Source organism: Atheta coriaria, unplaced genomic scaffold (assembly GCF_025399875.1).
Source record: "Atheta coriaria isolate IRGN ID8LTWV9N9 unplaced genomic scaffold, Caltech_Dcor_3.1 hic_scaffold_3_pilon, whole genome shotgun sequence".
NCBI classification, from domain to species: Eukaryota; Metazoa; Arthropoda; class Insecta; order Coleoptera; family Staphylinidae; genus Dalotia; species Dalotia coriaria.
This window is the reverse complement of record NW_027045445.1, coordinates 6830291-6897663: the sequence shown is the minus strand read 5'-3', so window position 1 is coordinate 6897663 and position 67373 is coordinate 6830291. Positions and strand designations below refer to the sequence as shown.

At 38.7% G+C, this 67373-nt stretch overlaps 13 protein-coding genes and 1 non-coding gene across 24 annotated transcripts; 9 read left to right on the top strand and 5 right to left on the bottom strand.

Moving 5' to 3' along the window:
* Positions 1–18877: 18877 nt before the first annotated feature.
* Positions 18878–22452, bottom strand: mars (guanylate kinase-associated family member mars). Its single transcript, XM_065299281.1, has 6 exons — positions 22327–22452; positions 21613–21799; positions 20338–21467; positions 19971–20283; positions 19113–19911; positions 18878–19036 (listed from the first exon to the last, which is right to left on the bottom strand). Exons 3-6 carry the CDS (start codon positions 21453–21455, stop codon positions 18981–18983), a joined length of 2286 nt encoding a protein of 761 aa, XP_065155353.1. The 5' UTR covers positions 21456–21467; positions 21613–21799; positions 22327–22452; the 3' UTR covers positions 18878–18980.
* LOC135789443 (serine-rich adhesin for platelets-like) lies at positions 21988–27953 on the top strand. 4 transcript variants are annotated; one of them, XM_065299277.1, is made up of 8 exons: positions 22156–22238; positions 22320–22372; positions 22582–26211; positions 26273–26476; positions 26646–27148; positions 27305–27470; positions 27573–27718; positions 27780–27953. In XM_065299277.1, exons 3-8 carry the CDS (start codon positions 22644–22646, stop codon positions 27846–27848), a joined length of 4656 nt encoding a protein of 1551 aa, XP_065155349.1. In that variant the 5' UTR covers positions 22156–22238; positions 22320–22372; positions 22582–22643; the 3' UTR covers positions 27849–27953. The 4 variants fall into 4 exon arrangements, with proteins under 4 accessions (XP_065155347.1, XP_065155351.1, XP_065155350.1 ...); XM_065299275.1 differs by lacking the exon at positions 22320–22372 and having other exon boundaries at positions 21988–22238; XM_065299279.1 differs by lacking the exons at positions 22320–22372; positions 27573–27718 and having other exon boundaries at positions 21988–22238; positions 27783–27953.
* Positions 27954–28083: 130 nt separating this feature from the next.
* On the top strand, positions 28084–30706 carry LOC135789446 (uncharacterized). 3 transcript variants are annotated; one of them, XM_065299283.1, is made up of 6 exons: positions 28084–28340; positions 28397–28701; positions 29127–29219; positions 29285–29467; positions 29520–30505; positions 30563–30706. In XM_065299283.1, exons 1-6 carry the CDS (start codon positions 28273–28275, stop codon positions 30608–30610), a joined length of 1683 nt encoding a protein of 560 aa, XP_065155355.1. In that variant the 5' UTR covers positions 28084–28272; the 3' UTR covers positions 30611–30706. The 3 variants fall into 3 exon arrangements, with proteins under 3 accessions (XP_065155355.1, XP_065155356.1, XP_065155354.1); XM_065299284.1 differs by having other exon boundaries at positions 29127–29210; positions 29520–30706; XM_065299282.1 differs by having other exon boundaries at positions 29520–30706.
* Positions 30601–32910, bottom strand: LOC135789451 (uncharacterized). Of its 3 annotated transcripts, none has more exons than XM_065299290.1 (5): positions 32582–32910; positions 31903–32129; positions 31644–31831; positions 31271–31585; positions 30601–31210 (listed from the first exon to the last, which is right to left on the bottom strand). In XM_065299290.1, the coding sequence occupies exons 2-5, from the start codon at positions 31962–31964 to the stop codon at positions 30750–30752; spliced, it is 1026 nt and encodes a 341-aa protein (XP_065155362.1). In that variant the 5' UTR covers positions 31965–32129; positions 32582–32910; the 3' UTR covers positions 30601–30749. The 3 variants fall into 3 exon arrangements, with proteins under 3 accessions (XP_065155362.1, XP_065155361.1, XP_065155363.1); XM_065299289.1 differs by having other exon boundaries at positions 31644–31809; positions 32582–32909; XM_065299291.1 differs by having other exon boundaries at positions 31644–31809; positions 31917–32129; positions 32582–32909.
* An 11395-nt stretch (positions 32911–44305) lies between these two features.
* Positions 44306–48025, top strand: LOC135789449 (uncharacterized). The gene is given in 7 exon segments (XM_065299286.1): positions 44306–44852; positions 45502–45658; positions 45759–45924; positions 46801–46934; positions 47031–47582; positions 47585–47700; positions 47786–48025. Coding segments are annotated over 7 exon segments (1488 nt in total). The 5' UTR covers positions 44306–44679; the 3' UTR covers positions 47976–48025.
* Positions 45987–46058, top strand: TRNAG-UCC (transfer RNA glycine (anticodon UCC)). Its single transcript has one exon. It is a non-coding gene; the product is annotated as a tRNA-Gly (tRNA).
* LOC135789459 (probable small nuclear ribonucleoprotein E) lies at positions 46250–46763 on the top strand. Its single transcript, XM_065299302.1, has one exon. The coding sequence runs from the start codon at positions 46365–46367 to the stop codon at positions 46644–46646; it is 282 nt and encodes a 93-aa protein (XP_065155374.1). The 5' UTR covers positions 46250–46364; the 3' UTR covers positions 46647–46763.
* Positions 47990–48763, bottom strand: LOC135789458 (FAD-linked sulfhydryl oxidase ALR-like). 2 transcript variants are annotated; one of them, XM_065299301.1, is made up of 3 exons: positions 48629–48763; positions 48278–48486; positions 47990–48223 (listed from the first exon to the last, which is right to left on the bottom strand). In XM_065299301.1, the coding sequence occupies exons 1-3, from the start codon at positions 48749–48751 to the stop codon at positions 48061–48063; spliced, it is 495 nt and encodes a 164-aa protein (XP_065155373.1). In that variant the 5' UTR covers positions 48752–48763; the 3' UTR covers positions 47990–48060. The 2 variants fall into 2 exon arrangements, with proteins under 2 accessions (XP_065155373.1, XP_065155372.1); XM_065299300.1 differs by having other exon boundaries at positions 48623–48757.
* Positions 48764–48897: 134 nt separating this feature from the next.
* Positions 48898–52497, top strand: LOC135789444 (general transcription and DNA repair factor IIH helicase subunit XPB-like). Of its 2 annotated transcripts, XM_065299280.1 has the most exons (3): positions 49183–51791; positions 51858–52052; positions 52112–52497. In XM_065299280.1, the coding sequence occupies exons 1-2, from the start codon at positions 49626–49628 to the stop codon at positions 52044–52046; spliced, it is 2355 nt and encodes a 784-aa protein (XP_065155352.1). In that variant the 5' UTR covers positions 49183–49625; the 3' UTR covers positions 52047–52052; positions 52112–52497. The 2 variants fall into 2 exon arrangements, 1 of the variants encoding a protein (XP_065155352.1); XR_010547566.1 differs by lacking the exons at positions 49183–51791; positions 51858–52052 and adding an exon at positions 48898–49039.
* LOC135789448 (zinc finger protein 454-like) lies at positions 52112–54601 on the bottom strand. Its single transcript, XM_065299285.1, has 7 exons — positions 54456–54601; positions 53924–54397; positions 53521–53866; positions 53178–53458; positions 52999–53106; positions 52749–52941; positions 52112–52673 (listed from the first exon to the last, which is right to left on the bottom strand). The coding sequence occupies exons 1-7, from the start codon at positions 54498–54500 to the stop codon at positions 52516–52518; spliced, it is 1605 nt and encodes a 534-aa protein (XP_065155357.1). The 5' UTR covers positions 54501–54601; the 3' UTR covers positions 52112–52515.
* A 134-nt stretch (positions 54602–54735) lies between these two features.
* Positions 54736–55962, bottom strand: LOC135789455 (small ribosomal subunit protein uS2m-like). The gene is made up of 3 exons (XM_065299296.1): positions 55820–55962; positions 55490–55741; positions 54736–55422 (listed from the first exon to the last, which is right to left on the bottom strand). The coding sequence occupies exons 2-3, from the start codon at positions 55593–55595 to the stop codon at positions 54779–54781; spliced, it is 750 nt and encodes a 249-aa protein (XP_065155368.1). The 5' UTR covers positions 55596–55741; positions 55820–55962; the 3' UTR covers positions 54736–54778.
* Positions 55963–55979: 17 nt separating this feature from the next.
* LOC135789452 (dehydrogenase/reductase SDR family member 7-like) lies at positions 55980–58269 on the top strand. The gene is made up of 6 exons (XM_065299292.1): positions 55980–56342; positions 56404–56906; positions 56967–57086; positions 57435–57601; positions 57660–57735; positions 57975–58269. Exons 1-6 carry the CDS (start codon positions 56222–56224, stop codon positions 57990–57992), a joined length of 1005 nt encoding a protein of 334 aa, XP_065155364.1. The 5' UTR covers positions 55980–56221; the 3' UTR covers positions 57993–58269.
* A 105-nt stretch (positions 58270–58374) lies between these two features.
* LOC135789453 (dehydrogenase/reductase SDR family member 7-like) lies at positions 58375–59774 on the top strand. Of its 2 annotated transcripts, none has more exons than XM_065299294.1 (5): positions 58375–58537; positions 58598–59106; positions 59162–59275; positions 59340–59503; positions 59556–59774. In XM_065299294.1, the coding sequence occupies exons 1-5, from the start codon at positions 58411–58413 to the stop codon at positions 59620–59622; spliced, it is 981 nt and encodes a 326-aa protein (XP_065155366.1). In that variant the 5' UTR covers positions 58375–58410; the 3' UTR covers positions 59623–59774. The 2 variants fall into 2 exon arrangements, with proteins under 2 accessions (XP_065155366.1, XP_065155365.1); XM_065299293.1 differs by having other exon boundaries at positions 58376–58537; positions 58598–59100; positions 59156–59275.
* A 5511-nt stretch (positions 59775–65285) lies between these two features.
* LOC135789454 (elastase-1-like) lies at positions 65286–66341 on the top strand. The gene is made up of 3 exons (XM_065299295.1): positions 65286–65598; positions 65650–66016; positions 66076–66341. The coding sequence occupies exons 1-3, from the start codon at positions 65360–65362 to the stop codon at positions 66235–66237; spliced, it is 768 nt and encodes a 255-aa protein (XP_065155367.1). The 5' UTR covers positions 65286–65359; the 3' UTR covers positions 66238–66341.
* The last annotated feature ends 1032 nt before the right edge of the window (positions 66342–67373 follow it).

Sequence of the window (67373 nt, the reverse complement as noted above, 5' to 3'; positions counted from 1 at the left end):
ACATCGCAGACAAAATTAAAATCCCCAACTTCAATTTAGTCAGAAATGTTAATACCGGCAGATCGGGGGAGTGGCAATTGTTATCAAGTCGGGCATAAAGTATAGCCAAACAGACTCCATTATAAGTACCATTGAAAACATCGGCGTCAAACTGGATAACGGTCTGACTATTCTCTCAATTTACAATCATCCTAACAATAGAATAAAACCCATCGACATACAATTCCTCACAAACTCAGGCCACAAAGTTATTCTAGCTGGTGACTTTAACGCCAAACACACCAAATGGAAATGCCGATCTTGTGACGCCAACGGCATTTCACTTAGGAACATCGTAGTTAACGAAAATTTAATTCTTTTACACACTTCCCGCCGAACGGCCCTCCACTTTAGACTTAGTTTGTGCGAAAAATATCACAAACATACCTTTCACATACCTCTGCAGGACATAAAAACACCCACTCATTCTGTATAATTTACACTCAGACAAAACTGAAGATGAGCTACTCAACGAGCTCAAAATAGACTTGGATGCACATAATCACAAAACTGAAGACAAACCATGAGTCTACATACATGATACTCTTCAACAGATTTTACTCGCCTAAGCACCTAAACAAAATTCACCCATACCTTGGGAGAACACGTGTCCGCTGGGTAAGGTAGGTTACCCCAACAGCAGAGATTTCGCAATGTAAGCAATGTCAGGAATGGGGCATTCGCAAAGTAACTGTAATGACAATTTTAAGTGCGTAAAGTGTGGAGAGGAGCACCCCTCTTATGAATGTAAACGACCCAGAGATATGACAGCTACGTGTGCAAACTGCGGTCAAGCTCATCCTGCTAGTTCAAAGGAATGTAAATTATATAAACGAGCCATCGAGAGGAAAGTCAGACGATCAAAACATCCCATAACAGAAGAACCATCGAGACCGAACCTATCGCTGAACGACAGGAACTTTCTTCGACTACCAACTGCAATTCAAAACAAAAGAACTCCAATTATGCAACACACGTCATTCAACCAATTTCACATTAAGAACAAAATTGATCGCACTTTGATCTCCTGCAAAATGGAATCAGACAGACTAAAGTTACTTCAATATCTCAAAGATGCAAACTTTAGTTGTCACTCTTTTGCACCTAAAATGAAAGGAAATCTGCGAGAGTAATAGACGACCTAGAGAGAGACTCAAGCATGAATTCAAAATCTCTCTGTATATTGATAAAATATCTAGCTTAAAAATACCAGGGCTCCGATTTACTTAGCCATTCTCAACGAAAATTACTCCATCAAAAAATTAAACAAAGAACATTGCCTTTTGGGGCATACACGAATTAAATGGGCGCAATATCACTCTAATCGGGAAATACGGCAATGCAAAAGGTGTCAAGAATGGGGCCATGCAACCAAGAATAGCGCATTCGCTTGCCTCAAGTGTGGGGAATATCATGCCTATCATGCCTATCAACCTACCTGTGTACCAAAAGCAGAGACGAACCAGCAAAATGTGTTAACTGCGATGGAGATCACCTAACAAATTCCATAACATGTGAAGTTTACGAGGCAACTGTTAAAAGGAGACGAGAACAGCGAGAGAATAAAAACAGAGACAATCCTCAGCAACAATACCAGATGAGGCGAGACTGACCTTTGCCAGATGTACAAGATCAACTCGATTTTCCAACGACTGGGCGCCGACCTAAACCTTCAACATCTTCTGTGACTGTACCTCAGAAACCATCGACTTCAACTCAACAAAGCTACACAGACGCAATGAGGAAGCCGCGCTCATACAGGGCAGCCATGCCATCCAGCCAGGCTAACGCCGATTCTGGTAAATTAGGCGATTACAATGAATTAATGAACAAAATCACAATTTTACCCGAATTAATAGATGTAAAGAATATACTCTCCTAGTTAAGATCTTAAACCAAAAACTGCGCCTTGCTAAGACTACTCAAGAAAAATTTGAAATGTTCATTACTTTTACATCAAACATAGATGGATCATAAACTTATAATTTGTCATTGGAACGCAAACGGTATCCTAGGGAAACTAGCGGAATTAATAAGCTACAATCAATTTTCGGATTTCCACGAAATATTTCAAAAGCCACCTACATTGAAAGATTCCAAAGCGCGGGCGGCTGCTAGACTTATCCAATTAGAATCTCGATTGGCAAAGAACAAACCACTGTGTCAGGAATACCACAGATTTATGTATGAAAACATCCAGCTCAGACATATGCATTTCATGAAAGATGCTGATATAAAGAAAACAGGATATTATATACCTCATCATGCTGTCGTTACAAGTGATAGTACAACCACGAAGCTGAGAGACGTATTTGATGCGTCGTGCAATACATCAGACAAACGTCAATGACTAGATGTACACTGGCCCTCAACCCCAAAATGACATGTCTGTTTTACTATTACGCTGGAGGATGCACAAGGTGGTTCACAGCAGACATTGCGAAAATGTATCGACAGATAAAAGTTGCATCAACGGATTCTTTGGAGATTTTCTACACAGGCACCCTTGGAGGGTGCCGAACACAAGTGGTCCAGCAACAATCACCAACTACTGTCACAATTACCGGAAGAAATTATGGAGGTATGTAACCCGGAGACGAAGAAACCACTGGGAATCTACTGGGGTCCAGAAGAGGACGTATTCACATTCAAATATAAAAATGTAAGAATTTAGATATTTTTACTGCGGCACATACTAATAATATGGCAATTTGTGTGTAGCTAATCATACATATAGAACTGAGTAAATTTTGTACAGAAATTATAAAGTCATGTCTGGAAGACGTCGTCGTTCGAACATAGGTCGTAGTACAGTGAATGCCAGAAGAGTACGTTCAGCAAGAGATGAAGAATCGTCAACGGAACGTGAGGCTCGGGATAGATATAGAGCTGAGAGAGAGAGAGGGAGAGAGAATCTTCAGTAGAGCGTGATATTCGCCGCAGCCGGGATAGGGAAAGACATCGAATACAGAGAGCCAGAGAATCATCAGCACGAGTTACTAATTCATGGGTGAATAAAGAAAATTCTGCCATGAATTACGATCCTTCGTTTTCTTACAAGGACGATCATATAGTATCAATAGGTACTATGTCAGTAGTGTGTGAACATTGCTTGGCATTGAAATTCAAGGACGAATCGAAAGGCATGTGCTGCTTGCAAGGAAAAGTCAAATTAGAAGAAGTTCTCTCTCCACCTGAACCACTTCACTTTCTTCTTACGGGTGATCATCAGAAATCCAAGCATTTCATGCGCAATATACGCCGTTATAATAACGCATTTCAAATTACCTCTTTTAAGAGTAAGCAAGTCGTTGAGCGAGGGTTCATGCCTACATTTAAAATTCAAGGGCAAGTGTAAAATGAAGTGGTTAATAGAATCAACAATGACATTTTAAAAGAGGTGGAAGGGAAATGATGGAATATTTGTCGATGGATACAATTACGGATACAGAATTAAGTACCCTCACATAAGCTTCAATTGAAACTAAATGTTCCAGTAATGCTTATGCGAAATTTAAATGCTCCTCTGATATGTAACGGAACACGACTTCGAATAACAAAATTGGGACAAAATATTCTTGGTGCTACTATTTTAACAGGTGTCGGTAAAGGAAAAAGTGTGATCATACCACGGATTCCAATTATTCCCACTGACCTTCCATTCCAATTCAAAAGAGTTCAGTTTCCCGTCAAACTTAGCTTCGCCGTGACTATAAACAAAGCACAAGGGCAGACATTGCAGGTGGCAGGAGTGCATTTGGAAAAGCCATGCTTTTCTCATGGTCAATTATATGTAGCCTGTTCGCGCGTGTCTAATGCCCGGAATTTACATATATTATATTTGCACCGAACGGAAAAACGTACATTGTTTATAAAATATCCTAGATTAAAATCTGCATTTTATATTTTTAATTGTTACTATTCAAAATTATTTATCTTCTTCATAGTAAAACATATTTTATTATTTGTTGTATTGATTCAATAAAGCATATTTTAAAATTTAAAACTTTATTGCATGTAGTAATTTTTTCACATAGATAATCCTAGCCAAGCAATTAAATATACATTCTTTCTATCAATCCGTTTCAACTATGTATAATGATTTCTAATATTTATTTGATGGATTCAACGCGAGCAAAGCCGCGGGTTAAAGTTAGTGTCCATATAAGACAACACAATATATCAATGTATAACTTGTTTAACGTGGCTTGCGACACATTAACAAGCATGCATCTATGAATGCAGACGCTTTGATAATCAAAATCAAATAAATGATAATCAAGATGAATTGAATGATAATCAAGATGAATTGAATGATAATCAAGATGAAATGAATGCTAATAAAAATCAAATGAATGATAATCAAATTACGCAAGCACCTTTTGGTAAATTTTGCGCTAAATGTTTACTCGAGGATCATCTCCTAGCTACCAGCAGTGGCGTCCGTCTTGTCCATGTTCTAGGGACTTTCATGCACCGTGGGAAAGACAGGTAATGTGCGCATTTTATTAGTTTTGTTAACTGCAATTCAATTCAATTTATGCGCGGCAGCTAGGGTCACATGCCTTTTACTACAATATCAAATTTAATTTTAGAATTTGGAACATAAGACACCCACTGATGCTTACTGCAGTGGAAAATACACTAGAGACATGAACCGTCCCTCCCTTCGAGTCTGGTGGAGAGCAGCTGTGTTTCGGCGGGATGCGATACCTCTAGAATTTGTCGCTTCTCTTGAAACCACTTCTTGCACCTACACATTATTTTTCAAACCAGTACAAATAATGCACACAGGGATGGACACAAAAGAACTTCTCGACTTTTACACCACAAGCGCATTCTTTTAATTCACTTATAATTAGAATTATATATATTTAGGGACCTTTGACAATTGATTTGATGAATGCTTGTGGAATAACATGCAGTGTAAACTCTTTATAACGATACTAAGATTAGTTGATTTAAGGGCGAATCTTATTCGTCCAGTCATTTGCAACAAAAAATCCCAACGTAATTACTATTCACTGTTTTATACATCGTCAAATCTTGGCAGCTAAAACACTTTCAAAGGAACTTTATCACGTCTTAAAATTGTGCATGAAAATTGTAAAATATGTTAAAAAGTGTGTATTAAACACGCCGCTTTTACGGCTCTTTGTGAAGATTTGGGCACAAAACATAAGACATTGTTGTTTCATACAGAAATGCGCTGGCTCTCGAAAGGAAATATGTTGACAAAATTATTTGAACAGCGAGATGAAACTACTACAGATGTTAGATATAAAGTCGTTGTCGAAACTACATCATTCTGCATGTTTATAATAAATTCTGCGACTTCATTCCACCATATTGGCCGGGAGCGCGACGAAAACGACATGTAAAGTCCGTATAAAAATATAAAATTTGTCATTAAAAATAAAATAAATACTCAAAAGGCAGATATTTTGAAGAAATGTATCCACCTAAAAATTATCTAACGTGGGAGACAATGTAATTCTACCTGTAGATGTAGAAGAGTTGGTTGGCGAGTCAGCTTTGAAATCAGTTTTAATCGCAGATAAAGTATCAGACGATTTTTATGCTATAAAAATTTGTTGTCGTCATTAGTCAATTCTGTCGATTTTAATTTAAGAAAAGAAGAAAGCGATGAGTGTCTCAGAAATTTTTTAATTTTTAATGACGAGTTTGAAGTTTATAGCAAAGAATATCCTATGGAAGAGGAACTTAAAGACTTTTATTGCAATAATATTATGTTAACTGAAGAATCAATTTATAAATTATGTTATTAGGTTATACACTACTTACTTTTTCCGTCTTATTGCATTTATCCATTTCTTTTATCAACTTTCCACTTACCTGTGGGAAACGTATAAAATTTGTACTTGCTATTTCGACCTGTATTTTTACATTCAACGACACAACAACTGCTATGAACCATTTTTTCAACTTTTATTCAACTTTCGCGTGTTTATTTACAATAAAAGCATGATTTGACGAAAATTTGACCCCACCGAGCGCTGTGATCGTTTCAGTTGTCCCCACCATATACTCCGCTCCCTGCCAATAAGCGGTCATCATTTACTTTCAACTACTGCATGCCATCGCATCCCAGAGGCAAGAGAATATAAGAATGGAATTATCTCATCCTCATTAGAAACTCATGCTCACTAGAGCATGGTCGCTCTAAACTATTATGAAGGTATTTAGTTTTAATATTAAGATTAGTTCATATTATTTAATTTAAAATTGCTTATTTTAATATTTTGTTGTGGATATTGTGGAAACAGGTACTTTGCTACGTTCATAGACGACTACAGCGGCTGGTGCGAGCTGTATTTGTTGAAGAGCAAAGACGACCAGGTATTCCAGGCCTTCAAGGAGTACAAGAATTTCGCAGAACGTCAAACAGGGGCGAAAATAAAGAAATTGCAATCGGACAACGGTCGAGAATATTGCAATAAGCAGTTCGACGATTACTTGAGGAATGAAGGCATCCAACGACGCCTAACAGTGCCATATACGCCTCAGCAGAATGGAGTAGCCGAGCGTATGAATAGAACGATCGTCGAAATGGCCAGATGTTTGCTGATACAATCAGGATTACCCACGATGTATTGGGGAGAGGCTATACTGACGGCGAATTACCTGAGAAACAGAAGTCCAAGCAGAAGTCATCAGGGGGTGACCCCATATGAGCTATGGATTGGTAACAGACCACTTCTAAGACATCTCAGAGTATTCGGAGCAAGAGCATTCATTCTGGATAAGGGTCCCAGACGGCGAAAACTTGATGATAAAGCAATTGAAGGCAAATTTGTTGGATATTCAAGGACGGCGAAGGCATACAGAGTACGTCTAAACGACACAGGAAAGATTGTCGAGACGAGAGACGTACAAATAGTCGAGGAAGACGCGCTAGCGTCGAAAAGAGTGATCCCGGTGGATGTTGAATACTCACACCCACATGAAGAGACTCAAGAGCCAGGGAGAGTAACTCAAGACGAGAGGTCGTGCGAGGAGCAGACCACGAGGCCCCCATTACGACGAGGACCTGGAAGGCCAGGGAGAGCAAAGACCGGGAAGCCGGGTAGACCTCAAAAATTGTATAGATACGTCAGTATGTCGAGTGTAGCATCCAGCCAAGCGTCGAACCGGGAGAATTTATCAGAGGATGAACCGCCGGAGAACGAGGTAGAAGATGCACTGCAGGACGACGTATTTGAGCAAGCCATTGACGACGAGAATCGCAGCAAAAGGAAGCCACTTGATACATCGTTGTTTCAAGGAGACAAAATCTCGAGACAAGATGTCAACAGCGATCCTGAAAAATCGCCGGATTATCAAGAAGCGCAGGATGATCATGAACAGGAGTTCATGGAGACTGGATTCGTCGAAGAAATGGCTATGATGGCTGATATTGACTTAGAAGACGCAATCCATGGAGCCGAATCGCTCGAATGGAAGCGTGCACTTATGGAAGAAGTCAGATCACATTTGGAACACGGCACTTGGGAACTGGTAAAAAGACCAGAGAACAGGAACATAATAGGATCCAAGGTAATACTCAAGAACAAGTTGACCGCCGACGGGAAAATTGAGCGAAGAAAGGCAAGAATTGTGGCCAGAGGATTCACTCAAAGACCAGGGTTTGATTACGACGAAACTTTCGCACCGGTGGCTAGACAAGAATCAATCAGATTACTAGCATCACTAGCAGCAGGCTTGAAAGCGAAAATCCATCAGATGGACGTAATCACAGCATATTTGAACGCGGAACTTGATGAGGAGTTGTTCATGGAGACACCGGCGAAGCTAAAAGAAATTATCCAAGAAATTATACGGACTGAGCGACGGGATTCAAAAGTACATGCGCAAGCGGTGAAAATGATAAACAGCCTGACGAAAGGAGATCAAGTGTGTAGACTCCGAAAATCACTGTACGGGTTGAAACAATCCGGCAAGAAGTGGTACACCAAACTACGCAGTATACTGGCCAAAATCGGATTAGAGCCGACGGTATCAGATCCATGTTTGTTTACACGTCGAGTAGGCAATGACGTACTAATTGTTGGAATTTATGTCGATGACACATTGGCAACATCGAATAATCCAAAATTAATAGAGGAATTCAAACAAGGGATAAGCCGAGAGCTTAAGATAAAGGACTTGGGAGAGGCTCGTTATTGCTTAGGAATTGAATTCAAGCAAGAAGTTGGACGAATATGCCTAAGTCAACGGCGATACGTGGAAGAGGTGCTGGCGAAATTCGGAATGAGCGAATGCACACCAAACAGTACACCGGCGAGCCCGACGTCGACATTGAGAACAGCGACAGACCCAAACAAGCCTACAAAGAATCCGCAGTACAGAGAATTAGTGGGATCTCTCATATACTTGGCAGGCCCTCCGGGGCACAAGTTCGTCGCATATACGATCTTGTGTGGGGCCACGTGTTTAAGAGTGGCCTCTTTGCGATATATGCATTTGCGATATTGAATTCTGATCAAATTCTGATCGAAAAACCCCAGGTTGTCGACCTTGACGAGGTGGAAGGGCTCCTGCTCAGGCTTGTTCCTGTGTAGGTCTAACGGCGACTCTTCTTAAACGCTGGGACAGTGAGGAAGTTAGGTCACGTGACCGCAAACCCAAGCGGTTGCGTGGGGCCTGAGGATGGCGACATCCCAAGGCGAAACGCCCCCCGTGAGTCGGACTAAACAGGCCTGTAGGCTGTCCGACAGGCTTACGGGTTTGGAGGCAATTGCCTCCGAGCTCGAAGGCAAATCGAAGACGACGAAGCCGGAATTAGCGGCGCAGCTCCGTGAGGAGATTGCGTCGCTAAGGAAGGCGTTTATCCTTAAGGATGAGGAGACCGCAATGCTGGTCGCTCGCCTTAAGGAGGCTCGCGAAAGCCGGTTGGTGCACCGAAGGTGGACCCTGCACCACAGAAAAAGGCAGGGAATAAATCAAATGTAAAGTCGCTCAAAGCGACAAAAGAGAAGCCCAAAACGGCTGCTGGGGCCGTCAAGGTTGGGCTTCCCAAAGGGAGATCGGCTGCGATCTCCAAGATAGCAGCGTCGATGAGGAAAGATAAAGAAGCGGCAATCCTCATCGTCGCAGAAGATGGCGGTGACGCAGACGAGGCCAGGAAGAGGCTGGCAAAGATTGACCCTGAGCAAGAGGGCTTCAGGGTCGTACGCATGCGATCACACCGGAACACCGGTGTGATAATCAATTGCACCAATCCCGAAGGGGCACAAAAGTTGCGGTCCATGGACCTCAAAAAACATGGGTTGAAAGTTAAGGAAGTGGAGAAGCTGACTCCAAGGATGATTGTAGCGAACGTCCCGGAGTCAGTAAGCCACGAAAATCTTCTGCGCCTGGTGAACATACAGGTAGCAGAAAAAGAAGGGCGCGAGGAGCCCAGGTCAAATGCAACAGTTGCAGTTGCATTTGAAATAAACCTCAAAAGTAAAAACCGTCACATTATTCTAAATGTGGACGGAGAAACGAGAGAGGCACTCGCACGTCTGGGGCGCGTTTTCTGCGGCTGGGAGTCCTTCCAAGTCCGCGACTACGTCGTCGTCAGAAGGTGCATGAAGTGTCAGGGGTACGGACACCCAACCAAGTGGTGCCGTTCCCAAAAAGAAGTTTGTGGGCACTGTGCCCAAACACACAAATCAAGCGAGTGCCCAAACCGCGAAGGGCCAGCAAAATGTGGAGCGTGCAAGGCAGCAGGCCGAACACACTCCCACAATGTAAAGAATACGATAGTCTGCCCAAGCTATCAACTTGCCAGAAGGCAATATATCGGTAAAGTCGGCTACGTAGGTGACTACGAGTTGGCAAACGCTACTGCCTTACAATGTTAAACGTCCTACAGCTCAATTGTGGAGGAGCAAAAGTTGTTCTGGATGAGATACGGGAAAGGATGGAGTCGCATGGGTTTGACCTGCTTCTTCTCCAAGAACCGTATGTGAATGCACATGGCATGCCCTTCTCGATGCAAACTATGAAAGTTTTAGGAAAAGGAAAAGCCAAAGCTGCGATTATCGTAGCTAACCATGAGATCAGTGTTCTACACTTATCAGAGATATCGGATTCACACACTGTGTGCGTCCGTATTGATCACGGAGGAAACTCCTACGTCCTCGTGAGTATGTATTGGCAGTTCGGTGACGACCGCCAACACTACATCTCAAAATTAGCTGATATTATGAATAGGCTCCGAGGTGAGAAAGTCATAATATCAGCGGACTTGAATGCCAGATCGATTCTCTGGAACTGTGACACATCGTGTCATGCCGGGTCTCAGGTTGAAAATCTCATCCAAGAACACAACTATTACATTTTGAATGAACCTGGCCACCATTGTACTTTCAATGGCCCAAATGGCCAATCAAACATAGACGTAACATTCGTAAGTGCTATAGCATTGAATGATGCCCACTCGTGGCTGGTTGAAGACGCAAAATGGTGCACGAGCGATCATAGACCAATCCATTTTCAGTTAGGCAACAAACGTCATGTCAATACCGAGAGGGCGGTATATAAATTCAAGTATTCAAAGACGAACTGGGACAAGTACAATGAGAAAACTCTCGAAATGCTTGCCCAAATTGAAAAGAGCGAAGAACCCGAACATCTCGCTAAAAGGCTAGAATCTGCACTAGTATCCGCTAGGGATAGTTGCGTGCCGAAAGTAAAACTTCGAACACGTATAACGAACCCCTGGTGGTCTAAACAACGGGATGATCTTCGCTTGAAGGTCTTCCGGAAGCGAGGGCAGGTGCAGAGAACTAGCGTCTTCGAGCTGAAAGAAAGGCGAAAGCAAGAATACAGCGAACTTCGAAATAGATACCGACATGAGACCAGGAAGGCCAGGCACACCAGCCTGGAATTGCTGGTTGCCAAAACTGTTGAAAGCTGCTCAAACCCTTTTGGGTTTTATTATAAAATGGAAATGGGGAAGCTGAAGCCCCATACACTAGCACGCAAGCGGAAACGTTCGAAACGATCGTGAACGCACTTATTGCGGACGATGACCCAAACTTGGACTCAGATGAGCAGGCAGAACTGCGGGAAGAAGTACATTCGTACAGAAACCCAAAGAATTGCGCGCGATTCACCGGGGAAGAGCTTGATGCGGCCATCGCAAGCCTTAAGAACAGAAAGGCCCCTGGCTATGACGGCATTACTGCTGAAATAATCAAGGCCGTGTATGCAAACATTAAAGAGGAATTGCTGGAACTTTTCAACGCCTGTTTGGCAAAAGGTAAATTTCCAGACGCATGGAAACTAGGCCTCCTAGTTATACTTGCAAAACTGGATAAAGACCCTAGTTTGCCAAAAAGTTACAGGCCTATTTGCCTCCTAGCAGTGCTAGGCAAAATACTCGAAAAACTTATAGTGATGAAGATGGGCAAAGAGCTGTCTTACATGTCATCACCAACTCAGTTCGGCTTTACAGCCGCCAGGTCTACCGAACATGCAGTTCATGAACTGTACAAGTATGTAGATGAATCTGACGCAAAGTACGTGCTGGGCGTTTTTGTTGATATAAGCGGCGCTTTTGATCACTTGTGGTGGCCAGCAATCTTCAAGTCACTACGGCACCGAAAGTGCCCACAGAATTTGTATGACATCCTCAAAGACTATTTCGTGGGGAGGATTGTCATGCATAAAGAGAATAAAAGTGTGAAAAAGTGGGTCACAAAAGGCTGCCCGCAGGGATCGGTACTAGGCCCCATACTATGGAACCTAGTGTTTGACGACTGCGAAAAGTTGGGCGACAAACAAATCGACTATGCAGATGACAGAGTCATTCTGATAGCAGGCAATTCTAGGAAAGAGCTAGAAATCAAAGCACAAGGGGCAGTCGATAAGCTGGATCGATGGTGCAAGCACAACAAGTTAGAAGTGTCAGCCCCAAAAACAAAAATCATGCTGCTTAAAGGTAAACTAGACATGAAACGACCTCCGGTAATCAAACTGGGGGAAAAGAGCCTCGCTAGTGTCAAACAGTTTATGTACTTAGGGATGTTGCTGGAGGAGGGGCTACGCAGCAATGCGCATGTCGGCAAAATTTGCGACACATCCACAAAGACATTCTTTGCCTTTGCTCGGATGGCCAAGCTAAAGGAGCACTTACCGGAAGGACTAAACAACTGATCTATCGAGCAGTAATTGAACCTATATTTAGATATTGTAGCTCGACATGGGGTCAAAGACTAAATGCAAAGCATATTCAAAGGCTCCAAAGTACTCAAAGGAAACCGTTGATTGCAATAGCAAGGGCGTATTCAACTACGCCGGGGCACCTACTACCACTACTATGTGGAGTTTTGCCCGCCGAATTATTAATTAGAAAGCACATGAAGCAATTTAAGGTTCGCATAGATACCGGAACCAAACTCTCGGCTGTCCACCGCAGAGAAATAGAGACGGATGTGTACGACACTTGGCAACGCCAATGGGTGTCGACACATGACTTTGAACGATATGCACATAGGCTCTGGCCGAACGTGCATGAGCGCCTTGCGTCCAAGTATGTTCCTGGAAGGAGTGTCACGGTAATCCTTACCCGGCACGGACCCTTAAGGAACTACTATAAAGAGACGCTGAACAGGGACGTGGATCCATCCTGTCCCTGTGCAAATATTGAAACACAAACGGTAGCCCACGCGGTTTTCCGATGTGCACAAACCGAAGTACATCGTGCAACGCACGTTGAACTACTGCGCATTCTCCAAACAGGCGACTGGGAAGAGATTAGAAGCGCAAACATGTACTCAGAGCTTGAGACTTTCTGCAATAAGATTCACTTAGAGCTTATTCGTTTCGACTCAATGCTCTAAATATTTGCATTATACCCTAAGGGACTTAGCCGAAGTGGGCAAATGCTTTGGCATAACTCACATAATGGCGAACCATGAACACTGAGGCATCAGAGTACATGATTCTGGAAAGAGGTTTCGCAACTTCTTGGGGCACCCTACGCGACATAGGCTACCTGGCTGGATGCTTCTGGCCTTAAGACCTAGAACTACCCATAAGGTATTAAGTTTGGCAAACTTATGTAGTCGACGCTAGCAATACCTGGAGCTGTTTGTACGCACAGGACTAACAGGTAGTGAATGTACGCGCAGCCGGCGGGCGTCGCGATTCACGATTGCGTGAGCGGCACGCAATTAAAATATCAAACCGTTACCATGGGTTACCCAGTATGCCGGGTTATGGTCGGTCCTCGAAAGGAGGGGAAGTCGTGGGGGCAGCGGCATGAGTTAGATAGTCGCTTTGATTGGTGTGCACTAATGTATCGGTCGACTATATTTTTAGGATGCATTAAAAACACTGGTAAAACACGGCTTAGTAGTGGGCCGTGAAGATGTTTGGAGTTATCGCCAAACACGCCGATTAAAGGCACGAAACCTAGGTGCGGTTTATGTATAACCTTGGATATACTTGGCAGTAGCAACAAGACCCGACATCGCGCACAGTGTAAGCGTGCTGAGCCAATATAACGAAAACCCCACGGAGGAACACTGGGGTGCGGCGAAGAGAGTGTTGAGATACCTGAAGGGAACTCCTGACAGAGGCCTGGTATTCAACGGAAAGGTAGAAAAATTAATTGGCTACACGGACTCGGGATGGAGAAGCGACGAAGACGACTCGAGATCATACGGAGGGTACGCATTTATACTTGGAGGAGCGGCGATAAGCTGGAAGACGAAGAAGCAGCGAGCAGTTGGGCTATCAACGACGGAAGCAGAATTTAGAGCCCTTACCGAAGCGACGAAAGAGTCAATATACCTAAGGGGACTCCTCAGCGAACTGGGACTATCTCAGCTATCGGATGGCCTAATTTATTGTGATAATTTAGGCGCAGTACAATTAACGACGTCCACGAAACATCACGAGCGCACGAAGCACGCCAAGATGTACTTCCACTTCGTCAGGGAATCAGTAACTGAAAGAAAGGTCCACGTCGAGTATTTGCAATCGGAAGAGATGATCGCCGACATCCTCACCAAAGCATTACCAGGGGACCGACACGAAGAACTCACTCGAAAACTTGGTATGAGTGACAATTAAGTATAAAAATCCAAATTGTTTGTACGTGTACGTATTAAGGGAGAGTGTAGGAAATGGTAATACGCACACATACAAGGTGTGCTACCGCGCAGGCACTCGGCGCAGATCCATACACTTATATATATATGCATATAGAGTAACAGCATACGTATTCACAGAAAATCTCACTGCGTGTATAAAGTCGTACAATAAATCACCAAATCTATTTTCCATTAATTAACGCTTATTATTTATTAACACCTAGACACTGCCTACCTCCCACATATACCATCATCGAATTTAAGCAGTCTTCTCCAAAATCTCGAATAAAAACAACATAACTCAGCAGAAACAAAATACAATCCACCCATTTTGTTCCAATCAAATGATTCCGCCTACAAACACCATCTCGTTTGGAAATACACAATATAACTAACAGAGCTGTATACCCGCGACAAGAGCATGATGTATGACAGCGAGTCCTTTGATAATGTTATGACCCGAAGTAACTTTCATTAATTTTCTTGTATTTAATTATATTTTTACTTAGTCTTACCTTATGTTTAGTCTAAGAATTTTAGTTTATGCTTAGTCTAGGAATTCTTGCACGCCCTAATGAAACTGTCATTGTGTAGGACGGCATATATAAGCCATCAAATTGTAAATAAGTTCTGTTCATTAACCAGAGGCCGAAAGACTGGTTGTCTTCACGCCAGTACACAACATAAGTTCAATCATAAGCTGCTCTGCCTTAAAAAATATCATCCTGATAATAAAAACATATTATTGCCGTGCAACCAAGTGGTCATCTCCAAAGGTCCAGCAACATTATCTCGCTTGGCAGCACTCAACAACAATGAAAGCACAAGAAAACTATATGCCAGCCGATTGCAAGACAAGAACATGGAAGCCATTTCTGTAGAAGACACCCCTCAAACGGCAAACAAATCGAAGAAGAGAAAATATCCAGGCTCTTCTCTTTAAGACCATCTTAAACACCTTAAAAAAACCCAGCAGAATGACATAAGAGTATATTGGATATTCCATCCAATCTTCAAAAAAGGAGACAAGACAGTACAGTACAGTGCAGTACAGTACAGAGACAACGACGGAGGAATTATGTTATTGTGTAGTGATCAGACTTTCCACGACGATACTACACAATAAACTAAGAAATATCAGCACCATCAGCAAAGAGCAGCAAGGGTTTCGGAGAAAATGTTCTGCAACGGATGCCGTACATTTTATCTCAAGTTCAAACATTAGTAACTGCAGCACCCTTTATCTTTCACGAACTAATCACACTCCAGCACCAAGCATACCAGCTGGTCATCTTTTACGTCGTTTGACCTTGCATGCCGCGTTGATTGTGTTTCTGGTTATAGCGGCCATGTAATAGAAAACGAAGATTATGTTTTAGTTTTTTAATTTATTAACACTGGACTTATTTGTAGTATTATTTGAATTGCTATTCAGAGCTTTATAATTCTTTATAACCTCAATTTCATTTGCTTTATTATGTTGTATTAAAGAATAGTGGTTTTGGTTTTAATAACACTTTAAATTTTATATTAATATTACATCTTTTTTAAATTATGTATTAGGTATTGTAGGCTTTTAGAACAGAACCTACTCTGCCTCGTGTCGCAACATCGACTACCACGAATCGTCGATTCACCGGAAGTAGACAATCGAATGCAACAAAGAGTCCCCAGTGTTGCCAGAAGTGATGCCAACCGCTCAACACTTTTATCCCTAAGCGTGTTTTTAAATCCTCTAAATTCGAATCAAAACTTTTGGTGAATGAAAAGTTTAATTAAGTATCTATAATTGTCATAACATTTGTAATAGATTAACTTATCTCCTTTAATTTAGATGTCCCCGCCCTACAAATACTATCAAACAAGGTAGCGTATACTGAATGCCAATATCCACGAACACTAGAAATCGAAAAAAATCTAATGCATTGTATTCTTAAATTTCTGTAGATTTTTTAAAGATCCTATTAAGTATTTATATGTATATGCAAATTCTGTGCATTGATTTTTTTTAGTTGAACTTCCAGTTTTATCAACAATGCATATTTCAGCCAAGTTTTGCCAAAAAAACTCTCACATCTATCTCGAGGCCCTCTGCTGTCCATGTAATGCAATTATGTTTCTTTGCAAATAAAATGCGTAGTTGTTTTAAATCAAAACGAAATATCAATAAAAAATATTAAATGAAAACATTCTAAGCAAAATTAAAAATGTTCCGATGATCTGCTTTTCCTAACAAAAACACTTTTGATTAATAATCATCATTATATACAATATTTATACAGATAGATAACTAGATAAACGTTATAGTACACAACTTATAGACATCAACCTAATTCCTAATAAATATTTACGGTTCTCCATCTCCATGAGCTCATCATTCGCAAAAGAACAAGCGCTCGAACGTTACATTGCTACTACAAAAATATACATTTAATTTGTTATTTATGTACAATTGTTTGTAGTTCATTTAATGCAATTTTCGATATACATAGTTTATGATGGTATGTATTTTTGTTTAAAATAGTATTGTTAATTCTAATTAGTTCATCATTCCATCAGCAGAACTCCTGCTCTCAGAATATTCAATCATGCCCATGGAGAAATTTTCGAACCGCATAACGCCTCTAAACATGCGTACATTAAGAAAACTACATCAACATCTATCACATAACGTACCAGTTGTTGGTTTCGGTGAATGAGATAACATCACTTTTTTTTTTTTTACTTTAACAACGTCTGATCTGCACAACACTTTTAAATATAGCTTATCCGTTATAAGTTAATTGTAGAAAGTGTAGACACACGGGTTCCGCAAAGGAGCCAATTCAAATATCACAAAACATTAATTGGTGAATGATGTGGCATCACCATGCAAAAATAAATATTTTTCAATCAATTTTCCCACAGTGATCAAGCAAACTGCACTGTACGCTATCACCACCGCCTACAAACCTACCTTCTTAACTACATATGTAAGTATGTAACTTTGTAGCCAATGCCCCCGTATAAAGGTTTCAAATTTGTATCATTTGCTAAGCAATTCAATCTCCCCACAGTCCGTGTTTCTGCTTTGTTAGGTTTTATATCTTGAAATTGACAACCGATATGCGTTATAACTACGCATCTAATTGACACGACAGACACCTGCTAAACTTTCAGCCGGGTAAATTGCTACAACACAATCTCCGGCCTGAGAGCTAACAATAAATAAAGGGAGTTTCATTCAGCGTGGTCATTCGTTGTAAGCAAGAAGCAAATATAGAATGACTATTTTATATTTTCAAATTATTATTTGACCAGATGATTAGTCCTACGCAACAATTTTTATCGATTATCTAAGAGCGTTCACTCATCAAGTCGCCCTTCACCCTTTCGCCTCTGGCCAATTTTAACCGCCAAAACACTAAGTGAACGTACGACAATGACTATAAGTGAAAACAATTTGTATCAATTGTGTTGCTGATTTTGTATTCATAACAAATTTCTATAAATAATAAATACAAAGCGTTTGTTTGATCAATTCAATTTGCGTGTGACAGCAAACGCCCCAACAAACTAACATTAATGCAGCCCGCCGTCCATTGAACGCAATGGATTTCTTTTTATGTCAAACGGCTTAATGCTCATGTCGTATACTGCCCCTACCAGAATGTTAATTAACCAGCTACCGAATTATAAATTACTTTAAACGAATGCCCAATAACATTCCAAAGTCTTCACGACGAAGCTTTCTCCACGTTTGGGGTGAGCGGATCATTGCCATAAGTCTTAGGCGACTCGCACCTGCCCTCTGATATAAACCGCCACTCAACCAAGGCCAAACCCGAACTTGCTCATCTCCAAAGCGCCGATACTCACAAGCTCGTTGTTTCCTTTGATGAAATACATTCCCCTTCACCGGTCCAGTTGTACACTTGAAACTCTTGGGCTGAATCTGAATAACAACCATCTCAGTACCGCAAAAGTCTTGACCGAAATCTGCAATGCGCAAGATGTTAAAGCACCAAATACTCAAGGGACAAACAATATTTAATTAGCGTCACAGCAATACGTAATCAACGAAGTAACAATTAATTCTCCGCTTTAGATGTCACTGCAATGCGCTTTTGATGTAAAATCATGCGCACCGTGCTAGTAACTTGTTTGTTTGCGTCCAGGTGTCGTTTCGGTGCCCGTGTGCGTGCATGTTTGCATCCCGCAGTCGCTCAGTATTCAATTTATGTCGGTTTTTGCGGGTAGAAATTTGATGATTGTGACTAATAACAGTTGTTTCCTCGCAGTAATTATTGCAGTTTGTTATGAGAACGTATCATTTTCGTGTTTTCATTTTCATTTGCGTAAATTAACGACCTCGCATTCTCGCAGTGATATATTTCGTTGTAATACAAAATACGGTGTGTTCAATGATAAGGTATTCCGTCTGAAAATGTATCTCGTTAAAAAGTGTCTTGGAAACATTCTGAACTCAATTTGCGCGAGGGGATTCACGGATAAAGGCAACAGCGGGTAAGTTTACCGCACATCTAACACCCCACTGATTGGGGATGAATGGCCGGCCAATCAAAACTCGCTCGCCCACACGAGTTTCTAACCTCAAAACAACTTCGGTCGGACTTAGGCAAATCCGCACCGAAATCAATTTAACTTTTTCGCCGTAAACTTCACACCGCACACCGGATTACATTGAATTCAAGTTATGAATATATTTCAACGTTTCAATCTCATAATTTAAATAAATCATCTCTTTATTCAATACACAATTATGCTACATAAGTAAACAAGTTATTTCTTAAAATAATACATATAAAAATATAAAAAAATAAACTGATTTCATTCAGTGTGCGGCGTTGACAAGCGCAGCGATCGCCGAAGTGGTGCGCGCGCATCTGAAACAAACATGGTTGACAACACAAGCGACAACATAACCTACCAAACCCTAACACTCTGTAAAGTTTAATTTACCGCATATATTCCGAAGTTTTCTTTTATCTTCTTCTACAACATCATCTTCGTAATGATGCGGATCAAATGCTAAAATCTCCGGGCCAGCTTCATTAAAAATCACCGCTTTTTTCACCGAACTTCGCGGCGTTGCCACCTTTAAAATACTTTTCGTAGGTGTAGCAGCAGCTGGGACAATATCACTTAATCGTGCATTGCGTGTTGCATTTATAATCGCTAATCCTGTTGATTTCCTCGCACTTTTACGACTCTCCGAATGCAAAACAGTCTTTAATAAAGACATGGCATTCGAGGGACGTGGAGTTGCATGTGTTGTTGGTTGCCTAACTTCTATAACTTTATTCGGTGATTTTATATTAAAGAAACCACCGTTGAATTCAGCCCCGCCGCCATCTTGAGGTGGAGCTAGTTTATTCGCTCTGGCTGCACGAATTGCATCACGAATCTTCGATGTGGGTTTATTTACAGCAGCAGAAGGTTTTTTAACAGCGCGTTTTAGTGGTTTACGCTTTATTTCAACTTCTTTTGCTGGTGAAACTTCTGGTAAAACTTCCTGCCATTGATTATCACGTAACCTAATCAAATTCTCAAAGCGTTGGTTGAGATTACTAACTTGTATCATCACAGTATCCCAAAAACCATGCAAATCCGCGCAGGTAACTGATAATTCATCGGTGGAAACAACAGATTTGTCAATCAACGCCCGGAATTGTTTCATTTTCTTTGAGATTAGAAGGTTTGATTGGCCCACTGGTACATTTATCATGTTACAAGCTTCTTCTGGTAAATTTTCATTCATCTACATTGAAAAAACATTAAATTCAAAGATATTTTCTAAAAAAAAAAACTAAAAATTACCTTGTATTCTTCCCATTTATCGCATAAACCACGAATTCTCGCGATTTCATCATCTAGGAGTTTGTAAAAATACGCGGAACCTGCTTTAATGCCTGTTACATCCGGTGATTTGACACATTCTCCACCTTTGGATGACCGCGACTTGTATTCTGTTCTAGCCAGACTTTTACCACGTGACATTGTCACGAAAGGACTCACATAGTGTTCTGTTTTAGGCGTTGTTTCTTTTTCTTCATCCAGAGTAAATGTAGAGTTTAATTCTTCAAATGGATAAACACTCGAAGCAGAATCTGTACTCCCAGCACTTTTTGGTCTGGAAATATTGATTTTTAAAGATTTAAAAGTGAAAAATTAAAAATTTACTTACAATTCCTCTGTATCTTCTTTAATTTCTTCAATATCTTCAGATTGTTTATTAATTAATCGTATTCCAGGTGTTCTACCAGCTGATTTGCGCCCTTTTCTTGTTTTTGGTGTTTTGATTTGATTTTCGTTGGATTTTCGATTTTTAACTGGACTTACATCGTTATTCTCGTTATTTTCAGGTGTTTCATGTAAATTCCTGCGTGATTTTCGTCTTTTAGGTGTTTGCACAGGCGTTTTAGCAAATTTGGTTGTTTTTTTAGGATTTCCAACATTTTCTTTATTTGTTATTACAACTTCATCAACGTCGGCAACTTTATTAACCTCTTCTTCAATCTTTGGTTGAAGTTTAGTTGTTTTTTTAGTTTGTCGAGTCTGTTTTGTCTGTGTTTTAACAGTAACATTTACTTTATCGTCACCTTTTTGTTTCATTGCACTAAGCTGTCTTGTAATCCTCCTCTCAGGTTTTACAGTGATTTGTTCTTCTTTATTACTATAATTCAACTTTCTACGAGTTGTCTGTATGTTTATATTTGTATTTTTAGGTTGTAGAACTTTTTCTTCATTGATTTTAGTTTTTGTTACACTCTTCTTAACCGCCATGTTGTTTTTACCGCTCACATCTTTCATAGTTGTATTAGAATGAAACTGAATAGGTTTTATATTAGCTGGTGCTTTAAATGTGTGATTATTTGCTCCGGAAGGTAGAGGAAGGTCCATTGCAGCTACTGATGGAATCACAACGTGTCGGGATACTTTAAACACCGGTTTTTTGTTGGCTTTCTCTGCGGTGCGTTTTTTGTCGCGTTCTGCGCGCCATTTTTGCAGTCTATCCATGAGTTCCTCAACGGTTTTACCCGGTTTTGCAGCGGTTTCGGGTTGTTTTTGTTGGGTTTGTGGTTGTTTTTTCATTGTTGAAGGTTTGGTGAATGTTGGTGGTGCTGTGGGTTTGCAGGGTGTCGGCGGCATTGGTGAATAAGTACGTTTTGAATCACGAAGCATATCGCGGTTGTTTAGGCGGTTTTTTCTCGCCTCGACGCGGTTTTGTCCGTTGCGTACCGGCCGTGCTTTTAGTCCTTTGAGGTATTCAGGAAATGAGGTGATGTTTTTAGAGTCGCCCATGAGAATAATTGTCTAAAAATATAATTAGAGGTGTTAATAATTAATTATTATCATTTTTGTCTGTATGTTTCTTTGTTGTACGCAGTCTTATTACGCGCTTTTTTATTTATTAAAAAAACAGTAGAAAATGATTTAGAATTATTATTATATATCTCACCTTGTATATTATAAATAAATCACTTATTGTTTCTTGTATTAAAATTGTTGCACGCGGTGTGTTCCCGATTCATTCACGAACTGACTCAAGGATAAAACAGAAATGACCGTTGAATTGCGTTCAGAAAAACCGTTGACGGTTGCTTGAAAACCAGTGACAGATGCACTTGTTTTGTCACCAAAAGTCCCTAGAAAATATTTTAATAAATTTTAATTTGTAATTTAATAATATTTAATCAAACACACAACAATATTATATTAAAATAAATAAATTTATTTATTTAATTGATTTTTACTTAAATATTAACGTTTCTGCTTGTAATAATATAGATTTATTTGGTTTTAGTTTGTGTTATTTTTTTAGGTTGGTATGAGTTCACCGTGAGGGAACCAGATCGCCATGACCTTCATACATTCAACTGGTTTTTAGACCGATCGCCTTGTTATGTATTTTATTTTCAAATTACGTCCCGTCTGCATCATCTGTGAGAAATTCTAAGTGATGTATAACCTGCTGTAACCCACATTGTAATTGTTTTCCCAAGTGATGTGTGTACAACGCGGTGAATTTTAAAAATATCTCAACAATTTGTCAGAAATTTTGGGTTATGTACTATGCTAAACTAGGTAAGTTCAAATAACACATAAAAACAAAAGTTTTGATATTAAAACCTACCATAAACTAATAAATATATTCATTTTCATTAGATTATACCTTGGTTTGTTGAATTTATCATGGCAAGCAGCTCTCCCTACACAAAGTAAGTGTTTATCCACCAATTTTCACACATAAATACACATTACACACTGTAACTGATTAAATTTCAGTTTATTTCCTTGCGTATCATTCATTTGTTTCTGTAACTTGCTTGTCATGGCAATATTCTCATGTGACATGTAAACACATGAAATAAATCTTAAATTTTTGTTAATTTTTTGGCAAACCAAGCTCATTCAAAATTTCTTGCAGGTTGTCTCACAAAAACATGTAAAATAGAGGATATCCAGGGAGAGCCGCTGTCCGAGAGTATCATGAAACCAAACCAAGGTAAGCAATCCACAGGCACCGCCTCTGGCCTCGGCCAGGGAGCTCTATCAGCGAAAGCACTTGAATACTACCGCATGTACGCCGCCAACGAAGACCTACCAAAATATTTCGCCGGGGATTACACCGATGACACCACCTCGACGACCACGCCGACGACATCCTCCCTAACCACAGTCCGCCAATGCGTGGAATCACTCCCCGAAGACTGCGCATCGCCAACCAGTAGCATACTATCAACAAAATCAACGAAAAAACATCTGGAATGGGACAGCGGCGCGGATATTGGCTACGCCGCGCTGCACGCACTCCAGAAGAGTGCCTCCATGCCCATCCTCGACGATAAAGACCCCCAGAAACCTGTAAAGACTAAAACAACAAAAGGCCACAGCCTTGCGGGTATCCCAAGCGTAAGCGCAGATAATTCCGATACAGATAACACAATTTCCGACACAAACACAACCGCGCAAGACCTGATGACTTATCTTAAAGCTAAAGTAGGTTTACCGGTAGCAGAGTCAACACCTGTAGGTTTAGATATAAAAAAATCCGGCAGTGATCCGACGATTTACTCCAAACAAAAAACAAAAAATCTCAATACAACCATGTTTAACTATGAGGTGGCGCCATCTGGTGACCACTGCGAGAGTAACATTACACATGCACACAGCGCACACTCACTAAACTCCTCCTCCAATGATACCCTACCACAGAATAATAAATATTTCGCGAGATATCGCCGCAGCAAGTTGAAAAACCTGCAGATTGCGCAGCCAATCAGCATTGAGTGTCTGAATGACGTGAGGACAGAGGATGGGCAGACGCAGACAACACATATTCACTCACCGGAAGTCCCAGCAGAAGAGGTGGAACCTCAAAATGTTGATAATCAGTCCATCGGGGTGCAGACAGCGGGCAGGAGGTCAAAACAAGAGATTTTGTATCTGTTTCATCCTAGTGCTGATAATATTCGGTTTGAGTACAAGTCGACTTCGTCTTCGACTGCAACCACGACGAATTCGTCAAGGGGGCGTGTCTATGACGGCGCGTTTTTGAATTGTAATAGTTTTGAGTATGTTGCGGGGAATTTTCAAGATTCTAGCACGACTAGTGAAGGTGTAATGAAAGAAGATGAAATAAAAAAGGATACGACGTCTTCAGCGACTACGATCAGCACAAATTCAAAGTTGGTTAATAATTCAAGTAGTACAACTTCTACAAAAGAGGTTTCCGAGGAGGAAATGGAGAAATCATTAAGGGTTATGAAGAAATTGATTAAATCTAAAAATTATGATGATAAATTCAAGCAGGCTTATATTCGCAAGATGGCGCGGAGGTTAGTACCAACTGAAAGCACTCCATCAACAGAATCTGTTGAAAAAATGTCACTAGAAGTTGGTAAACCTGATGAAAGTAAAGATAATGATGCGCATGCGCCAGGTGATTGGAAAGAAAACGTCACAAATTCCGAAAAGTTGTATTCAAGTGTAGATACGAAGAGTACAGATAGTCCTAAAGAATGTTTGGTTAGTTTTGCTAAGCGTGAGCGGGAAAATCAACTGGATTGGATAAAATCCGAGATGGAGCACCTTGCAAAACTTAAATCTTTACTAGAAACAAAGAAAAAGTCACATAGGAATAATATCAGCGCTTCTGTGCCGAATATTCCAACGAAAACAGATGATTACACGAAGAGTACTGCGGTGTATATGATCACCACCGAGAAAAATGGCGGAGCGACTTGTACACACAACGCATGCGCATCCAGAACAACGAAGAGCGCCTCTGGCGAGATCAACTTCCACGTGCATAATAATCTAGGCGTGCGTGATTATCGCTTCAAAGAGATCGTCACCAAGATCACGCCACCTGTAGTTAGCAATTGTAGTTGTAATCGTAGTGATGATTGTTTTTCAGACCGTGCACCGCATCTTACACCCTCTCAGCAACCACAACAACAATGTCCGAAGGCGGCATGTCGGCCGTGTAGTCGCGAAGGTGAAGTACCGCTGATGACTGTGCGTCGTCCACGTGATATCTTCCCAACGCCACCGGTCGAAGCGGCGAAACCGAGAAACAATCGCAGTCGATCGTCGTCGGCTAAAAGCACGTCCATCACCGATGATACGTCGGGGTATCCTTCGCGCAGGCGCCCTTCGATTACGCCCTCAAAAAAATCGTCGCATAAACGTAAACCACGGCCGGCTCCTGCGTGTTGTTGTTCGGGTGCGTCGCCTGATGAAGAGAAACGCAAGGGGACCTCACAGGCGAAGAGTGATTCGGATACGGAGTCGAGTCATTACGAATCGCTGACGAAGTATCCGAGTAAAAGTAAAACCACTACGTTTAATAATTCAAGTCGGATTTTAACTGCGGATGATTTAAAACGGGTTAAAGAAGTGCCGCATAGCACGCATCATTTTTGTTGTAAGATGGCGGAACATACACCGCTGATTCTCCCACCGCTGCCGTCCACGTCACCGAAGAAGGATAGTTATAAAAAATACAAAGCGCAGAAACTCAAAGAGAAAGAACTACTGCAGGAGGAGAAGGAGAAAAAGGAGAAGGCGAAAAAGCGTGAGGTCGCCATTACGGCACCGCCGAAGGAACGCGAGCGGAAACGATTGCGTGATCGTGATAAAGAATTCACGAGCGAAGCCGAACCCAAAAGTATCACCGATGATGAAAGTGGTAAATATACGCATGCGCCGCCATTTTTGGAACCGTCCAAACTGAAAATCGTGTGTTCCAAAGCGAAACGTGAAGTAATCCTCACTGAAAAATCATCTGTGACACAACCGACGACGAATACAAGCACAACGAATAAACTAGAAATAAAAAAACGCTCGAAAACCGATACCGACGCGAATAAACATAACCTCAATCAGAAAAGTAACAAAAGTAAGTCACAGCTACCATCTGAGTCACGTACTGAGAGCGAAGTGCATAGTTTTGAACGTTTTACGAATACAGAAGGCTCATGGAACGAAGACGACGAAGATGAGTTTACAAAATGTCCGAATGCGATGAATACCATGAGTCACTGCAGGTGTGCAAAGTCTTCGCGTAATATGTGTTCGTGTGTCGCGTCGAAAACAGGCACAGTTTCCCTGCAGACTGTGATAGCACCCAAGCCAGGTGTTGAGAAAGGTGTGATGAAAGATGAAGAACCCAAGGCGACAGACGCGAAGGATGTGCAAGTTGGCGTGGAGAAACCTGTAATGAAACAGAAAGCCGTCGGGGATGATGTGAAATACACAGCGAAGGAAATTGCCAGTCAAATTCCACATTTAAAGGAGCAGGAGAGTCCGAAAAGTGGGTTAAGTATCACGCCAGCGGCTGTGGTGACGTACATGCCGCCATCTGGCGGTGATTCAACGAATTCAACGTCTGGACGTGCGCCTGCCGGGTATAAAATGGTGAAGGATTTGTCCAAGATGAATTTGAGCAGTGCTGTTATCATCAGCAGTGTGGTTACGTCCAGTGTGTCGAATCCTGATGATAATATTAGGAGACTTGTGTTGGAGATGCCGTTGGATGAGCGTGAAGAAGATGGTAGGTTAAGTTTTCATTAAAAAAAATTATTATTGAGGTTATGTTGTTTTTTATGTTTCAGGGTTGATTCCACGTTTGGAAAAGAAGTTTACCAAAGATAAAGAAGTGGATCCACCCGAGAGCGATGTGTTTTCGTCGATGTTGTCTTGTAGTTGTTTGCAGAGTTCTTCGTCGAGGGTGACTACGACCGCCGGGTCGACCACGGAGGTTATGTGCTCATGTTGTGGAAAGTTCGTCATTGACAGCGAATCTTCACTTATGTTAGGTAACATTTTACCTGTTTTTTTAAATTTTATTTTATGTAAATTTAAAGATGGCGGTGATAGGTTTTTTGTATTTTGTTTACCCGTCACACACTTCTCCGTCACTTTTATTAGCGTTTACAAATTTCTTGTGTACGATTTTATTTGAATGAAAATTTGCCATGGATTCAGGTGATAATAATGTGGCGCCATTTTGTTGGCCCTGCTACTGCGCGTCGACGAAACGCGACTGGAATCCGGCGGATCCCTTCTACCAGCAGCCGGACCACATGTGCAAGTGTTACAATAACAAAATTGACGACAATGCACTGGAGAAGATTCGCGATACGTTGAGGCAGTTGGCAGAGATTGATAATCAGGAAGAGGCGCCCACGTCGTCCACGAAGGTGACGTCGAAGAGTGACCGGCTGGTTTGTCATTCGTGTAATAAAAAGATTAAGCGTGAGACGTCGGTGAAGAAACCAGTGGCGTATGTGTTGAAATTTGAGCCCGGTGAAGAGGTGGATGGGGATGATGAGAAGCCGGAGCTGCAGTCGCTGCAGGAGATTCGTGTCAAGGTACCCGTGAAGAATAAGAAGGCGTGCGTTGGCGGGCAGACGACCTCGAGCGGGTCGAGCAAGAAAAAGCGAAAGAACGGCGGCGGCGCCGACGCGGAGAATAAGCGTAATTTGCAGGTAAAATACCTGTTACGTTAATAATAATAAATATGTTCGTTTTTGCTTTGGACTTATTGCGTCTCTTGTGGAGTTTTACTGCGTTTGCGCGTTGAATGTTTGATTTTTTGACATGTGTCATGGCGGCCATTTTGTAACAGTTGTTTGAAATTTAAGGATTACTTGTCATCGAATCGGCCGGACTTTGTGCGCTCAGCGGAGGAGCGGCGGCGATGTCTCATTGAGTTGGCGTACATGCGCGAACAACGGTGTAAGAAGTACCAAGAACTGCTGGCACTCTCGAATGGCCAGCCACCCTGTCAACCTATGCATACGGAAAAAAGTGAGTAAATGTCAAATGATTTCTCTCAAACAGCACATAAAATAAAAACAACGACGACTAAATTTTAACCTTAAAATTACGACATCTACATGAACATTTTAGAATTGCGCTTATTTTCGACAAAGGAAATGAAACGCATGACTGCGAAACATTACAAAAAGCTTCCGGAAGTGCAGGAAAAAATTTTAGATACAAAGCGCCAGCGTACAAAACAAACCAACAAATTGTTAGCCAGTATTTTTAATCAGGTAATAATAGTTGTCACTTCTTTAAATTTTATTCATGTGTTTTGTTTCTGTTTGTTTTTAGAAGTTGAGAGAAATGGTCTTGCGTGGACAGGCGTCCCTGTCAACCAGTATCAGTGTTATTAATATGTGATCGACGAGAGTTTTTTTATCTGGATTTTCTAAGAGTGTCATATTTTTTTAAAGAATTTTAACTTGTTGTCATCAAAACTACCTGAAATACATGAACTAACAAAGACCTGCGTATGTTTTTATTGTTTTGAAGTCTTTGTTTGGTATTTCTTTGGTATTGTGATATCTGTTGATTTAGTTGCCTATGTAGTATGCAAGATGAGGTTAATGTGTGTTTTTATAAGTTGTAGGTGGCTGGGTGCTGTCTGTCATTTGACATCCGCCATTTTGCTACAATTTTATTTTCATTATCAATTTACCATCGACAACGCATCAATCACGTGATTATTTATTGATTCATCTATAAATTAAGTGGATATCTTCGCCTGCTATTTGTTTTCTTAATCATTTGTAACATATCACTGCGTTTATTCATCGAATTTAATATGTCGGAGCAATATAACCTACAAATCCCCACCGAGCAGGAGCCTACCAATGATAGCGACACTGAAATGTAAGTAAAACAAAAATTTTTGTATATTTGCGGTTTATTGAATTCATTTCGTTTAGGGATCCTGCTGTGACAATCAAAACTGAAGACGATACAGGTCTTCCTCGAGAAGTGTTCTTTTTCAATAATAACTCCGAGGAACAACGTGGTTTTGTGCAGAATAATCAGAACTACGAGATTCTAGGTGCTTCCATTCCGGTGGACAATGAGCACATGGGACGTGTGCTGTTGATGAATTCGGAGCAGGATACTGTCAAAATGCGTCTGCCTGAATTGAAGGGGGAGACTAGTGACTCGACGCATTTTATCAAGTACAAACCGGATGGGAACGGGAAAAATATCAAGGTGTGGGAGTGTGGGATTTGTAAGTATAAGAATAATTGCTTTGTCTAGGCAACAACATTTATTAAACACACATTACACAATATAATACATCAAAAACGTAAGTTTTATAGGTTATAGTCATTTTTAAGTAGTGTTTCAACACAATCCGGAGATAGAGAGAGAGGAGAGGAGACCCTAGAAGTCTGCGACTTTATACCTGCACCCTTTATACCTGCGAACGACCCGCAAAAAGTGGTGGGGGTAGACCTACGTTACGTGATAGATTTTTACGCGATCACGAGTCATCCCCACTCCTCTACCCTACCTCCCTTTCTCTTTCTCTCTTCTGGTGTGTTTAGGTTAGTCGTGTGAGACCAGGGGTAACCCACACGTGCGTGGCATAAAACACTGTTACACGATTACACGTTGTTGTTGATTTAGTGTTTGTTTGTGTTTTGTGGTTAGGTCACAAGGAGTTCGGCCATCAATACATCCTCATGCGTCACCTGCCGACGCACACCGATGAGCGGAAATACGAGTGCAAGCAATGTGGGAAAGGTTTGAAAGAGCGTGCTCCCTGTACGATCATTATATGGCATCTGTTTTTTGTTTTCTTCGTGCAGCTTTCCGTCAGATGTCAACGCTGTCACAGCATCGCGCCATTCACTCCAAGCTGCGTCCGTTCATCTGTGAAGTGTGCCAGAAAACGTTTAATCGTGTCTCGACGCTGATCTCACATCGCAAGACCCACACAGGTTTGAAACCACATCGATGTCATCTATGCAACAAGGCATTTCATCAGAAAGGTAAGATAATTTTGGTGTAAAGGTGTGTGGGTAAAATGTACCATTGTATTAGGCAACTTGAGAAATCACATCTTTACGCACACAAACGAACGTCCCTACAAGTGTGACGTGTGCAACAAGGGGTTTAACCAAATGTCCAATCTAATGTGTCACAAGTTCAAAGCCCATCAACGCGCGGATAAACCCAAGTACAATTGCCCCACCTGCGGGAAATTATTTGACAGACGCATTGCATTGCGTAATCACAAACAATACGAACATGGCGATAATCATTCCCCTATGACCAGCGGGGAGTTTAATGTCCCTACTGATGGTACAGCCCCTCGGGATATGCCTGCCCCCAGTGTTAATTACACCAATGGTGTGATGATCCCTCGTATTAAGACCAACGCCATGAAACTTATGTCTGGCTATGGTCAGGTCCCTTTCGCTTTGCTAAAACCATTAGAAGGTGTCCCTGTTTTGGTCCGGGTACTCCTCTCAGGTATAAAAAGCCTACTTGTCCCTGCAACTGCTGACGAATTGAAGAAGTACTGTAAGTTAACCCCGAAAGTTGAACCAAATTCCGAGGAAAACAAAGATAAAGACCCAAAAGGTCCCAACACTGGTGTGGTTGTGGTTAAGATACCCGTGGTGGCTACAGTTATCCAACGCTGGCGTAATGGTCAGGTATGTCTGGACATTGTCGAACCAGGTCCTGATCCAGAGTCACGTCCCTGTGTGAATGGCAGTGATTACGAGGAAGAAGATGAGAATGAAGGGGAGTCCAGTGCGGATGAAAAGGACTTTGCCAACTTGAATGAGTTTGATGATTCTGGCTTGGATACGGATATGAATATGTTTGCAGCCGCGGCTTCTTTGATTGATTTGCGCACGCGTCCTCAGGCCATCGAGGTGGATCAAGCAAGTGTTGAGATGTTTAATCATGATGAGTTGGATATTGATATTACCAACTCGGTGATTGATCTGGAGAAGGACCATCGTGCGTGTGGTATGATTACCGAGAGCTGCTTTGATAAGGATGACAATGAGTTTGAGGTAGGTGGCTTGTACATGTTTGTATACTGGGTGTTTATGGAGATGTTTTTTTAACAGATTGATGTTTATGTTAGCGCTGAGGAAGATTCTGAAGACTCTTCTTAGTTTAACTTTAATTTCTTTGGGTTATATTTAAAACTGTAATGGTCATGGCACCACTAGTTTGGCTTAAGTTAATGTAACTTAAATATTTGATCACTTTATCAGTCTCTTAATTATTACGCGTTAGTGTTTTAAATTTTTACTAGTTTGTATCACTAGTGGGTGTCGTGGCTGTGGTGTTGTGGGCTTGGCGTAGATTAATACTGTCCATTGCAATAACCTCGTTGGTGGTGGGGGTATTCACAGACCGATGACGTTCGTCGGGAGGTTTGTTTGGGAAGAGGGCAGTGTATGACGGGGGTAGATCTAGTTCGTCGTAATTTGGAGGTTGCTGTGCGCCCATTTGTGGGGGTTGTGGTTGTGGTACACCGTTTTCGTCGTAGTTGTTGACGATTAGTACCGTGGTGGCAGGTTGAGATGGTGAAGGTATAAATGGTTCTAGTTTGTATCTCCGGATACAACACTCCCAGACACCATAACACATTAGGAATAGGGTCCCACATAGGACTACACCTAGGCAGAGGTAGCCCCATGGGTCGTACTGTGAGAGGAGATCGTGTAGAGTTGAGAAGGTTTTCGCTTCCGGGGCTGGTCTTGTTGTAGCTGCAGAGATAATAGACCATTAATTAATTAAGGTATAAACAGTATGGTTAAAAATCTTACTTTCTATTTTTGTAAGTCGTTTTATATTGTTCCATGTCCTGCCGATGTCATTGATCATTTTTGGAAGGTCTGTAGAGTTTTCTGCGTAACCCACTTTGCGAATTGTATTTGCAATGTTTGGCATTTTATTCAAAACCCCCATGAATCTCTTGGTCCACAATTGATCCGTCTCACAAAAGATGCCCTCATCACTTGTCTTTGACCCACTGGGACAATTTTCATGCCCATCGCAGGTGACATCCGCGGAGACGCAAAAAATAGGTTCGAAACCAATTTTCATACAGGTATGTTGATTGGGTTTCCTGCAATATTCTCCTACAAAAAAAAACAGAGTTATTTATACCCCAGGTAAGATAAAATTAATATTTCTAACCATGTCCAACCGCAGTGACGATTATTTTCCTTCCCTTGGTCTGTAGCTTATCATGTGAGGACTCCCATCGGATGGTCGCCTTTGAAGACAACATATCAACACTTTTCAATGGTTCCGAGGTGCAGAGATCTCCTTGCCAAATGGGTTTCATCATGTCTTCCACATACTGTTGGACAAACAAGGTAAATCTATAATTATGATTGATTGTGATTATTCCTTGGTAAAAAATGGTAAGTGGGAACTTTGCGGGTTGTCTTACAATGTGTAAATTACATGGTATCGACACGGACTGATGCGGTTTGTGTTTGATCCGGCCGGCATCTTCCAAAAACTGTAAATGAATGACGTGTGTGACCGGCACTCGGATTGTCATGGAGCAGTAGACGAATTCCTCGGAAGGACGAAGATTTATAATCCGCACTGATTCATACCCATCTGGGGGTATGTTTAACTCTGTCCTATTTCCACACAAAGGTATTTCTTTCACTGCAAACAAATAAAATAAACATTTACAAAGGATACGCATGTCTAGGAAAAGATCGGTGTTAATTTAGCACAACCTTTGTCACTCGTGGTCATCTTTTATTACTAATTGACCTCTCTGACCACACGTTTACACGTTTTAATCGTTGCTGGTGAAGTGGTAAACAAATTCTTTTGTTTCGCAGCTATTTTTGTTATTTTTGCGACGCCATTTGATAACCCGCCATTTTATCTCGGGACTACGCTTGTTATGTTACAAGTTACAAGAATTTAATTAGTAACTTAATTACGGATGAGTAGAAATTACGAAGTTGGTAGTGTAACCTTGACATCTAATACTTTGTTAACATATCGGGTGTAAAGTTCAGCGTGATGCGTCATTGATGTGATTGATTTATGTGCGGCAAAAAAGTGATGAAAATGTAAATTATTCGCTTGGAAACTGCGATACTTACAGAAATGCATGATTTCAGTGCCTCGCACACATTGTACGCAGATTAGTGCAATGACGAACGTCTTGACACACATGTTATCACTAAGTCGGATTTGTTGAGCTGCTCTAGTATGAATGGAATATTTGAAACATGTTGCGCGTATCTTTTTTCTCTCGCCCGGCGAAATCACGAAATGATCGACGATCCGCGCGCGCGCTCCAAAGTTGAACTGGCGGTAGCGGTAGCACGCTGCGTATGCTTCGAATGTGCGATGAACAGTGTACTACTGTTGATAATCTAATCAGCTACCGACGGACAAGCTGACCGAGCATCGAACTGCACCGCCTGAGATTGTGCGCGGAGAGTTATTCTTACTTCTTATACGAGCTGATAACTGAAAGCTGACGCCGTAATTAATGTGTTTACGCGTTGGAGTCGTGTGCTGGACGTGGAAGTTTGTTTGATATGCGTGTGGAGTGATAAATTAATAGGGAAATATTTTTAAATATTTTGTGAAAATAATTGGGATTTTTTTTGGAAAAACTTTCAGATGAATATTAATTAATGAATAACTAAATGATATTTTTGACTTGGATTGTCAATTTGTTAATTTTTAAATAATAGAATCACAAATACAGTAATTATTTATTTAGTTATTTTAAATTTGAATGTTCTAGCGTCAACTGGTTTTGAATTATGGAATTATGTTTAGAATTGCTATTCTCTTAGATTGGGTGTTGCATGAACACTTTGGCGTACGTGTGCTTACACGGACACGAGTGCTCCCACCATAACACTCCGGGTAAACTCACTGACTTAGTCAAACAAGTTCAGGCATGTGTGTCAGTGCCACACTCTGCGAAACACTTGTTAGATTCTTATGGTATCGTATTGTAATCTTAGATGGCGCATCGTTGCAGTTTTTAACACAAACCAGTCGAGTTGTTTACAAACTCTGTGCACCTGCGATAACGGCAGGTATCTTAGATAAATTTTATTTCATGTTGCGACATGTTCTCTAGTATATTTCGCCGGGCTGTGCACGCGGGACGGCTGGTCCGCTGTGCGACGGTAGATGCAGTAAAATGTATTTTAATTGTTTGATTATCGCGAATATTTTGATTAAAAGACGTGTTTGGTGTTTTCTAATTAATTGTCGCGTGTGGAATGTTGTGATTGTTAATTTAGTGCGTTGTGTAGTTTTCCGCGGGTGTTCTTGAGTTGCTGTCGGACGGCAATCTTCGTTTAGAGGTGTACATTCGTGGTGTTTGTGATACTTGCACTTGTACAATTTGTTCGGTGCCCCGGATATTTATTTAATCCTATTTTCGGCGGAAAATAAATTAAATTTTGGATGGTGATGGTGTCTAGCCGAGGACTGCGTAGTCGAAGGATAACCGTTCACTCATCGGAATGTAAGTATTAAAATTGTTTATCATTTTTATACATACCTAGCTTTTGTGATTTGTATAAGGGAAACGAGACAACATTAAACCGTCTGCCAAATTTGAATTCGCTTCTGAATTTCGGTAATTTTTACACGCGGTGGAAATTTGGCTGTATCTTTCGAACCGTTCATGCAGTTTTAATGATTCGGTTAAATTAGCATATCACGAAAGTCATTTTATAAACTACATTACAATTGTGTTTTAAATTTAAATCAGCCATTACTAGATAGTCGGTTAGATGGCACAACGATGCACGTTGTCGCGTTAAATATTGCTTGTTGGTGGTAGTGAGTGCACATCGTGTCCGTGTGCGATCACGCGATTTTACGGAAGAGATAAGCTTGTTTACCTGCAGGTATCGAATCTTTATTTCGTGGATTCAAAACACACCGTTGCTGCTTGTTATGTTAGCATCGTAAATATTCTTCAATTCTTTCATGAATATAACTAACAATTTTATATTAATTCTAATAGTTTAGTATAAAAATCATCAAGAATGCAAAACATTTTTATTATCAGCAGATCACTTAAGCAGATATCACTTAAATATTTTATGTAAAATCTGGCACTCTGTCAGCATAAGAAATCAGAATTACACAAATCGAATTTTAATTTTTCATTACTTTTTAATAATCTAAATTTTGAAACTACTGTATCATTCATAGATGGCCCTAGCATGACTCAAAAATCATAAAATAGATTTGTATTGTTTATTTCTATATTTATCGGCAAGCGTGAGCATTCGACCCGAGAATTGTGTTTGTTTTGAACACAATTTACACTTTCTTATCGCATTGCCGTGTGTCCTCTTTGCCATTCCCTCACGCTGCTTATTGGTGCATCATATTTTAGTTTGATTGCAGATAATAAGTAACTTTCACGTTAACAGCATAGTTGTTTATTTTTCTCTTCTGTTTGAATATAATATTACATGAATATAATGTTATCTTTTATTATTTATAGTATTTGCCGTGCTTTGAAGGCCGATGTGATCTGCATTGGTAAGTTTATAATTCAATTATATTTTGCATTTTAATTCCTGCGCCTTACATAAGTTTGTATTTACGTAGTTTTTTTTCGGGTTCCACCGCGTGTTGCAAAGACACAAGACAGTCGCGTTTCAATCCGCTCTTTTGTATCTCTTTTAGTTTTCGAGATATTCACAATCGGGGAAAACTTTAAAAAAATGAAAAAAATCATTTTTTGCACTTTTAGACACGATTTCAGAACCATTACACCCCGTGTTTCAATTATTTAGGACAGTTAAAAGGGAAATCTGAGAGATGAAATTTTAAGTCTTAAGAAAAAATTGCCAAGGGGGGGTGCTTGATACTTTTTTTCGACGATTTTCAAACATTCATATCCCTTAAACTAAAAGAGATAGTTACCAACGAATTACTGATTATGATAGATTGGAAGATTCTCTATCAGATAATAATATAAAATAATTATATTGCCTACAGTGAAAGGTCGAAAAACGCGACTAAAAGTGCTAAAAAGAGACATTTTGCAATTTTTGCCCATTTTATTCTATTGTGAATATCTCGTAAACTAAAAGAGATAGAAAGGTCAAATCGCAATCTCTTAATCTACGAAACATTTTCTACAAGATAGGCTAGTTAAAATCGAAATTAAAGACATAAAATTTCAGGTCCTAAGAAAAAAATGGGCAAAGGGGGGTGCTTGATACCTTTTTTTTTGACGATTTTCAATAGCGAATATCTTCTAAACTAAAAGAGATAGCAACCAGCGGATTGTAGATTACGGAAGAACGGATAATTCTCTATCAGATAGGGATTTAAAATTATTTAATTTCAAAGAGTAAAAGGTCGAAGAATGCAACGGTGCCCTGAATCGAGTCCCTTCTATCGCTAACTTCATACGGTGCCCTGAACACGAGTTACTTCTACCGCTACCCTTGTACGGGTTGCGCTTGGAATTGTAGTTTTTTTATTATAACTCGCGAATGCGGTCTTAAATTTAGTTCGGAGTAATTTGCCCAGATGCGGAATTTAAATCTTTATTTCTCTGTATTGGAATTTATTGCGAGAAAATTGTTCGTAACGAGGATTATAGTGATAGTTGTGTGTGTATACGTATATACGCAATAGTACTCAATAGCGCTAGGAATTGTACTTTGTTAATATTGCAACGCACTGATCTTAAACCAGGTTCAGTTAATTCTCTCCTTTAAGCAGAATTTGAATTCTTAATCCTTCCTGTATTGGAATTTATTGCGAGAAAATTCCGTAGCAAGTTATAGTGATAGTTGTGCGTATACGCAGCCAAGTACCCGTAGTTTCATTGGTACAGCCGCGCGAACCAGATGCTAAAATTAACAACTAGTCATAATGAATTATTTATATTTTATTTTATTTTTAGCAGGTACGCTTCAAGAAATAATGCTATTTCAATTCTACGCATATCCGGGGTTTACATTGTATAAACAAGTTTTTATATCACGCTATAAACGTGCGCAATGCTGCCTCTCATGCTACGCGACGTTTCGACCGCTTCGATCTGTTCTTACCTGCACGCGGCTCGGCATCATTCTCATTTCATTCCGATAACATTTTATTTTTATTATTGATTAAAAAATGGCATTTTCTAGCGCGGCACCTATTGACAACAGACCTGTAAATTGTTTTGCTAAGGATGATTTACGCGTAAACTGATTATAAAACTGGTGTTTTACGCGTATTGTGTCGCCTATTGGATTATTTCGATGTTTGAGAGGTGAATTAGAAATTTGAATCTATTCGTATTTAAGTAAGTCGCAAGTAACGACTGTCCTTGGCAGTATATTCAGGAAAATTGTGTTAAAATAGTACAGGTTCTCACACGCATTTGTTTTGTTTTCAGTACTTTCGCGAGATTACCTGATGCACTGGTAAGTTTGGCAAGCGTTATTACATTTATACTTTCATATTTATCTAAATTGGATATATACTACCTGCAAAAATAGATGCGTGTGCCGTCGGATGCGACGGGTCTACCTGCAGAGGTAGCGGTCATGTCAATCATCGGTTTAATAACGTGAAATTTTCCTTGCTTGCATTTTTATTTTTTATTACATAAAATCCTGCCGGCTCTTTAACGTATTTTCGTAGCTGGAAATTGATTATTGAGAGTAATATATTTGTAAAATATTTATAATATATTATCTGTAAAATGTATGGTATTTTCTTCTTTATGCCACAACGAACACTTTACCTTTTGCGTTCTAATTGTAAAACTGACTAAATTTGTCGTTTCTGGGTCGTTTTTCTACTTAAACTTTGTATTTCATTTTTAAATTTGGAATTTCCTGTTTGTATCACTTTTATGTTTGTTTTCTTGATTTCCTATTATAAGTTTTTAAATTTGTATTCCCGACTATTTTTCTTTTTGTACTATTGTTTTCTTTGTGATGTAGTAATTTCTTTTTTTGCTTGTAGCACCTTGTATATTTGTTTTCTTGTTGTCCGTGAAAATTTGGCTTTAGTTGTTTGTTTTAGGTTTTCTTGCTGCACTTTGAATTTTTCTATATATGCGCGGCACCCTATATATTTGTTCCCATTTTCCACTCCGTGTGTGTAATAGAAGGTCATGGGGTCCTGTTTCAATATGGCGGCATGTACGAGTATTTTGTTGACTTGTAAAATATAAACTTGTATTCTATTGTTAATAAAGAAATAGTAAAATATATTGACTTCTTTGATTTGTGTACCTCTTCTATCATTTTGGGAACAGGTCTCTAGAGAGTTCCCTCTTTCACCAGTCATGATCCCCACTATAAAATTGTTTAGGTATGTAATTTGTGTGCTCATTGTACCATTTCAGCTACAGGTCAGAAGTTGTAAAGATATTTTTAAGTGTCACTATCTCTTGGGGCGACTTAAAACTCAAAGTATTTTTTACAAGACCTTATAGGATTGTCCTTATAAAGAGGTTCCCTCTCTCTGGGGTGATCTGCCATAGTGTTGATATGCCTGATAATTTCGGGGATGAAGCGCAGAGACTTATCGTAGCTGAGTTGGGCGGGAGCAATGGAGGCATCTATGTAAATAAAGTAAAACAGTGGGTGCACGTCGCGTGGTAACCGGCAACCGAATTACGTCGGCGGTTAGCTGTGCTGATTGCGGCATAGTGCTTCATAATTGACGAATTTGACTGATGCAGAGGAAACATTCGACTTCATACGCCAACTAACTACATTAGACATGCTTAATAACAATTATTATGACCGGAAAATTATATTAATCAGAGTGAGCAGTAGTAAAGTGAGGCTAGAATTGGAGTATGTAACGCCCTCTAGCGTTACTTTTTAAAATCTTGAGTTTTAATTTATATTAATTAAAAGTCTGTCTGTCTTCAAAGTAAAAAATCAGAGATAAATCCGTTTCCAATACGTAATTCATCGCCTTGTTGTTTGCTCGGAAGTGACGTGTGCGCCGACGCAAACAAAACACTTGGATGTTTATGTGACGGGAATGCTTTATGCACGCGAAGATTGCTTTATAGACAATAAACCATCGACGAAATTAGCCATTTACTTCGTAATTTGTATAAACGTAAAAAGAGACTTATTTATACTTCAATGCTTTATGACTAGATAACTAGACAAATGTTTATTGAGCTGTTACTGGATTTATGAACGTGTTAAACAGCAATTAAATAAAAACTAAAACTGGTTACTAAAACACAAAACTTTTGATATTTGAGACAGAATCAAATAAGATTGATTCATGAAGACGATAAATTTGGACGGTGTGTCGTTGTCGATGAGATCAAATAACTCCGAATTCGGCAGTTTCCGTAGTTTAAAGTTCCCGAACTGAATTAAATTACACAGCGGGTTGAAAGACGCGTCAAACCTTCCTCGTCGCACGAGCGTACATTCGACGTACCGAACATTAATCTGATTATAGAATATTAAAGAGCAATTTTAGTTTAATGCTTCCATTACGAGAACGGCTCCAACGGTAAGGTTCGTCTTCACTTGCCCGCCTCCGCCGCCTCTGTCGCGCCTGTGTCGCGCTGAGTGCAATAATGCGAGTGTTTAACTCCAATTACACGCACTAACGCTTGACATTTATTAATCGACCACTACAACTAGTCTTTGGTAATCGCGTTCATTACGTGCTCACAAACTCATTACCAACACACGCTGTGTTACAAATTGGTTAAAATTTGTTGTAGAAAAGCTTAAAATCCTAAAACTGTAAAATTTTATAAAACTAGAAACATTTCAATGGAATTAATTAATGAATGGTTAAAGTTTGTATCATAATTTGTAAGGAAACTTGATAACTATTCGCTTCCTGTGCATCGTAGATTGCAAAGCGTAACGTCGCGAATATTCATTGAATTCATTCAGTTGACGACGACTTGTGCAACTATTTCGACTTGTGTTTTGAATGAGCGTATAGTTCGAATCGTTGAATGCGATATCGTACTCCGTGAAAACGCGCTTGACAGTTAAAATCATCGAAGCGTGAAGTTGATATGAGTTAACAAGCTTGGTGATGATGTCGAAATAGTGTTTGTGTTGACTTATTTATCTAAATTTACATTTATAGATACTATTATTCAAAAGAACTAAAACTGCGCATGCGCAATATGCTTAATAAACAATATTACTTACGTTTCAAAGACTTATTAATATTTTCTTTCTTATATCAGACTAGAATAGTTTTTTAAAGAATTTCTATATGATATTTTCCTCCTAGGTTGGTGGATTTTTATGAAACTGTTGTGTAGCAACCCAAAATTGGGTATTTCCAAGACGCATTCCCTCGATCTGGGGTGAATAATGTTTCCCCATCTTCTTCCACTCAACTTCCAGCGCGCTGCGCACAACTCAAAGCAGATCCGCGCGACTATCTGGCAATTCATGTGAAATTGCTTCACTGTTGCCCTGTTGGTTGCTAGTACTCATACTGGTATAGGGGTAGTACGAATAACGCAGGAAGCTACGAACAAAGTTTAATCTTCTCTCTTCGAACTCGAATTAATACATTTATAGCGCTCATTTGAATTTCAAATCGTCTTCTTATAGGAGCATGAGTATTCCTTGCCGAACACGAATGTATAAACCATAGGGGATGAAAGTTTTCATTATTGCGAGGTATTGAGAATGAAAATTGGAGTTGTTGATCATTTTTAGGTTATGTTTTTAAAATTGGGAAGTTTTATAATAGGTGGCGTTAGTTGAATGTGTTGAGAGTGTAGACTCATGTTATTCAAAGCCAATTAGGTACTTTTTAGCTGTCAGCTTAATCTATAAGCTCTTTTTTCCGTTTGACAACTTAAGTAGTTAACCCTCGACTAATTATATCTTTTTAGATGTGCAATGTACACATAATAAAAGCAATTAAAAACAAATCAAAATAAAAATATGCATTACCACACCCTTGTACTGCAATTCTGTACACAAATGCCAGTTCTATTTTCAAAATTCTAATTCCGGTCACGACATCAAATACAAATTAATTTCACTCGAACGCGCACTCTGTAAGCCCCCAACGTTTAAATAAAGACTCAAGATTATTACTTAATATGTATATGGGTTTTCCGGAGGGTTGGCCGCGTGTTTTTCGATGGTGCAGCGTATCCAAGACGGGCAAGACGGTCCTTGGAGACCTTGTGGATTGACTGTCCCTGATGCTACCGCGACTACCCTTGGTCATGCTCCCGGACCCTTGTTGTTGTGCTCGTCCATGTCCATGTCAGATCTTATTACCTCGCTGGCACGTGACTTCCAACGACAAGCGCACGCAGCAAAAACTTGCCTCCTGCAACGACCTGTTCAAACATGCCCAAAGTACACAACTAAGCATTTCGGCGTAAATACAAAGCAGTAGTGCAGAGTGCGTCTGCAGGAGTTGAGATGGAACAAGTATGACTAATGCGTTAGTGTTACTATGCTAGGAAAGAAGATCCCTTATGATAACAGCGTTATATTAGATTTTTCTGGGAGATGTAGGCAAAGAAAACGCCGGACATCGCCGCAATCTCGATATCAAAGTGCGTTTTAGGGGCGAACGATTTTATTACTTTCTTGTAACACTCAAACTCCTATTTCTTGTATCAGTATCAGTATCGTATTCGTATTATTTCGGTGTCTGGAAAATATTATTCTGAATGATGTGTAATTAAAGTTGCCTATGTTTTCGTGGATGTACGCCATTAAAATTGTTATTTTCTCGACAAACAAATCGCAATTGCATTGTAATGGACTACAATATCCAAGCGTAATTCAATATCAACCAACAATCACAAAGCGTTAGCACACAACGAACATCTGCACGATTCCTGGACTCCATTTGATGCCGATTGTGAACTCATCCAGTGAAGCTCTCTTAATTGACGGCGAATGTGCGAATGCCAGTGACATATCGATTTGTCCTCGCAATTAAAGCCGGGGTTGTTCGTGAGTCGAAAGTAACGAACGAGAAACATGTTCATTATGACAATGAAATGCATTCCAAGAGGGTGCATTAATATTTATGCACTTGCATTCATCGAATTTGTCAGTCAAATCAGCCAAGAGTGAAGCTCATGCATATTTTATTTCCGTTTTCGCAAATCTTTACTTGCAAGTCTTCAAATTGCGAAATGATTAAAGTCATTGAACGTCCTTCTTGTTATTGCACTGTCCAACGCATACAAGTTGAAAATGGCATTTCACATCCGTTTAATATATTTCTGTTTGCGTTCATGCCGTTCGGACGTGTGTTGCGTGGGGTGGCGACGGGTGGTAACGAATGAGGAAGTGAATGGAATGCCATAGAAATGCCATATTTTCTCATTTCCCGCACCCCAAGCACTCGAGTTTTTGCACGACGCGAAAATATACATCAAACCCATCGAACATCGAACGTCATTGAGGCGATATAAATCGAACGTCGCGCGTCGCTACAATTCAATGGCGGCCATATCCTGTTAAAATTGTGTGTTGCATTATTGCACAGCGTGAAACTCGCTTGCTTTGAAAGAAACAAAGAAATTGCACTAGTATATACTCAAAATGCGCAAGTTATAATGATGATAACCATCAAAAAAATATTAAAACCTTTTTAAACTAGTTTTAGTTTTATTAAAGTTGAATTATGGATTAAATATTTATCAGCGTCGTTAAAACTTTACCAAAATAACTGGAATCATAATTCTATTATCATATAAAAATATAAAAATGTAAAATTTAGGTTTATTGCTACGAAAAAATTGTTCGAAATGGAATCCAAAATATTTTATTATCTAATATTAATAAAAATGGCTTCAGCTGACAAAAATATCATATTACCATCAAATAATCAAAAAAGTGAAGAAATAGAAGAGAAAATAAAAAATATTTTGACAAATTGTGTGTCACCAATGGACAGAATGATGTACGCATCTGATAACAACCATTTAAATTTGGATTATTTAATAACAAATTATAGTAAACTAATCTACAACTATAATTTGCGTAATTACGCAACATTTGAACCATTTTGGACAAGATACATTCCAGTTAACGTCTACTTCTTGGTTATTACATCCACAACTATTATCGATATGTTAAAACAACTACACGAATGGAATTCACGAGCAAAATTCATTATTTACTTCACAAACCAAACAAAATCATCTTTGGAAGATTTGTTTAAATATTTAAAAGATTTTTACATCTACAACGTAATCATTATCACGAGTAATTCATTAGTTTACACCTATTATCCTTATAAAGAAGAAAATATTAACAAACCAGACTTAACACCGGTCCTAATACAAATTGGTGAATATTTCCCCAACAAAGTACCAAAAACATGGCGTAACTCATCAATAATAGTAATGACAAACGCAAAACCACCATTTTAGATTACCTAGATGGTATTAAATACGATGGTATAGATTACAGACTTATGGAATTTGTATTTCAACCTTATTTTCAATTTCATCATCAATACATTTTTGAATTTAGAGGTTATGGTAGTCTCGTCAATGGATCATATACACTATTACTTAATCGTCTTTACAATCGCGAAGCTGATTTGGCTTTAGGTGGACTTGAATTGACACTGGTACCGCTCGCGATTGATTTTGATATTACATATCCTTTCATTGACGATGAAACAATTTGGTATGTACCTACTCCACCGATTGTTTCGCATACAATGAATTTGACCAGGTTATTTTCACCTCATATATGGGCTAGTATTGCTGGTATGATTGTAATTTCGTGCATTTTCTGGGGAATTTTTGGCAAAATTGCTCCTGAAGAAGAACGATTCTTTCGTCCGTTTTGGAATTCGTGTGTGATGCCCTTGAGGTTTCTTTTCAATGAAGTTCCACCTCACAATCCAAGAAGAAAATCTATAAAAACCCTCTATATATTTACTTGGTTGTTTATCTTCATGATAAATGTTTGTTGGGAAGCTCGATTGATTGTTACAATGACATATACAAATCGTGAAGCTCCCATTTCTTCACTACAAGATATTATTGACCGAAATATTAATATTTCTATGATGAGTTCAAATGCAAACTTATATCGCAATACCGGTGGTAAAATTGGGCAGATTGTTTATGAAAGGAATGTTGCCATTAGTGTGTATAATGAATATACGCTGAATTACATGCGTATTGTTGCAAAAAAAGATTTAGTTTCGATTGGGACAAGAAGTTTGTTGCAGTATGTTAAAGTGTATGGAATATTTGGAAATCGTGTCGATATAGGCATTCAAACAATCGAAGAAAAGTTGAATCATTATTATTTACCTCACTACTTTATAAAGGGACATCCAATGTATGAAGGGTATAATGAAGTGATGAATTGGATAAGAGCTAGTGGTGTTAGTAATATGTTTTTGGACCATTTTTATCATGGACTTAGCATAAAACGAGAGAAAAATTAAATTTGTAGAAAAGGCCATGCATCATATTTTGAAAATGGAACATTTATCACTGGCATTTTATCTTTGGATTTGTGGATTAAATATTGCTTTTGTTGTATTTGTTTTTGAGAAAATTTTATATCGGAGAAACAATGAAAATATCAATGTAGTACATTAACTGTGAAATATTTTTACTTAAAGCTTGAGTTTCTCATGTTTTTTTCGGTTCTAATTTTTAAGTTATGCAACCAAACCTACATGTAACGTTTTACTGAGAAAGAAGTAAGTGTTGCCTACATATACATTGTGCTGTTAAAATAATTATTATACATTGAAAGTTAAATTTAATTAAATGTAATTTTTGTTGTACTTTAATTCAATAAGCATTGTGATGCTTGATACAACTGTGCGTATGTGTTATTGTGTGAATCGCAGACTTGAAAGTCTGGTCTTCGGCCATCAAAGAAGTCCGCAAGACGAAGACGGCAACGCGCTGGACGAAAACAGGTAGTTAAAGAATGCGATCTTGTTCTCGTCCCAAACTGAGATTCTAACCTCGCGACTCTCTTGTATTCCATAACATAACATTGACTACTCTTTAAAATTGTGTAACAATAACAACAACAGCAATTATAACAAAGAAATTAGTTATATTTATGATGTGACAATGTCTGCTTGTGTTAAAGTGTAAAATATGTAATAAATCCTGCGTTTTACTTCGTTAATTTTGAGTTTTGTGCTAAAATTACTTGCAAACTACAAGTGACTGGGTGTTAGTTGATAAATAAAGAGTGTAAACAAGTGGCACACAATGAGTTCTCGCGGTAGTGGCTCGCTTCCGGCAGACAAAGCGTTGGCAGGCGTCCCGCGCCTCCTCGACGACTTGAAGAGACTTTCCGAGGACGCCGATTCGGCGGATATTGTTTTCATCTTAGGCAGGGAAGAAGAACGCGTATTCGCACATCGCGTTATTTTAATGGCAAGGTATTTGTTGGTAGTGGTAATTTTTACAAATTGCTTGCGCTAAAATCACATCCATTTTGGCACCAATTTCGAAGGGACGTTTTGGGAATTTCATTGATTACCGAACGTGCGCACAAAGCGTCCCGGCGTCCGATTGATGAAATTCCCCAAAGGTTAATTAGTGCTGTGTCCGACGCTCGTTAATCGCGGTCTGTTTGTTGCGGAATCACAGAGCACAGAGGAAGCTGCCCTTTTGCGCAGTGACTTTGTGAAATTTGTGAAACTGGGACTGTGCTGCGTGTGTCCGGTTTTCGCATAAAAAGTTAATTAACTGCGCGCGAATTGGTACCCCCTGGCGGGTGGCCGACGGAAGTAGGCGGGGGGGTGGCGATAAATGTAAAATTTCCGTTTACACCACTGAACTTTTCTATCTTCCGTCTTTGCGCCTTTCGGGCGATTAATAAAGTTCATTATCTGCTGTTTTAATTAATTTTCGTTTCGCACCCCCGCTGCTTTCAATCACGCTGATGAATTTTAATCAGATTTGAATCACAAAAAATTTTGGTCGTCATTTTGAATTATGGAAATAAAAAATCATAGTAGAAAGATTAATTAGACACTTATATGAATAGTTAACCTCTTGAATGTATGAGATCTTTGATCTTTACAGGTGCAAGAGTTTTCAAACAGCTAAAAGGGGTGAAATATGCAGAATACCGGGTTGTTCGGTGTCACCAAGTGCGCCAGGTACACCGATCCCGATAAGATTGCCTCAAGTACCACCTGAAACCTTCAAACAATTCATGCTTTATGTGTACACTGGAAAGGTAACAAGTTTCTACACTTACTTTTATACCTCTCTTTTCCTGAAATCAAACAAACAAGATGGCGTCTTAACGTTGAAAATTTTCCATGTGATTTTCTTAGATTTTGTTACAAGACAGCGGAGTTTTTGAGATGTTAACACTAGCACAAGAATTGGGTGTTGAAGAACTGCGTAATGCGTGTGAAGATCACGTAACTTCCACGTTATCTGAAGCTTCGGCTTGCACTTTGATGGCTGCAGCGATGGAAATGAGAGAAAGGTCTCGAGGTTGGTACAATTTTTTTTTAATATTAGTTTGTGCTTAGATATTTGAATGACTGCTTTCAAGTGCGATGGTGGTGTAATGGTCAGCATAGTTGCCTTCCAAGCAGTTGATCCGGGTTCGATTCCCGGCCATCGCAGTCTCTTTTTCTTGCTTGTTGTGAAACTTTATACAAGTAAAACTTAATTTTATAGACAAAGCGGTTGTTGTTCTAATTGTTCTTCTGTTTTCACGTTAAAAAGTTTTAAATTTCACTATTTGTAATCATGTTTAAATCAAATTTACTTTTGAAACACCGACAACACCGCGTTAAGTTGCAAGCAGTTTCAAGCAACGCCGGATAACCTCAAAAAGTCGGCTTCTTGTTGATCGTTCACGCGACGTTAGCACAACGCTAACAGTTTTCCGAAAGTTTAAACTTTAATTTATAAGAAAACAAATTAAAATGGCATTCAAACCACCGAAAGTACAGAAGGTGATGGTCCAACCCATCAACCTTATCTTCCGTTACCTCCAGAATCGCTCACGCGTCCAAGTTTGGCTGTACGAGAACGTTAACTTGCGAATTGAGGGGCACATTGTCGGTTTCGACGAGTACATGAATCTGGTGTTAGACGACGCAGAAGAATATTACACGAAAACTAAGAACCGAAGACAATTAGGACGAATTATGCTCAAAGGCGATAATATTACGCTGATTCAGGGCGTTACTCCAACACTTGCTTGATTTCCAACCTCCAACAACCTTAAAAACTATTTTGAAGCAATTACATTTAAGTTAAATTAAGTTTTACTTACAATAAGCTGTAATTTTAACTAGTAGAATAAATCTTTTGTATGTAAATGGTAAAGTTGTTTAATTATTTCTTCTTTTACTGTAGGAGGCAAAGCAGCAGTGGCTTTTGTTGACAGGTGCATCAGTTTCATTGGAGAAAATGCAATAGAATGTGTAAAGACCAATTCGTTTCTTCAACTGAAGAAGGATGCTGTTATCAAGTTGATTTCTTCAGATTATGTAAGTATTCACCCATTCCTTTTCAATTTTGAAAACTATAATCAAGATTTAAGAACTTTAAACTTCATAATATAAAATTATCTATTGTTATTTTAGTTATGCATGGAAGAAGAAGACGTTTGGCGAGCAGCCTTAAACTGGGCGAAATACCAAGCCGGCGTAACGCAACCCACAATTCACTGGACTGAAGAAGAACGCGCGCGAGTCTGCCAGCACCTAGCGCAAGTGATAAATCACGTCCGTTTATTACTAATCGACAGTCAAGTGTTCGCCGAAGAAGTGGAGCCGACTGGAGCGGTGCCAATGGAACTCAGTCTAGAGCGCTATCGGCACGCGGCGCTCGCCAACAAATTCTCCGAAGGCAGCGAAGATCAACGCTTAAAACCTCGCGTCTCCAAACACCTTTTTCCAGGCTCTTTGATACTAGGTCAGGACAAAAGTCACTACCAGCGCATTTTAAATGCTTGGTACGCCAATCCAAAACAGGCTTGGCGGTTGGTTTATAGGGCGAGCACGCATGGATACTCTGCGGCTGCTTTTCACGGGCATTGTGACGGTGTAGCGCCAATATATGTTGTGGTATTGGGTGCCAAGGGAGAGATATGCGGTGGATTCAGTGATGCCGCATGGGAGACTCAACCGGGAAGAGTCATCACTACGCTACTTCGGATAAAGCGTTTTTGTTTACACTATGTAATAATAAGGATGTTCCACCAACTCAATTTCATATTAAGAAGAAAACTGTCGCGATTTGTTATCATCCTGAGTATGTATAAGCATAAAACAAAATGGCCGCTAACCAGCCACGTGATAAACTAGTGCAGAAGCAATAATTGAGTTTATTTTTTCAGTTTTGGTCCGATTTTTGGCGCAGGAGCCGATTTACTCATTTCTAGCAACTGCAATACCAACATGGATTCCTACTCAAACCTCCCACATACTTACGACGGTGAAAGCGCCTCTCAATCCGTCCTGATGGGTGATTATTACTTCCGCGTTGCAGATTACGAGGTATTCACACCGCTACGCTCAGTAGACTAAGCAAGAAAACGCAATTATATAAATGGTGAAACAAGTACGCGGTATGTTTATTTGCGCCTAAATATTCTCTACTAGCTATACTCAATTAATCACATGATCCATCCTTCCATCCATCCCGCCATCGCTCGTGGACCTTGGAACAGTCGAAAGCCGGCTTTCCTATCTTTAAATTTACCCTGTTGTGTATCTCACACAGCCATTGACTCAACTCATCCTGATTATTGGTTCTGATTGGATGTTCTTTCAAACTGTTAACATTATAAAATTATTTTTCATGTAATGCATGTTTTTTGAAGTCTTACTCCTCTCTAAGGCCTTCTGCACAGTGGGAACATGGATACAACTTTGCAAATACATTGAAAAATGTCTTAATGTCCTGTTTATCTGAGTCATTTGGTTTCTTCGGATATTTGGCGGCGATTGTGTGTAGTAAACCCCATGATTTCTGGCCTAATTCGTCCTTATCAAGAGGACAATCCGGTCGTCTGGATCCAACAGCACCTTCAGCATCCTGTAGAGAATATTAACTTAAGTTTGATTTGTTTTCAACAAATTCCTTAAAGTTTAAATGGAATTTTAGTAAATTACCAAAGTTTGCAACAATATTATTATAGTTTACTGGTTTAAGGAAGAAAAGGGGTGCTTACACATACGCCTTGTCCTTTTCGTCGGTCTTGTTCCTCTACAAGACGTTTTTTATTCTCTTTCATATAATCAGCGAAGCTGGTGCACTGCCGGCATTGTTCGTTGTCTAAGTGGCTCACTCGTGGTGACATATCAAATGGTAATGATTAAAATACTTCTTTGGTCACGTATTAGGCATATTATGGAATTTGAATTCCTTGTGATGAGTTTAATGCTTTTATTTTCCACTCGTGTGCCTACCGATGGAATTCAAGTGCATGACTTTATAGGTTACGTGACTTGTTCTTGTCAAAGTCGACCGGTAATGGTGCGAGTTGATGAGTGTTGATGTTGATTTTTATTTTGGTTTATGCACGATTCTGCTCATGTTACGAAGGTGAAGGTGGATGAGGATCGATAATGCCGATTTTGATTAAGCTGTGAGTACTTTTTTTGCCCTCATCGTTCCATTTTACTTGCGTTACTTGGGATTTTGCCGATCAACTGGAAAACGCGCGCATTTCACAACCTTACGTCAAATTTTCATCATTTATCAGAATTGTTGACTTGTTAGGTCACATATTATGGCAGTAGTTAAAACAATTGAAATAAAAATAGGTGAATGTAGTGAATTCTAAAAGATTCGCAAAAATAAAGGGAAAGCTACTAATTTGAAGCATATTTCTATTCAAGTAACGGCGGTTATTTTATGCATTTGTGTATGTGTCGGTAGATGATGAATTAAAAGCAAAATCTGGGTTTACAGCACTCATTTGATAAGATTCTCGCACCGTTTGTACAATTAATTAGAAGCATGTAGGAAATTACTGAATACTCTCAAATTTTCTTGTATTTTTGCATCGGTTATTTATAAGTACGCATGCGTCAACAAAAATATTTTGTTTGAAGTTTCGAGAGCAGTGTGTATCCTGCTTATAAATCCTAACCCCAAACTAATTCATCCCATTCGCTGTAATTGCGTCGTGCAGTGTGGTGCAATATTTGAAATAACTGCAAACCGAGACAATGGGCCCACCTAGACGGTCCGGTAGTTCAAAAGAAAGCAAATCATCTAAAAAACGTCGTAAGGAAGAAGAGGAAGCCGCCGCACTGCGAGAATTCGACGACGATGACACCAACGATGGCCCCGACGGCGGTGCAGCCGTCCCCGGCGCAGCGGCACGTAATGCCGAAACCAGTGATCAAACATCCAAAGAAGATGAATTCGGCGCTAAAGACTACCGCAGTGAAATGACCCTCAAACCCGACCACAGTTCACGTCCACTGTGGGTTGCTCCTAATGGCCACATCTTTCTTGAATCATTCTCACCAGTATATAAACACGCGCACGATTTTCTAATTGCTATTTCCGAACCTGTATGCCGCCCGGAGTTTGTCCATGAATACAAACTTACAGCATATTCACTCTATGCTGCTGTGTCAGTTGGTCTACAAACACATGATATCATTGAATATCTTAAGAGATTGAGTAAAACCACTGTCCCAGATGGAATCATACAATTTATTGAACTTTGTACACTTTCATATGGTAAAGTCAAGCTGGTCTTAAAACACAACAAGTATTTTGTTGAGAGTCCACATCCAGAAATCTTGCAGAAGTTGTTAAAAGATCCTGTGATACAAGAGTGCAGATTGAGAAGAAGTGCTGATGATGTGGATGAATTACAAACCAACATAAATGAAAAAGTCACAGCTCCCAGTTTTGGTAGCAGTGCTAAACCTAATACAAATGAAGAAGGTTCCAGTACAGTCCCAGATGACATTACTAACTTTTATGATAAACTTGACAATGAGGAAGATGATGAAGAAGTATCACTGAACACTGTCTCCTTTGAAGTGAACCAGGAGAAGATTGAAGTAATACAAAAGCGTTGCATTGAATTAGAACATCCGTTACTAGCAGAGTACGATTTTCGTAATGATACAGTCAATCCAGATATAAACTACGACCTTAAACCCTCAGCAGTATTAAGACCTTATCAAGAGAAAAGTCTACGAAAAATGTTTGGCAATGGTCGTGCACGATCAGGAGTTATTGTATTACCATGTGGTGCTGGTAAATCATTGGTTGGTGTAACAGCTTGCTGTACAGTGCGGAAACGCGCATTAGTTTTGTGTAATTCCGGCGTTTCTGTTGAACAATGGAAGCAACAGTTTAAAATGTGGAGCACGGCAGATGACAGCATGATCTGCCGTTTTACTTCGGAAGCAAAAGATAAACCAATGGGCTGTGGAATATTAATTACAACATATTCTATGATCACGCACACTCAACGTCGGTCGTGGGAAGCTGAGCAGACTATGAAATGGCTGCAGGAACAAGAATGGGGAATTATGGTTCTTGATGAAGTACACACAATTCCAGCGAAAATGTTTCGTAGAGTTTTGACTATTGTACAATCACACTCAAAACTTGGTCTGACTGCTACTTTACTTCGTGAAGATGATAAAATCGCCGATTTGAATTTCCTCATTGGACCTAAGCTGTATGAAGCTAATTGGTTGGAGTTACAGAAAAGAGGATTCATTGCACGTGTGCAATGTGCCGAAGTTTGGTGTCCTATGACTCCGGAATTCTACAGAGAGTATCTTATATGTCGCACGAGTAAACGTGTACTGCTCTATGTAATGAATCCGCATAAATTTAGAGCTACACAGTATCTCATTAAATATCACGAACGGCGTGGTGATAAAACAATTGTATTTTCTGATAATGTGTTTGCGTTGAAACATTATGCGATTAAAATGAATAAGCCTTATATTTATGGACCAACTTCGCAGGGCGAACGTATTCAAATCTTGCAAAATTTCAAATTCAACCAGAAAGTCAACACGATTTTTGTGAGTAAAGTCGCTGATACGTCGTTTGATCTGCCGGAAGCCAATGTGTTGATTCAGATATCTTCACATGGTGGATCAAGAAGACAGGAGGCACAGAGATTGGGTAGGATTTTGAGAGCTAAGAAAGGAGCGATTGCTGAAGAGTATAATGCATTCTTTTATACGTTGGTGTCGCAAGATACAATGGAGATGAATTATTCGAGAAAGCGACAGAGGTTTTTGGTTAATCAAGGGTACAGCTATAAAGTTATTACTAAATTAGCTGGGATGGAGGATGAACCAGATATCATGTATAAAACTCGCGAAGAACAAGGACAACTTTTACAACAAGTATGTTAAATTTTTGTTTGTAGATTAGTTCTGGAATATTTTTCTAATGTGTAGTTTTGTTGTTAGGTTTTGGCTGCCAGTGACATTGACTGTGAAGATGAAAGAGTGCCTGGTGAAGTAGGACCACGAGGTTCTGCATCCAGGAAAACTGGGCACATGAGTTCGATGTCTGGTGCAGACGAAGCAATTTACTACGAAAAGCGAGGCGCGAATACTAACAAACATCCCTTGTTTAAAAAATTCCGATACACATAATTTATTGTAAATTTTGTTATGATTAGTTTTTACCTGTATGTTAAGTGTATTTTTGTTAATTCTAGTGCGGATCAATTGGATTCATCATACGCCATCATCGAACTCCAGGGTGATTTGAAATCAAGCGGAGATGAATCCTATGAATCTCAGTACGTTGGCGATCTGCACTTTACAAAAACCGGAACGCCGTTGTTGATTATCGGTCATCATTTGTTGCTTGGCAAGGAAATGCCGCTGGATCATCCTTTGGCTTTACTTAAAAGGGAAAAATCCGACGATGATACTGAGTTTGTTGTACAAACTATAGTTACAAAAAAGATTATATTCAAACATCGGCCGAAGCCTATTGTCGGAATGTAAGTTCATCTCTTAAAAAAGAATTCACAATTCAAACATGTTAGAAATATTGGTCTTTTTACACACAGAATAAAACATAACTTGTTACAGAAAATATTCTATAAAATTTCGTTTAGGTTGAGTTAGTTTCCACAGCTGGGATTGTAATTCCTCCAGTATCTACTGTGTCTTCTAGATGATCTGCAAACAGACCTATTTGCGTTTCTTCGTCTTCGAGGTTTGGCACTGTTGAGTCTTTTGTTTTATCAAGGATCGCTATTTCTTCTGAAGCTAAAAAACCACAGAATAGTTGTGGAATTAAACGTACAATCACAGATTAATAATCGACTTAGAACATAAACTTACGTGGAGATGATGGTTTTTCTCTTTTATGTTTCTCAACGTGCTGTTGGTATAATTTTTCATTAACGCTGTTAAACGGACAAGTTGCACAGCTAAAGAAGCCTCCTTTACCTGGATGTTTCTTTTTCATATGTAACTTATACGCGTTGCTTTGGATTGTCACGTATTTACAATATTGACATGAGTAATTCGATAACTAAAATTTTATTCAAAATGAAGTAGTTATGCGCAAATAATTTTGAAATAAACATACCCCTGAGTGTCGTAGGCCATGCCTTCTGAATGAATTATGATCGCCAGTTTTAAAATCACAAAGTTCACATTTATAAGGTTTCTCGCCAGTGTGTTGCCTCAAATGTAACTGAAATATCAAATATCAATAGCAACAACATTAGTACATGGTTCAAACGCAAAGAAATGAGTTTTACTCACGTCTAACATTGATTTTCTCGCACATTTATGCCCACAAATATTACAAACGAACGGTTTGTATTGATCGTGTACTGACTGTATGTGCCTCTTAAGATACTTGAAGTTTGCAAACGATTTATCACAAATTCGACAGTTTACGTCCCAGGCTTTCGCTTTAACATGCGAGTTTGAGTGATTTTGTAACTCTGCCATACGATTAAACTGCTCTCCACACGTCGAACATAGAAATGGTTTGAAATTCTTAGGATTACTATGAATTTTCATATGTACCAACAAATCATCTAGAAAATATATAAATTAAGGAATATGGAAATTAATATTAGATAGCTTTATGCTTAATTACATGGAGCAAGACATTTGAATGACTTGCACATTGAGCATTCATACAGGCCAACATCGATTTTATGCGCCTTCCAAATATGTGCTCGGCACGTCCTCCAAATGAAAAACAACTTATCGCATTTTAAACATTTGAAACGCTTCTTCATGCCCTCCGTGTGATATTCCATGTGTTTTAGCATGGTTTCTTTGCTTACAAAGCTATTATCACAACCTTTAATCATACACTTGACTTTTTTATCAGCTGTCTCATGATTGTGGACCATTTTCTTTAGAAGCTCATCATTGAGTAGCTCACCATCAGTTGTATTCTCTGATTGCTCTGATTCTTTATCAACTAAATTGTGACTCTTGAATTTCAACAAAAATTTAAACTACATCATTTTAGATAAAAATAGTTTACTTACAACAATCATATGCAGTTTAAGTTGTTCAATATTCTCATAAGCAACACTTTTTTCATCACATTTGCCACACAAGTATAAATTCTTGGTTTCCTCATCTTTCTTCAGCTTAGTATGTGCCTGATGTGCATTTTGTATATGAGATATGATTGTATCATATCTTTCAAATAATTGACCACAGAGTTTGCATTTGTGTGCAGATACAATCTCAATCTGATCATTAATACTAGTAGTGGTGTCATTAACAACTAACTTCTGGTTTTGATTATTAAAATTATTTAAAAAGTTCTCTTCCAAAACTTGTATTTTACTATTGGGTACATTTGGCAGATAAATACTGGAGGTAATTGCATTTAGATTTGTTGACTCACTGTCAACTTCTGTGGCATTTTCCAAATTCTCTTCTGGGTGTTGTAGGGATAGTGTTTGTGTCCCAGAGGTAGATTGGGACATTTTCAAGGGTCCAGGTAGCATCAACTTCGGAATAAAGTGGCTCACATTGAGGTAAAAATGAGTTTAAGAGATATTCCTGTACCTGAACGTCGTTCTGAATAATATCTGCGCTTATTAAACCGTTCATTATGAAACACTAGGATATTAGTATCAGTTTAATAAGCATTTTATAGTTTATTTGATAAATTAAGTTATGATGTTGAATGTTTTGATGCACTACCTTATGCACTAAGGTTATGTTACTTTTGAAAGGATAATAATGGATATAAAATATTATTTTGTTGTTTGAAATTGGCAAACATTAGGAAAATTGGTTGTTTTACAAATACTAATCCAATAGAAATAGATGATTCAATTAAACATAGTTTATAATTAAATTTATTCAGCTATAATGACTATATCAAACTAATTCTGATTCAAATGCTCTTTTTCTTCTCTTTTGCCTCTTAAAATTGCTGCCTTAAATAATTTGCAATACAATTCAATAGCAGCTGGTGAATCATCATTGCCAGGCACAGGATAAGTAATCAAATTAGGATTGCAATTAGAGTCTACCACACCAACTGTTGCAATAGCCATTTTGGCAGCATCCCTTATAGCAGTATGCTGTAGCAAGACATTATTTAATGTGTTCAAGAAAATGCAAAGATCTGGTAGCCTGGTAACAGCACCAAATTGCTTATCTGCATTAGTAAAAATACCACCTCTCCAAAATCTTGTATGTGCATACTCCCCACATTCTTTGGCTGTTCTCTCAACCAAGTGCATATTCTGAGCACCTCTGTGCAGAAACAGGATAATACCTTCTCTATAAGCAATATGTGCAGTAATATTTAAAGCATGTCTTAGATATTGAGCAGTTTTATCCAAATCAAAGATGGTATGACCCATTCTAGAGCCATAGATGAATGGCAACATTCTCTCATCTAGAGACCCAACTTTATGACCATAGTGAACTCTTGCATCAAATAAATCTTTGACTGTGAATAAGTTATGCACTTGGAAGTAGTCTGGATGCTTCAGGATGTTGGTTTCCTTGGTTTCTTCAACTAGAAACATTTAAGTTTTAGATTTAGAATGTTTTAAGAAGTTTGTGGAATCATTTAATTAGTGTACCTGATTTTTCTGTGGGTAGTGGTTGTGTGACTGTTGACAGGCATTGATACGTAGCTTTCACACATGATTTAACGTGTTTTGTAAATATCAGTTTATTGGAAAGCATCTTTTTAAATTTATTTTCTCTTATGCGATTGTGATTGTTATAACCTTAACAACCGCACATTGAAAGCGATGAAAGCGAGCCAATTGTATGCAACCCAATAAACAGCAAATGCTCAAACAGAGCCTACTCCAATAAAATGTACGTTTCTATTCGTGTTTTTAAAAGTAATTACCAACATATTACGTTACAATAATGCATTGCAAAGTTATATAAACTTAAATTACCTTGTACCGTAAAGCAATGAATGTAAATTCAATTCAGTGTATGTTAAATTAGTTCCAGTACTTGAACTATTATCTAAATGCGTTCATTTAACGATAAAACATGACCGACTGCGAGTTTTAATCACATACGGCGCTGATGTGAGATAATTAAATGTAAACAAAGCTGCGTTGGTTTGCTCAGGAGCGCACAGTGCAATCGTGTCCTCAGCAAATGCCAGTCATGTTTTATTAATATTCCTTGTGGGTGGTTAAATGCGTAAAATTAAAACATAACACAAATCGCGTTCGAAAGTTATCTAACCTAAAGAATTTTGGTTTATTACTCAGTTTACAAGTGAACATAGTGCAAAGTGCACAAAAGTTGGAGCTAAATAAAGCGCTAATAAGAATCTGCTAAATAAAATGTTTTGGGCATTAATTGGTGCGGGCGTTTTTACGTATGGTGTTATATATTTAGTCGCCTTATGTTTGGTGGATAGCGATTTAAATCTAGCATTTCTAGAGCGTTTTGGTAAATCAATAAGTAAGTTTTAAAAAAGTTTCTAAATATTTGTTTGCATTAATGTCTTAAAATTTAATAACAGGTAGAATCAAAGGCAAAGTGGTATTTATAACAGGAGCATCCAGTGGAATTGGTGAATATACAGCCTATGCTCTTGCTAAACATGGAGTTAAGCTTGTATTAGCTGCCAGAAGGAGAAATGAACTTGAAAGAGTAAAAAGAAAATGTTTAGAATTATCAAATGGAAGTTTAATAGACAGTGATGTTTTGGTTATTGCAATGGATATGTGTGATTTGGTTTCACACAAAATGCATTTTCAAAATGCAATCAGACATTTTGGACATGTTGATGTTCTATTTAACAATGCAGGCAGATCCCAGAGGGCAATGTGGGAGAATATAGATATTACAGTTGATAAAGACCTCTTTGAATTGAATGTCTTTTCTGTGATTAACCTCAGTAGAGTTGCTCTGGAACATTTCAATCAGAGAGGAGAAGGACATGTTGCTGTTACTTCTAGTTTAGCTGGGGTTATTGGTGTTGCTTATTCAGGGAGTTATACTGGTGCTAAACATGCAATTCATGTAATAATGGTTAAACATACACTAAAATGGATATTCAATTATATATTTTAATATTTTTAGGGGTATATGAATTCATTAAGGAATGAAAAGATGGGGAAAAGAATTACAGTGAGTTTATTCTGCCCTGGACCTGTTTTTACAAACTTTTTACAGGAAAGTTTTACTGATAAACCTGGTGAGGTAAGCACATTGTACTTGTTTCTTGAGCGCATTGACAATTTGGATAATTGCAAAAATTCAAATTCCACTTACTATCAAGGCCACTCTGACGCATGCTCCTTTTCAAAGTAGCATACTTTTCCAACAGATGTCGCATCATGTATTGTTTTCTTGAAATATTTTCAACATATTTAAAACATGTTTCAACATGTTTTACGTTTACGTTTACATTATCACTTTTTTTATTCTGTGTTGTTTATTTACTCTTGCTAGCAACTATTTTTATATTGTTTGGATCTGAAACTGAACATTTATTTGAAATTCTTCCATTTTCTATTTTTTGGATTTCTTTTCGATTATTTATACTAGAAATATGGAATTACAACTCAGCCGACTGATCGCCGATTAACAGCCGAACGCTGTGGTCAATTATGTGCCATTGGCATTGCCAATAAAATCAAGGAAGGTTGGATGGCTATGTTTCCTTTAATGCCCATCACATACTGCGCTGTTTATTTTCCATTAATATTCCATTTGTAAGTTTTGATTTGAATGTAATATTTGATTTACTTTTATTTAATGAATGTTTTGCAGGGGTGTGAAAATTTTGGGACCTGAGAAAATGTTCAAATTACGTGACAGCAAAGCACCGCAGTTGAGTTCTGTCGAGGTACAACACATCTAAGTCTAAGTTCGCTTATCATTTATTTTGAGATTATTTGTATTTTTTGCATTTTCTACTAGTTTTATGTTTAAGTTTCTACTCATTTTTGCCTTCTACTCTACACAGTGCATTATTTAATCTTTTCGCATTTAATACAATTTCTTAATAAGTTTATGATTCATTTCATCGCTAACAACGAATAACTCACAACGAAACACACGGCTTGACTTTCTTTATGATTACAGGAACAAAAGCGCATATAAATGGTACAAATTTGGTTATGGTTTTTTATTCTTACTGGTTTATGGGTGTCTTGACCAATTCTTTCTATAACAATCGCCATATTCCATACTATCTCTTCTTAACTTTTAAGACACCAGACCCATTCAAGCACTGCATGATCGATATCATTAATAAATCGTGCATGTGTTCATCGAACGCATTTTGAACTCTAGATTACAATGTTCTTATCAACTGTGTCAATTTATATAAATTTATATTCAAAAAGTGACAATTAAAAGAATTATTTGTAAAAATAAATGTCTATGAATTAATGACCTTAAACAACGCATAATCAGCGTAAACTTTTATCGCTGAACTTTGAGTAGTCATTGGAATCCGGTGGTAAATAAATTATAAGCGCTAAAATTAGTTTTACTCACAACTTGTCAGGCTGTTAAGATGTTATGGCTACTTGCAATAATCGGTGCGGCATTAATCGTATACACTCTGGTGTATGTCTTCTCAGTTTTTTACTTCGATTGTGATTTAAGTTTAGCATACCATGAAAAATTCGGGAAACCAATTGGTAAGTTGCGTAGCAATAACAACACAATGATTTCATATTGAAACGAATTATATTTTATAGAAAGTTTAAAAGGCAAAGTGGTTTTCATAACTGGTGCATCAAGTGGTATTGGTGAACACACCGCCTACGCGTTTGCCAAACGCGGTGTGAAATTAGTACTAGCCGCGAGACGGAAAATCGAATTGGATCGCGTTAAACAAGAATGCCTCCAATTATCGAATGGTGCACTTGGTGCCGAAGACGTTTTAGTACTTGAAATGGACATGTTGAAGTTAGATAAACACGAGGAATACTTCAAAACTGCTGTTGATCATTTTGGTACCATTGATGTCATCTTTAATAATGCGGGCAGATCACAGCGTGGTATCTGGGAGAGAATCGCGATGCAAGTTGATAAGGAAATGTTTGAACTGAATCTATTTTCGGTGATTAACTTGACGCGTGTTGCATTGGCACATTTTACTGAAAAAGGAAAAGGACACGTGGTGGTGACGTCTAGCGTGGCCGGCGTTTTTGGCGTGCCGCATTCAGCTAGTTATACTGGTTCAAAACATGCATTACACGTATATCTCTATTTATAATAATTTGTTAATAATTTATTAATAGTAATTTTTATAGGGATACATGAATGCGTTAAGAAATGAAAAGTTAAGAGCTAATATTGCTGTGAGTGTAATTTGCCCCGGAACTGTATTCACCAACTTTTTACAACATTCGTTTACGGAACAACCCGGTGTTGTAAGTTTTGGCTTATCTCCTACAATAATTATCTAAGAATAATATGACTTTTGATTTTCGGCAGATGTTTGGTATCAAGGTTCAACCAACAGATCATCGCATGAAGGCCGAACGATGTGGAGAATTGTGTGCGGTGACGATCGCGAATCAGCTGAATGAATCATGGATGGCTTTGTTTCCGTTTTTACCATTGCTGTATATTACCTATTTTCCTAATATTTGCAGCGCGTAAGTGCAGAATATTAATTCGTTTTTTCTTGCTAAAACAATTGTGTTGCAGATTGATGAGATATCTAGGTCCCGAAGGGTATTACAAGTTGAGAGATAATCGTAAATTGGATTTTTAGTTCCATCTACAATTATGTTTGTTCCGACCAACAAATTTTACTGCTAATGATAGAATCGTAATACTGTATGCAAATGTGCATTAGTTTTGTAATGTGTTATTTGTTTTATGCAGTTGCATAATTTTAACTAAATAACTTAATTCCCGCAACAATATTTACCTTTCCGCTACACTTTATTTTCGCATTTACGTGCGCAAAGGATAATTTCTATATTACGCCCTGTTTTAATTAAACTTTATTACCGGCCGAGTTATCAACAAATATTAGCGTGCTAATTCAAGCGTAGCACATTTTATTAACACCATCAATAACGTGTTGTGCATTTCCGAGAATATAATAACATTGTAAAACCGCTGCGACTATCTTCAGCGCACATCAAAACCATATAATTCAAATCGTGCCGTCCCCAAAGGATTAATAAACACATAAATAGTTAAATGACAACTGGCTATAATTTAATCAAGCAACGAAACTTGCGCGTTCGCGACCACTGGGTAGCAAAAAACACGCGTGTGCGGAGTTTATCTCGCGTAGGCTTCTAAATTAAACGAGAATTGCGATGATGCCTGACTTGTAAATATGGCATAAACGGCCATTCGGTCAGCGACAAAAAAGTGCCAAGTACGTGGAATACGGAATATAGTAAGGCACCTGCTCATCGGCTATATACGTCGCAATGCCCAACTTGGCGTTTTTTTCTACGTCGAATTATATTCCTTGAACAGTCTTCGCTGCTGGAGGAAAAACGAGCGCGCATTGGCGAATACCAAAAAGATTTACTTGGCGTTTTACTTTATTTGCATCTTAATGCGCGCGGTGGATTTGTTTCCTGCATTCTAATTAATGTGCCTGCGGTAAATTACTTTGTTAGATGCTGCGCATGCGCATTTCACGTACACGCTGCTTGTGTTTTTTTCGTTAGAAATCCACAAATCTACAATGGAAATGATTCCCGAGTATAGCGGGTGATCGGTGACCGGTGATAGCGTCGTCGACGATTTATTCGTTTGAAGAAATCTGAGTGACGTTTATTGCACGCAATGAAACTATACTGCTTAAGTTAAGTTAACTTAACTTAAAGTTAAGAGCTTGTGCCGCAACTACAAAAAAAAATCAACAACGATCGGTTTGGTTGGAGAGAAAAGAGAAGAGAGACTTGGCGATAATCTCCGATCGATCACAACTAGTACACCGACAATAAAAATAAATACAAATACTTCGGCGTCTTTGTGCTGCTTCTTAAAGTCGATGACACGCACAGAAAAGGAAGCTGCGCGTCTCACTTATGCGTTCGTGCTGAACTAAAGTGCACAACTACGCCGTGCCATGATCATAACTTACGTCCGATCCGGGAATGTCAACAATTCGGCTATTAAAAATTATTGGGTTTCTATTAGGTAGATTGCGTTCTGATTTTATTCAGCATAACCTCAAATCATGACTACATCAACCCGCATTGTCATAATAATAAAAAAACTTGATTTTTACTGATAATTTTCTTCTGAAACACTAAGTATTAATCGTTCTACTATTTTTATAGTCTGGAAAACAATTAAAACGTGGGTAAAATGCACCTGTTCGTCAACAATTGATGCGCAGCGATTTCAGCAGCTTTGTCTCTCCTTGATGGATGCCGACATTCTGCGCACATACCAACTGTCTTATTAATAACGATTAGAGAAAAATGCGCGTGCGAAAACCGCCGCAAATGGTTATGAGTCGACAACATAACCAAGCTTTTTGTCTTCTAATCAATACCAAAATACCTTCGGACTATAGAAATGTGCGTATGTTATCTCGTCATTGTTACACTTATTACGCAATTGCGTAGATCCGTCGATAATAATGCATAATCGATTATTGAAAATTCTCCGAAGTTCTCACGCTCGTAATGGGAACGCGCATGGTTGTGTACAACAGGTGGCTGCGCGGAGTCTAGCTCCCGGTTTAAATTTATAAATTTCACACAGGATTCATTATGAGCATGGTAGCCGGGATTTGAAAGTGAAATTGTTATGAATAGATGGTGATAAGGAAGTAGAAGGTAGATGTTGACATGTTTGGCATGTCAAATAGACGGTCAATATTTAGTTAAACTGCAATTTATTATTGGGGGATTACATCCTGGTTGTAAAGTTATTTTTTCTCACGTTTTCATTCAAGGAGCCAGTGTTTATTCAGTTGCCTATATTGAATGAATATTTTCCACTTCAACGCGTATAAAACAACAAAATAATCATGTAAAATCGATTACAATGGCGGATTTTAATCGTTTTTCACTTGGTAAAATTGTTTTAAGTGGCATCTAAATTGCAATGGGTGTAGCCGCGCTAGTTGCGCCGTGATATCAATCCAATTTCGAGCTGACGAAACGGTATCTGCCGGAGACACTCACAATTAAATCGGTAATCATTGTCCGAAGTGCCCGGCGCAGAGACGCGCCCAGAATTAATTACTTCGTGTAATTAAACGCGGACCCACACGTGCACCCATATTATCATGTCGCGTTTACAACCAACTTTCATTTAGCAATTCAGATGCACGCCAGGACCGGCAATTAACCAAAGTACACCGCCACACCACGACCAACTCTGTAATCTAATGCAGAAACATGTAAATTTGTTGGCGAGTTTAATGCATCGACGGTTTTGCATCCACCGACTCTTGTAACACGGTGTAAATTTATTTCGTTTTATTCGACTATAGAGATTCGAATTATTATGTAATACTTAATAATGTAATCATATAATCATGTGTGATGAGCGTATTTACACGACGTGATGTTGCGACATTTTTATTTTACTGCTATCAACATTCTCACGTTTCGGAAATGTTATTCCCAGCTCTCCCACACAATTTGCTGGCGCGTCGATAAAAAAAAACGACAACAAAGAGAGTATGGGAGTATGTATATTGGAATTATTGGTATCTTCGATCTTTTAAAAACCTGTACGTACTTATTTAAACACGAGTAGTGTGTAGTTGTGTTCACTCTACGCCCTCAACAACTTAGACGATTACACGTTCGTTTTTATTGCTCTTTATTTGTCGACAAACTGTTTGCTCATATAATTTATGCGGCAAGGTTATTATACTTTGCTTGCATTTCACACAATCACTCTGGATAATCTTCAATCAATATATAAATAAGTTTTCTTATATAAATTAAGTAAAAGTAAATATTTTCCTTTATTAACCGCTTCTTTTGCTACATTCAACAACTGCAACCAAATATACAGCTTTCGATTTGCCTAAGTAACTTAATACTGCATTACATGAATCTAACCTCTAAAAAAAACTTTAAAATTAAAATTTAACGGTTTGTGCAGACATAAAGCTGATTTATATTTTAAATACTTCTTAATGCGTGCTTCCAGAAAAACTATCGAAAATTTAACGCCGGAACCTACTGATAATTAACTTATTATCTCCGATTCATAAATATTATAAGTATTAGAAGCAATATTTATTTATGAACAATCACGCACGTTAATTCTTTTCGTAATAAATAACACAGGCATTAACATAATTAGCAGCAGGCACACATGCGGCAAGCATACGGCAGGCTAATATTCAATCTCGCAATATAATTTATTATCGTACGTTATTATTTTAATTTTTAAATATTCGATGAGCTTGATTAGTAAAGCGCACGCATTAATACCGTATTTGTTTGACTCTTTAAATGTATAAACAAACACGAGAATTAATTAATGATTGATTAATGTGTTGGTTGGTACAAGTTAATTTTCGTTTTGGTTTAGCTGCGTTTGTGTGTAGCACCTGGCGATTCGTTATTGATTGCAATTAGTTTATAATTTGATATGTTTATTAGTTTTATGTATTAACTGTTTTTTATCGTCAAAAGTTTATTTATGAATGTAGTTTTTAATTAGAAAATTCCAAACAAATTAAAATTAGTTCTATATCAATTGAGATTGAATTATTTTTTATTCTTTGGCAATTTAATAGAAAATTTAGTGATTTTTTTAATTTAAATTGGTAGTACTGCGATTCATAACCTCTAAACTCTCACGTGACAAATCTCAGTAAAGGTTTATTCCCTGCATAAGTTGATAGCAATGGTGGTAATGAGCATGTTCGTTTTGGCGTGCATTATGTAAATATGTACCTATTGCTCAGCCCGAACCGGGAATGGTATAGCCATCGGTCGTCATTTGTGTAATTGCTCGTGGTCATGAACGCGCACATGTCGAGAAGCACAAGTGACCCTGGTGACTGCAGGCTGCGCAATATTTTAAAAAGCAGTGGCACACAGTACGCAATTAGTTATTATGGTACATGTTTCGATTGACTTCCAAGAAGTTTTATCTAAAAATAAATTAAGGGACCTCAAACCTATTTATGTTGTATTGGGGCACGAATATGTTCAGTTCAGTTACCAAAAAAGGCAAATAAATTTAATTAAAAATGGTTCGCCCTATAATTCATGTCAAAATTTCAACTTGTCTGTATAACAATCACAGTCACCTGCTGTTGTGACTTAAATTGCACAAACTGTTAGGCTTTATCACATGTTTAATTAGACTTAACGGTAATCCTCATTATAAGACGAGCCCATAGCATATAATTTAAACAGTAATTACTTATTATTTTGCTTATTATATTTGTCATATTAATTAATTGCGAAATTACAATTCAAAGGAGCAAAATACACGAATTGCTGAAATGAATGCAATTCCTTTTGGGAATACCAAAAACTGAAGCAATTCGAAATATTTTAAAAAGCGCATTCAAAAAAACCGCACCGAATATTTCAAAATTTCAAGTTTGAAAGTTGAAATTGAAGGAATATTTGTGCGTGCAAAATTCGCCGGTGGTAGGTACATATTTACGAATCACCACACGGAGACAAAACGAAACATAACAAAATGCACTCGGTCGGGGACCACCTGGAACAGGAACGCATTTCGATTGTCACTGGGAAGCATTCGCGATTAATAAGCGCTGTGGTATCCGAATAACTTGTTTGTGCACATTGGCGCGACCATAGTGAAGAACTGTGTGTTTTGCGTAGAATTAATTAATGACTTTTGTCATTAATCAGCCACGGTGGAATTTACTTTTGCAAGACAAAAAATATTTTAAGAAAATTAATATTTTGATTATTCAAAGTGTGTTTTGTTATTTTCCGGAGGTTTTAGACCAAAAAATTGAATTTTTATCTTTATAATTCAATGATAGGCGGCAACCCAATATACACTATACATTTCATTACTTGTAACCCCAATTTTATACTCTCCTATATTAATATAAGCATATTTAGCATATTTTGATGTTTTAAAAACTTTCCTAACATTTCTATTCCTAACTATTTCCTTGATAATATTTACAATAGTATTAAGTTAAAAATATTTGTAATGCCCCAATGTATTTTAAAATATTCCTGTTGTTGAAACATTATTTACCTACACAATTAGGTATTTAAAGTATCTATTATCTATTTTTGTTTTTTTAGCAACTTACAAAAATACCTATACATATTCATTCAAATGCATATTAGTAACTTTACTTACGCAAATTGCGATACCTAGAAACATGAAATACGCAAATAGATATATTAATTAGTCGACGAAAATTTTTAACATTTTTGCATATTTGCAATAAACACATCCATTATTTAAGCAGTCAGTTATGATCAATAATAGGTTGTCAAGCCCTTGTTACCTTTAAATAGTGCTTTATTTTTCGAGCGACTATCACTCGATAAGCAATCATGAGTAAGTTTGTAGGTTTCTTTTTCGCGTTAGTTGTGCTCCAATTAAGTTTGGCCCAGGATCCTGAAAATGAAGAAGATACACGAATTGTGAATGGTCAACAGGCTCGCAGTGGGCAGTTCCCATGGATGGTGGGCGTACATGGGCTGGGCGATAATGGACAATGGGAGTTTTGGAGGTGTGGTGGCGCCCTCATCTCAAGAAACTTAGTACTTACAGCCGAACATTGCGTTGATGCGTAAGTAAACTTAAAAAACAACATTCAATCATTTAAATTCCTTAATTTTAGTAAACCACGTGCTTATCGCATTACACTCGGCTCAACTCTCGCTGGAGATCGTCAAGATGGTGACGGTAAAACAATTCGCTTCGCTGATTTGATTATCAAACATGGCGACGCTTTGATTTTACGTTTGTCGCAGTCTGTGTCCTTCAACAGTAAAATTCAGCCAGTACGTTTACCAGGACCAAATGATTATGTTGGAAGCGACGTGGATGTGACTGTCAGTGGATGGGGTGGTACCGGCAATGGTCTTTCAGAAAAACTTCTTTACACAACTTTAGGAACAATTACCAACGCAAAATGCAGCGAGTGGTACGGCACACTGAAGAATGACGTGTTATGCTATGTTAATCAACACAGCACAACATGCGGGGTACGCCCATTCACGCCCATTAACGGGTGGAGTATACATACAATACTTTATTGTTTTAGGGTGATAGTGGTAGTCCAGTGGTGCGTTACACCAACGCCGGTGCAGTTCATGTTGGTATTCATAACGCAGGCGTGTGCAAAGTTGGTTCGCCTAGTTTAGCAACCAGAACCGCCTCACATGTTGATTGGATCAACTCGGAAATTCGTAGACATTCATCATAAATGATTATTGTTTTGAAAATGCATAAATCCTTTTAGTATATTAATTTGGTGACAGATGGCGACACAATACAAAAATTTTAATAAATTTTGCAAATATGAAACAATCAGTATAAAGCATCCACAATTTCTTAGCCCATATTAGGCATTTAATGCCCCTTTATGTTTATAACAAATGTGAGTTAATAAAATCGTAAAGATATCGTCGTGGTATAAGAAGCCGACTGCTTCAATAAAAGCAGCGCGCTCATTGTGATTGCCACGGGACGAATATATCAGGCAGCGGATTACAGCCATCACCCATATGCTATTAAGCAGACGAAAAGAAGTGGAAAGAATACGAAAAAGAAGCGCAGTGAGGGCGAGAAGTCGAGTGTTCAGCTCGCGTGGGTGCTGCTGATACTCTCTCCCGCTGCGACGGTGACAGAACGCCCACGAAAACAATATACGAGACGTCTTCATAACGTTCACTAGTTTTTTATAATGCACCACATTTTTAAAGACGTCATACAGGCCGTGACAGAAATAACTCCACCGCATGTGACTTTCAGGTGATTTTATGGGTGATAAACATTTGTGTGGTGCTTGTGGTCAGGATAGGTATGCAGACACTAATCTTAATCTCAATCCGGTTTGTCGATATTGAAATATTCTGTCAACGCTGAGGATTTATTTGAAAACGTTTGATTCGTTCGTTTTATTCATTAAAAGATTTAATTTTTATTCAAATTTTAATTTAACTTGGTTTTTATTCTTAAAAGTTGATTGTTGAACTGCAAAACTGTCAAAAACATAAATTGCAGTTTCGCATGAATCACTGAATTCTTAGCCCTTCTCCAATTACTACTTTCAAAAGTAAATTAAAATAAAATTAGAAAGAATATGAAGAAATGGAAAATAAGAAAATAGGAAACTGGTGGACGAAATATAACAAAAATGTTTTACTCAGTTATCTAGATTTTGATATTTTCTGCAATATGCAATTCTTGCATTTACGAGACAACATAAAATGAAATATTTGAAGCGTTTAAACTCTCGGTACCCGAAACGATGTTTAACAAGAGCATCGTTGTTTATCGGTGAGTCTGCATGTCTCCAGTCGCAGTTTGAAAATCAAGTGCCACGGGCAAATAATACGT

Bases quoted from the DNA above. Each gene is read 5' to 3' on its own strand.
- LOC135789451 (XM_065299289.1), bottom strand. From the start codon at position 32,654: ATGTGTGTCAAGACGTTCGTCATTGCACTAATCTGCGTACAATGTGTG. The intron at 32,130-32,581 runs GTAAGTATCGCA...ATTTGTTTGCAG, and splicing joins CACTGAAATCATGCATTTCT to TGAAAGAAATACCTTTGTGT. The intron at 31,810-31,902 runs GTAAGACAACCC...TTTGTCCAACAG, and splicing joins TACCATGTAATTTACACATT to TATGTGGAAGACATGATGAA.
- LOC135789443 (XM_065299275.1), top strand. The intron at 26,477-26,645 runs GTAACATTTTAC...CCATGGATTCAG, and splicing joins CGAATCTTCACTTATGTTAG to GTGATAATAATGTGGCGCCA. The intron at 27,719-27,779 runs GTAATAATAGTT...GTTTGTTTTTAG, and splicing joins TAGCCAGTATTTTTAATCAG to AAGTTGAGAGAAATGGTCTT.
- LOC135789454 (XM_065299295.1), top strand. From the start codon at position 65,360: ATGAGTAAGTTTGTAGGTTTCTTTTTCGCGTTAGTTGTGCTCCAATTA. The intron at 65,599-65,649 runs GTAAGTAAACTT...CCTTAATTTTAG, and splicing joins GCCGAACATTGCGTTGATGC to TAAACCACGTGCTTATCGCA. The intron at 66,017-66,075 runs GTACGCCCATTC...TTATTGTTTTAG, and splicing joins AACACAGCACAACATGCGGG to GGTGATAGTGGTAGTCCAGT.
- LOC135789455 (XM_065299296.1), bottom strand. From the start codon at position 55,595: ATGCTTTCCAATAAACTGATATTTACAAAACACGTTAAATCATGTGTG. The intron at 55,423-55,489 runs GTACACTAATTA...AAATGTTTCTAG, and splicing joins ACTACCCACAGAAAAATCAG to TTGAAGAAACCAAGGAAACC.
- LOC135789444 (XM_065299280.1), top strand. From the start codon at position 49,626: ATGGGCCCACCTAGACGGTCCGGTAGTTCAAAAGAAAGCAAATCATCT. The intron at 51,792-51,857 runs GTATGTTAAATT...TTTTGTTGTTAG, and splicing joins AAGGACAACTTTTACAACAA to GTTTTGGCTGCCAGTGACAT.
- LOC135789448 (XM_065299285.1), bottom strand. From the start codon at position 54,500: ATGAACGGTTTAATAAGCGCAGATATTATTCAGAACGACGTTCAG. The intron at 53,867-53,923 runs GTAAGTAAACTA...TTGAAATTCAAG, and splicing joins TTAAACTGCATATGATTGTT to AGTCACAATTTAGTTGATAA. The intron at 53,459-53,520 runs GTAATTAAGCAT...TATATTTTCTAG, and splicing joins ATTCAAATGTCTTGCTCCAT to ATGATTTGTTGGTACATATG.
- LOC135789446 (XM_065299282.1), top strand. From the start codon at position 28,273: ATGTCGGAGCAATATAACCTACAAATCCCCACCGAGCAGGAGCCTACC. The intron at 28,702-29,126 runs GTAAGTATAAGA...TTTTGTGGTTAG, and splicing joins GGTGTGGGAGTGTGGGATTT to GTCACAAGGAGTTCGGCCAT. The intron at 29,468-29,519 runs GTAAGATAATTT...CCATTGTATTAG, and splicing joins CAAGGCATTTCATCAGAAAG to GCAACTTGAGAAATCACATC.
- LOC135789452 (XM_065299292.1), top strand. From the start codon at position 56,222: ATGTTTTGGGCATTAATTGGTGCGGGCGTTTTTACGTATGGTGTTATA. The intron at 56,343-56,403 runs GTAAGTTTTAAA...ATTTAATAACAG, and splicing joins GCGTTTTGGTAAATCAATAA to GTAGAATCAAAGGCAAAGTG. The intron at 56,907-56,966 runs GTAATAATGGTT...TAATATTTTTAG, and splicing joins GTGCTAAACATGCAATTCAT to GGGTATATGAATTCATTAAG.
- LOC135789453 (XM_065299294.1), top strand. From the start codon at position 58,411: ATGTTATGGCTACTTGCAATAATCGGTGCGGCATTAATCGTATACACT. The intron at 59,276-59,339 runs GTAAGTTTTGGC...GATTTTCGGCAG, and splicing joins TTACGGAACAACCCGGTGTT to ATGTTTGGTATCAAGGTTCA. The intron at 59,504-59,555 runs GTAAGTGCAGAA...ATTGTGTTGCAG, and splicing joins TTTCCTAATATTTGCAGCGC to ATTGATGAGATATCTAGGTC.
- LOC135789459 (XM_065299302.1), top strand. From the start codon at position 46,365: ATGGCATTCAAACCACCGAAAGTACAGAAGGTGATGGTCCAACCCATC.
- mars (XM_065299281.1), bottom strand. From the start codon at position 21,455: ATGGGCGACTCTAAAAACATCACCTCATTTCCTGAATACCTCAAAGGA. The intron at 20,284-20,337 runs GTAAGTAAATTT...CAATATTTCCAG, and splicing joins AAAGAAGATACAGAGGAATT to ACCAAAAAGTGCTGGGAGTA. The intron at 19,912-19,970 runs GTAATTTTTAGT...TTTTCAATGTAG, and splicing joins ATAAATGGGAAGAATACAAG to ATGAATGAAAATTTACCAGA.
- LOC135789458 (XM_065299300.1), bottom strand. From the start codon at position 48,751: ATGTCACCACGAGTGAGCCACTTAGACAACGAACAATGCCGGCAGTGC. The intron at 48,487-48,622 runs GTAAGCACCCCT...TATTCTCTACAG, and splicing joins GAAAAGGACAAGGCGTATGT to GATGCTGAAGGTGCTGTTGG. The intron at 48,224-48,277 runs GTAAGACTTCAA...TAATGTTAACAG, and splicing joins GCAGAAGGCCTTAGAGAGGA to TTTGAAAGAACATCCAATCA.